Source organism: Aricia agestis, chromosome 7 (genome assembly GCF_905147365.1).
Source record: "Aricia agestis chromosome 7, ilAriAges1.1, whole genome shotgun sequence".
Classification (NCBI taxonomy): domain Eukaryota; kingdom Metazoa; phylum Arthropoda; class Insecta; order Lepidoptera; family Lycaenidae; genus Aricia; species Aricia agestis.
In genome coordinates, this window is record NC_056412.1 from 3,088,749 (window position 1) to 3,152,824 (window position 64,076).

Consider the following 64,076-nt stretch of genomic DNA (forward strand, 5'->3'; position numbering starts at 1 on the left):
GTAAACTCACTCACTCGGCGAAACACAGCGTAAGCGCTGTTTCACGCCGGTTTTCTGTGAGAACGTGGTATTTCTCCGGTCGAGCCGGAGGTCCATTAGTGCCGAAATATGGCTCTCTCTCATGACTACAGGAGAACTTTGTTACTTGGGTGATACAGTAATCAATGTCTGAAGTCCATTTATAAAGTGTTGAATTTAGCATTATTTTCGTTATTGTCACTTCGATTAATGCTATCTATATTCGATTAAATTATCTGACATCACAGAAACAAAAAAAATATACTGGTAAAAATGATTAAAACGAAGCATTTCTCTTATCAGTAGACACTTTTGACTTAACAATATCTTTATTGAAATAACCAGAGGACCTTTTCGCTTAACCGCCATAGCTTAACTTTTGAGAGAATGCAAAAATTGCTTATGCGCCATAGTAAACAATACGAGCTAGTGGAATAATCGCTTAAGTGTTATTCATGCTCCAAATAAGTAATGGAAAAATAACTTAAGCGACATAGGTGTAAAAAAACCGTTTTGAGCGTCATTCAGTGAAAAGATTTATAAAATAATGCCAATTTTCATTTTGCTAACTGAACACAAAATTACTCCAGATTGCTTTGAATCTCCGATCATTCGACGCAGAAAAATCTGCTGATTCCAATTATAGCTCTATATGGACAAAATGGCGCTTCAGCGACTTTTCCTTTCCAGTGTCGATGTGTTGAATAAATTGGTTATTATTATTTTTTATTTATTATTTGTATTTTTAAATTTCCTTTTCTCCCTTGCGGGCTAGCTACTGCAGTTGCGAGCTTGTGGCCAAACAACTACAAGTAAATTATTGAGGAAGGATCATAGGCTAATGGCCATGGGCGTACCCAGGTTCTGGGCCAGGGGGGGGGGGGGCAAATTACCCAGGTTCTGGACCAGGGGGGGGGGGGGCAAATTACGCAGATTCTGGGCCAGGGGGGGGGCAAATCAGTTTTTTTTATAAGCTAGGTGTTTATAAAGAATAAAAAATTAATAATTTTTAGTTGTATTGCAAACAAATGGCAAAAATCCGTTATTTTAATAGACGAAAGTACTAGATAATATACTTAGTAGGAACGTCAACATGATCCAGGGGGGGCAGCTGCCCCCCCCCCCCCCCCCCCCCCCCCCCCCCCCCTCGGTACGCCCATGCTAATGGCTATCGATTTTAATCATTTTTTCAGTGGCTATATAGGTATTTTATACCCCGGAAAACTTTATTATAATATTATGATACTTTTTATCCCGGTAAAAGGTATTGTTCCCGCACGATAAACGAATTTTGGCGTAACAGAGTTACGGGGGTCTATACAGCATGACTGGTGAGTGGTGACTGGTGAGTGGTGAGACATGTTCATCATACTTAAGGAGAATAGTCTGTAGTCGATTCTCATTTTATCTATACATACAAATAAAATTCTTCTCCTACTCCTCCTACCTTTCTTCTGATTAATTTCGTTGCGGGTCCCAAGACAGATTTAGCTTGTCCCTCGGGCATCCCTGAGATCTTATCAAAGGGTTTTCGTGGTTGGTTACCACTGTTGATCCTGGCGACACAGGAGTTGCAGTGGTGGGAATGTGTGGTGGGCCATTTGCCCGTTTAAAAAATATAAATAAAATTGGAGTGTCTGTTTGTAATATTGAAAGAACAGTTTTTTACTTGAATGCATATGAATGTATATAGGGTAAAGACACCAAAACAACATTTTTTACAATTTTTGTCTGTCTGTTTGTTCCGGCTAATCTCTGAAATGGAGCGATTTTGACGGGACTTTTTAGGCACATAGCTGATATAGTAAGGAATAACTTAGGCTACTTTTTAACCGACTTCCGAAAAGGAGGAGGATTATTTCACTTTTTTATAAATGAACCAAGGGTTTTTTTATCTTTTTTATTATCTTTGTTATCGCATTTTGCTGACGCGGATGAAGTCGCGGGCAACAGCTAGTTATGTAATAAAATTAGGTACTTAATTTTTAATCAAATTTCCCTTTAAATAAATGAATCATGGACTTAAGTAAATTACTATGCGGTCTAATGAACCCTAATACATATATTATAATACATAAAAAATAAAAATATATTCACAGCAAAACAATGTAGGATTTGCAGGTATAAAATTCAATCCACTCAGCCGATCACCATTTGAAGCCAGTGCACCTGCAGCTCTCTAGTTCCAGTACACAATATGCAGAAGGCTACAGTAATCAAATCAAAACGAATACGTAACAAAATCCAGATATACGTGCCAAAAATTTTGGAATTCATTCGCTTGTATCGATATTATATTATATTTATATCACTTTTTGTTTTCTTTTATGCTTTGATACCTTTAATGATGCCTTTAATGAATTCCATGACACAATGGTCATGCTATTTGATCTATTTTTTCCTACAATAAAATGTAAAATTAAAAAAACAGACTCTAAATTAAAATGGCTAACCAAAGGTCTAAAAATATCTTGCAACACTAAGAGGAAGTTACGACTTAAATATTATAAAAATAAAAGTTTTGAAAATAAAAAAAACATTTAAAGACTATTCAAAGATTTTAAGAAAGTGTATAGTAATGGCTCAGAAAAATAACAACAATAGGTACATAACAAACTCAAATAACAAATGAAAGGCTTCTTGGGAGATAATCAAAGGAAATAGACAAACCGCTGAATCTAAAATGATAAAAGAAATAAACTTTAATAATAATCATATAACAGATCCAGTAAAGATTGCAAATATTTTTAATGACAACTTTATAAATTCCAAATTAAATAAAAGTCAAAACAGTAATAATAATAATGATAAAAATAAATTTAAAATATCACAAAACATTAACCAAAATAATCATAGTATTTTTCTTACCCCAACTGATGAAAATGAGGTAATTGCCATGATAAACTCGTTAAAAAACTCTAACTCAACGGGATATGATAAAATGCCTACAAGACTGCTAAAATCATGTGCAACTGAACTGGCATCCATATTAGCTCATTTAATAAATTTATCGTTTGAACAAGGTATATTCCCGAGTAAGCTAAAAAAATCTATTGTTATCATATTTCCTATCTTTAAAAGTGGATGTAAAAAGGAAATAAATAATTACAGACCGATTACGCTCATCCCTGTCATTTCTCAGTTGTTTGAAAAAGTTATGCACAAACGGCTAACATCCTTCCTTGACAGATATGAAATCATAGTTAAAGAGCAGAATGGTTTCCAAAAAGGAAAATCCACAACCCTAGCAAGCTTTACCTTGGTAAAGGAAGTTATAGACAGTATGGATAAGACAAAACCAGTTACGGCTCTATTCTTTGATATGTCTAACGCTTTTGACCATGTAAATCATAAGAAACTTTTATTAAAATTTGAACATTATGGCATTAGAGGTCTAGCTCTTGCGTGGCTAAAAAGCTATCTATCAGATCGTAGTCAACAAGTAAAAGTCACTAAAATAAATAATAAAAATGAGATATTAGATATCACTTCTGAAACTAGGCAGAATATGAAAGGAGTTCCTCAAGGGAGTATTCTGGGCCCCTTACTCTTTGTTATTTATATAAATGACCTGCCGAAATTCATTACTTACAATTGCACACTATTTGCTGATGACATTTCCATTATTATAAATTTTTTAAATGATATGACATATAATTCAGAAATAAATCGTGTATTAAAATATGACGTAATCGAATGGTTGAACAATAATAATTTGAATGTAAAAATAATAAAACGACATATATGCAATTCTATAGTAAAAGGGGCAAAGGAAAGAACCTGTGCGTAAAATATGACAACTCAGTATTGAAAGAGGCTAAAACTGTTAACTTTTTGGGAATAACCATTGACAATAACTTGTCATGGCAGGCACATATCGACAAAACCTGCAAAAAAATTAACCGATATGTATATCTTCTTAGATCCCTATACAAAACCGCCACTGCCGAAACAGCATTAATGGCTTAACATGCGTTTGTCATGTCAGCACTTAGGTATGGCATAATTATATGGGGCAACTCTGTTGATATATCACGACTATTTATTGGACAGAAGAAGTGTATCCGAGCCTTATGTGGAGTCCACCCTACGGAATCATGCCGCCCCCTTTTCAATAAGTTAAATATTCTTACACTACCTTGTTTATACATATATGAGATAAGCATACTTGTCAAAAAACACATTTCTGTATATTACACAAAAAAGTCTCAGTTTCTAGATAGAAATACTAGGTATCCGGACCAGTTAGTTTTACCTAACTCAAAAACAACCTTAGCTAGTAAGGGTTGCTATAATATGTCAATCAAAATTTATAATAAATTACCCGATGACTTAAAGGAATATCCATTATCAATTTTTAAGAAGAAACTATTCAATTGGTTGGCGGATAAGTGCTTTTATTCTTTGAATGAATTTATGTGATCATTGACTGACATACCATATACTTACTATAATAATTAATATTCTAACAACATTTCTCATTACATTTTTTTTTTTTACTTGCCATCTAAACATTTAACGTGTAACATTTAACATTGATTTATTATTATTGTTCCTGATATTATACTCGTATTCTAATGACTTCTATTATAATTGCAACTTGACATGTATTCTTAATAATTGATAATATCTATAACTAGCTGTCCCGGTGAACTTCGTGTCACTTTAAAACCTTCCCTGGACTTCTACGAATATTTTAAGACTAAAATTAGCCCAACCCGTTCAGCCGTTTTCGAGTTTTAGCGTTACTAACATAATTGAAAATCCATTTTTATATATTTGACTTTTAAGTATTATCACAAATCTTTTGTATGGGAGTATATAAAAGTGTTGTTTTTAGACTTATTCAGGAAATTTAAATTTTTTTTAGAATTTTTCTCTCCGTAAGAACCATCCTCGTACTTCAAGGAATATTAAAAAAAAAGAATTAGCGAAATCGGTCCAACCGTTCTCGAGTTTTGCGCTTAGCAACACATTCAGCGACTCATTTTTATATTATAGATTACATTACATTTGACTTATTAATATATTAGTATTAAGTACATACCTTGAGATGACTATAGTTATATTATTATGTACTTAAGTATAAAAAATATTAAATTATTCCACTTGCTAATTGTAAAACCTAGTGGTCAGGATAACAACTGTAAATATTAGATAATATAGTCCGACATCTTCCAGCTTATTACTGCAATAAATGGGTGCTGAAACAAAAATTAAAGATTAAAAAAATATCCACAGCCGAATATAACCTCCTCGTTTTTTGGAAGTCGGTTAAAAAGGAGATTAGAGAGAAGGCCCACCATTAGAAAAAAGGTCGTTTAATGTAGGTACATACCGTCATCGATGTGTGCACCTCAGGATAGCGAAGCATTGCTGGAAATATGATTATTCAACAAAATATAGATTGTTGTCTTGCATAATGCCACATGGCCAGTAACATAAACTAGTATGACATTGCAGATTTGATAAGACATAACCTGAAAACAATGACACATGATGTACAAGTTTTTTTTTTTCTTTTCTTTTTCGTCATCATATTCTTACAGTGAACTTTTTTAATTCGTAAATCGTAAGATTAGGACATCTTGTAAGAAGGGTTTATTAATATTTTGAATGTTGTTTTGTATTGAATTGTTTATTATATCGAATTATTTATAATAGAAAATGTATTTAAACGAAAATTGATGTATTAAGAATAAGTATTAAGTACCTAAGAATTTGCATGCTATATTATTAGTGAAAAGTGTGATCTAAGAAAGACTATTAACTGTAACACCAAAATGTACCACTTTTGAAGCAAATAAAGAAATATGAAATATGAAATAATTATCTTATTCCTTTTCATTAATTTAAATTATTATTGTATGGTTGTCTTCAAATAATTTAATTATGTAGTGAACTTAAAATGTAAAATAGTTGTATAAGCTAAAATATATTTTGCATGCTTCAAAAGCAGAATGTTTTGCTACTGCACCTATACTTTAAGATCTTTTGTTAAAAACATTCTATGCAAATAAACGATTATTATTATTACCTACTAAGTAAATATTGTTATATTATAATTGAAGACGTAAGCGGATTTTTTTTGCGTTAATGCAGGCTTTAGGACCGGGAAAATTATTTGAAATAAAATATTGGATTTTATGTAAAGCCTTTAATCTTAAGTTATTCTTAACCTATATCATTATACCTTTGGCTTTGGCTCTGTCCTGAATGACATGAAAGTGAAATCAATTTTCGTTACAAGCTATTGATACATACCTTGTGTAAATAAGCTTACATACCTAGTGTAAATTAAAAGCTAATATTGTTATTTTCCACTTTTTTGGAAAAAGATGGCCCCGTGCGAGTTTCTGACGCCGGTTCTTTTCGCCGGGTTAGTTCCCGAGCCAGTGGTCACCATGTAGACTTTCTAAGAACATTAATTGTTTGAAATTTATTCATAAATATTTTTTTATTGATCCGGTTGCTGCGCTCAAAGCCCGCTATTAAAGCTATGCTATGCTTAAAAAATTAACAAGTTAATCAACTGTTTTCACCTATTCGATAACCATAGAACGAAATTGTAATGGTTCAGAAAACAACTTCGGTACCCCGAAAACGATAAATCCTATTTTCTACGGCAGGTGAGATACAAAAGAAATTTCAATTTAAAATTTTTGATATTTCCGTAGAATTACGGGCGTTCAGGAGATGAAAACGTTGATTAATCCCACAAACACTGCGGTTCATTTTGATAGCGATGCGAAAAATTATACGCGGGCTTATATTACACAACCAAACAATCGTGCTTATTGCGAATTTTTGATGTAAATTACTATTATAAAATATTTTCATATATTTTGTTTACATTTCATGTTACAATTCTGTATTAGAGCCGTTTAAATTTCCTACGTTTTAAAGCTTCTTATTTTCTTGTTTAGAAATATAAAAGGCAGACTAGATGAAATCTCAGCTGAGAGGACTTTTATTACGATACTTACGATTTACGACCAGAAAATCTCCTTGTACAACAAAATACTTTCAGGGAAGCTTCATTTCTGTGTGTTTCATTTTTAGGGTTCCGTACACAAATGGCAAAAACGGAACCCTTATAGATTCGTCATGTCTGTCTGTCTGTCTGTCTGTCCGTCCGTATGTCACACACACAAAAAATATATATATACTTAAATAAATAAAAAATAAAGTCTGTAAACCGCATTAAGATTTTGATACAAAAATCGAAAAATTATTAAAAATTTTAGGGGTCCCCATAGGTACAACTGAAACAATTTTTTTTTTCATTTAAGCTATGCGTGTAAAGGATCTATGGATAGGTCTTAAAAAATCATATTGAGGTTTCTAATATAATTTTTTTCTAACCTGAATAGTTTGCGAGAGAGACTCTTCCAAAGTGGTAAAATGTGTGTCACCCCCCTCTAATTTCTAAAGTATAAATCATGATTAGTCTAAATGATGTACATTACTATAAAAACTACCAACGAAAATTGGTTTGAACGAGATCTAGCAAGTGGTTTTTTTATACGTCATAAATGGTAAACCTTAAACCAAAAAAAAATTTTTTTTCATCTTACCTATGCGTGTGGGGTATCTATGGATAGGTCTTCAAAAATCATTTTTTTCTAACCTGAATAGTTTGCGAGAGAGACTCTTCCAAAGTGGTAAAATGTGTGTGTGTGTGTGTCCCCCCCCCCCCCCCTCTCTAACTTCTAAAGCAGGGGCATGATAAGTCTAAAAAAATATGATGTACCTACATTACTATAAAAACTACCAACGAAAATTGGTTTGAACGAGATCTAGAGATCTAGCTAGGAGTTTTTTTATATAAGTCATAAATTCTAAACCTTAAATTAGCTTTCATTAAATCAACTGAAACATAAAAATAAATCAAAACCTTTTAATTTCACAAAAAATAAACCTTATTGTTGCTGCGGAACCCTTCATGGGCGATTCCAACTCGCACTTGGCCGGTTTTTTTATAAGGATTTACGCAAAGGTCAGAGCAGAGGGCGATTACTAGCACAATATGCAGTAAATAATCCGACATAATATTTTACTCGTCGAACAAAACTTTTTGTTTACTGTCTATGCTAATGCTGTCTCTAGCTTGAAAACATTGCAGTTATAATATATTATCCTATTCAAACCATGCAACAACCAATTATTATGACATTGAAGTTAAGGACGCTCGCGCTATCACAAAAATTATTACAAAAATTAGCAGGCAGTAGCAGGACGGGACATTAAAATAACATTCAATATCAGCGCGCCTTGTACAGTGGCGGTTACGACGCTCGCCGCGTTCTTGTAAGGGCAAAAATGTATGAAGAAATTTGAGAGCGTTTTTTCTTATAAATGGAAATGTTATTTATTTTTATATAAAATATTTAGCTATTCGTACAGGGGACTAAATAAGCAACATTTTTTTTGTATATTTATTTTCCTTAATTCAGTGTATTTAGCTCTATTAATGGTACCTAATCAAACCCTATTTTTTTATCTTTTGCGATTATTGTGATGGTTAAAACGTATTTATATGAAAATTTTGTATGCGGCTATACATTTTTTATGGTGTAGACAATGATATTATAATTATGAAAAACTCAAAGCAGATAATATGTTACTACTGCGCGCGTTGTGAAGATTCAAATACGGCCCAATTGGGTCGTCTGTTTTTTAGTCTGCATCGAGCACAGTCACGAACGTGCCGCGTCTTGTCGCACATAAATAAATGGAAAATGCCGTCGTGTGTGTTTCGAAAATGTACCAATTATGACTCAAAAGTAAACAAAACACATGGAATATCTTACCACATGTCTCCTATGCAATAAATACCTCGATTATTTACATTTTCAATTATTTTTTTCGAACAATCTGGAAAAAAATTATTTTCGTCATAGCTCAGGCGAAGAAAGAGACAGCGATACGGTTTTGACGCGAGAACGATAAGGGTGGTTGCGCTGCAGCATCTAAGAGTAGTTAGTGCAGACTCGCCACATAACTGTTAGATCGTGACTTAAATGCCTACAATTACAGTTTATTTGTATTCTATTTTATACGCTATGCGATATCATTTATGCAACTGTACTGCACTATTGTTGGGTTAGAAATACTGTTTTTTTAGGTTAGGTAAATAAATATACAAAAAATGTCAAAGAGAAAGAAAAGAAACGAATTAAATCTTTTTGAAGGTATACATTAAATATGTATTTTATGTAGTATATTCCATTATTAATTATTTCGATGTTAAAATGTTCAATAAATAAAATTAACTCTTACATAACTTATTTAATTTTTTACCTACTAATACATCAAGTGTCCACTCTACGGCTATTTGTTTTTAAACGTCGAACTGCAAAGTTTCTTGTGCGTCTCTACGCACAAGAAACTTTGCAGTTCGACGTTTAAAAATAGAACTGTCTATTTTATGTAAATGGCATTTCGTATCCTTTGTTTCACTTATCCGTCAAATTTCTCAATGTTTGCAATTTTGAATTTGAAAATTGTTCGGAAGAGATTTAAGCCGGAAAATAGTATGAACATAACAGATCTATATATAATATGTAGAATATCATTGGGTGTAGACGTGGAGAATGGAGATGAATACAATATCATTCATTTGAAACCAAAATATCCTCGCAGTGTGACTCCTAATTCTTTAAAATGGTACCTGAAAATCGCTGATAGTTGTGAAAAAATGTGATAGCGTCCTCGTCTTTAGTGACTTGTGATAGACTAGTTATAAAATCTTTCATTCAATCAAATCAATCATTGCTTTTATTACGGAATTTGAGCGCCCTACCCTAATCTAACACCCCCTACTCCGACCGCCACAGCGGTGCGGCATTGCCACTTCGGCACGGTATATGTGTGCGTGCGACTACATGTATGCAAATTATAAATCGACCGTGGCAGACCGAGTGCTACACGTATTTTTTGTTTTAGTTTCATTTTACATTTTGATTTCTACTACACACGTTAAAAGCAAAATATTCAAACACTATTCCGCAAATCAAATCATAAACAAAGCTTTCATAGAACCAACTTTATTAATGTTCCAATTTCCAACATGGCTGCGGTGAGAGCGTTGGGTTAGGTATTAAATGATTAGATTTTGTAACGCACAATGTGAAAATGTAAAAAGTGTTTCATCCTTTTGTTACACAGTGTGACGTTATTTTTAAACAGGCGTTAAGGGAGGCTTAAATACCTTCAAACCAATATGGCTAACGCATCAGTGGGATTAGGTTTGGTACTACTAATATATACTCTGTGATTAGGTCGAGTTTTTAGATTAAAGCTTGACCTCCTCTAAACGTTGGTGCAAAAAAATCTGACTAATTTTAGGTTAAAGTCTAACCCAACTGGGCAAAAGTAATGAATTTAAGGATATCGACAGAAATATTGTTAGCGTATTTCGGCACGCATGCTATCCTTTCATAGAAGTACATCAAAAGCTCAGTAATGAGATCCGAAAGGCAGCCTCAATTTATCATTTCTAATCCATGAACAAAATCTGGTTTCGTAATAAGAACCCTTCCTTATTACCTCACAATCCTTTCATAACCAACCTTTTTTCTACAAAAGGCGCCCTTTTTAAAGCAGCATTCATTGGACCATACAACGACGTCGCTTTAAGCACATTTTTTGCATAAAATCTTTTAAATCTTGTTATTGCTCTACATGTATACAATGTGTAACAAAACTAAGTGATAATACAGTTAGGATGTGTATTGTGTATGAGTCCCCTATATTGAGTTCAATTTCATAAAGTAACAGGGCTGAAAAATAAACTTTTTTTTTCAACTTTTATGGGAAAGTTCCTGACGCTGTGGCTGACGCCCATATTATAATATACAAAAAAATGCACCTTCAGCGCTGGTTTTTTTTTAATGACTATAAGGGTGCAAACTAGCAAACGCCGGTTTTCTGTGAGAACGTGGTATTTCTCCGGTCGAATCGGCCCATTCATGGCGAAGCATGGCTCTCCCACGCGTTTCTTCACTGTAAACTATATAAATTATAAGGGACATAATATACATACCCTAAAGTTCTATCACTTAGTTTTTTTACACTCTGTATACAAGAACACCTTATCCAGGGGACTGGTATAACAGCAAACCTTATATTTTTATGACAGCTGTCGTTAATTTAGGATAATAATAACAATCTAACTATTGATTTTCGTAGAAGCACAATAGTTATTTGTATGTGCTTCGTTGTTATTATCCTAAACTAACATCAGCGGTATTTTATCACATTAAATTGAACATTCTGTTAAATTTTCATTCATAGAAATTTCAAAGAGCGGACAGGTAATTTCCAAGTATGACTAAATATAAATAATTATTATTTTAAGTATGTGGTGCGGTATTACCGCATAATATAGAGATAACACAAAAGACCAAGGCAACAAAACTTTATTTTAATTAGTTCCTTAATTTCTTTAAAATGGTTTAATTTAAGAATCAAGTTAATAAAATATCTTTTAAGCGGCCCGCTCAACCGATTGTGAATCATTTTCATAAGCGAAAATAACTTTTCTCATTACAACTTATCGTTTTTTATCGCAGTCCAACGATGATCCAACGTTGAACTGACTTGAATTACAAAAGATCCTGATGTTCCGACGGATAAGATTAGAAAAATGTTGGAAGTTAATTTCGTTTCGAAATTAGAAAAGATAAAATTATATTATGAAAAAATGATTTCGTTTCACCCATTTGGTGATTCAAACAACATTATCATTTGGCCATACAAATGTAAAAAAATGCTCTTTCAGCTACAGTGAATTCTACAGCATGACTGGAGAGACATGTTCAATACTCGAGAACATGATATTTGGCTATTATATTAGACGAAAATAAATAATATAAAAAATTAATATCGATTGATCGCTGAGTACATGAAGCTAAAGTTAAGAGGAGCCCACACCACCGTTCTTCCATACAAACGTTGTCCCCTGTTTCCTCCCTGGATAATGCCGGTAGAGTTATGATTTTTTTCCTGAATATCTACGGCCACTATTAGCATGTCCCTATGTTTTCTTTTTTTTTCATAATTTTATTATTAAAAAAAGATAAGAACGTTCAAAAACCCAAAAAAATGGCCAGATTTTCCTCTGTGTTTAAACACCCATAAAACAAAACTGGCTAAAATATACAAAAAAAAAATAAAACATAGGAATACAGCTCAAGCCTTGCTTTAATTCTTAATGAAAAAAGTACTTAAATCGGTTAAGTTTTGGAGAAGGAATCAGCGGACAACGATTCGAAGATTTTCTGTTCTTTTATTAGAACTTTTGTCGTGTTGTCTCTATCGCGCTCTGCGGTGGGAGACTTGAGATTGGTGAGACAGCAATACATTTTCAAATACATATTTTCAATTTCTCTCGCCCCTGGTGTATCCTCTTAAATAATAATTATTTACCCAAAGTATGGACACCGCGCGCGGGAGGGGTAGCGCCGCATGCTGCAGCTCCGGCCGCAAAGTAATTTACTAAGTGTCCATGATTCATTTATTTAAAGGGAAATTTGATCAAAAATTAAGTACTTACCTAATTTTATTAGATAATTATAATGAGAATCGAGTACAGAGTACTCTCCTTAAGTATTAAACATGTCTCACCAGTCATGCTGTATATTATAAAGAATACAATATACACATCCCAAAGTAGTATTATTTATCACTTAGTTTTGTTACATCCTGTATATTTTCTGGTAGACATGAAATTATGAAACTAAACCATAATATACCTCTAATCACAACTTCGATACAGCATCAGCATTTATTTCATATTTTGTGGATGATCGTAAAATTATTATGAAATGAGAACATAAAACAAAGCCACAGTCCATTTCAGAACAATATACACAAAAAGCGTTAAAGCATAACACGGAACTTCCATTATTTGTAGGGCGCATCATCCGGCGCTCTGGTAGTATTTAATTTTACGTGTGGTATACATATAATGTTATTAAGGCCCAAATTGGGCTGTGATAGTCTGTAATAAACGTATTTTATTTTTATTTTATTTTTTATTTATTTTATTTCACCAACAACTGTTAAAGTTAATGCTCGAATTAGTATCACCGATCACGTTACCTCTTTCGTTTTTCATATGAATGAGAGAGAAGGAATTTGGCCCAAAGATATCTAATGTCTGCTCTAAAAAAGTTTCGGTTTCTGTACAATATGCGTCTAGCTGATAATATAAAAGAGCTGAAGGCCTGCCTATTTTAATGAAATTTGCAATATTATGGATACGCTATGACAAAACACAAGTAATACTCTTCTCATAATATAAAATGTACGGTTTCTGCGTACACTTGAATTTCTTAGGGTGGGTTGCACCAACTTCCTTTGACTATAACCGTAACTTTATTTATAACTTTAACTTTAATTACAATACAAATTGTAAAATCTTTGGTTGAAGTCAAAAATAGACGCTATATTTAACAATAACCATAGAGCTTGACAAGGCTTTAAAGTTTAAATGCACATGGCGCTGTCATTATACAAAAACGCCCTTTTTGACAGTTCTCCTTTACCAGAAGCGCCCCCGCCCACGTTTATTTAAAGCCTTGTCGGACCAGCAACGTCCTCTGTCAAATTCAATGGTTAAAGTTAAGGTTAAAGTTAAATTTGCCTTAACTATAACCATAACTTTGACACTTTAACTTTAACCACGCCTCTGGTGCAACCCGAATTTTAAATAGTACCTAGTCTAATTTATACAATTTATAAATTAGACTAGGTACTATTTAAAATTCGTTTTTTTTTTTTTGCATTTTATGCAAAAAAAAATCGAAATGAAAAACAACAAAAAAATAATTAAGTATTTCAAAAAAATTACATAATATTTTATCAAAAAAAATTACAAATTTAAAAATAACATATTATTTATTATATCAAAAAAATACACATTGTTAGTGTTGTATAAATCAAAGCCTATTAGCTAGCATAGCTTCGTAAAGTCTGGGGGAGACCCATATCAAAATGACGCTCGCTTATTGCTCGGCTACGGAACACCTTTTGCTCCAATTAATGCAAATACCCACAGCAATAATGCTAACACTGTGTATATGTATACTGTGTAAAGGCAGAAGAGAGCAGCGACAATGATTTTTACCGACTTCCAAAAAGGAGGAGGTTATATGTTCGGCTGTATGTATCTTTTTGAAGATATCGAATTCTTATGACAAAACCAATTCAGCCTAAGGCTTCAGTCTCGAAATCAGCGGGCAGCGGGGCGGGAGCGGCGGCGGCGCGTTCCAGTATAAACAGGGTTCCTAGTATATCCCACAACCTGAGCAATTTTCTGGTACACTTTAAGGAAAAACTATCACGCCTACTATTGATTAGCCAAACGAGTGTCATTTGTGAGTTGTGAGTGAAGAGACGCAGAATTTCGGCTGGCAGAAATTCTGCTGCATTCTGTTTTATACCAAAGTCCTGTTTGATTCACACGAGCGTAATTTTGTGAGTCATGGTTTGTATGAAAAGATATTTACGCGACCGAAATTCTGCGACTCACGACTCACAAATTACGCTCGTTTGGCTTCACCTTACATAGTAATTTTTATTTATAATATATAGATTTTTTTATTTTACACTATTCCCTCTTAAAAGGCCGGCAACGCACCTGCAGCTCTTCTGATGCTGCGAGTGTCCATGGGTGACGGAAGTTGCTTTCCATCAGGTGACCCGTTTGCTCGTTTGCCACCTTATTTAAAAAAAAAACATCGACGAAATTGATTCATAGGCAGTTGACGGATCTACGTCATTTGGTTGGATTATCTCAATTCAATGATTCGTGATTGTGAGCGGAGTTTGATAAAACACGACCAAATTACATAGGTCAGCCATTTGCCTATGGATCAACTTCTCTGATAGTAAGTAGGTACATAGTATATACTCATACGTAAAATTAATGATTTATGACACTTAGCGATAAGTTATGATTTTAAGATTTTTTTTATGAAATAAGGGGCAAACGAGCAAACGGGTCACCTGATGGAAAGCAACTTGCGTCGCCCATGGACACTCGCAGCATCAGAAGAGCTGCAGGTGCGTTGCCGGCCTTTTAAGAGGGAATAGGGTAATAAGGGAGGGTAGGGATGGGAAGGGAATAGGGGAGCCGGTAAACTCACTCACTCCGCAACACAGCGCTAGCGCTGTTTCACGTCGGTTTTCTGTGAGAACGTGGTATTTCTCCGGTCGAGCCGGCCCATTCGTGCCGAAGCGTGGCTCTCCCACGTATAAAATATTAGCATCGGTCAAAGTTTGGTTAGCTCAGCTGCGATTCCAACTTACAGTGATTTAACACGTTCATTGAATGTGTAAATAAGCTGTCAGCACACGAAATAGAAATTGGCATTATATTTCCGCAATAATTTTTTTTTTCATCATTTTAATTCTTCATCATTTCACTCAGTGTCATTAAATATTTCCACCATCCGCTACGTCTCATGCATTGCGGGCGTAATATACAACAGCACGTGCAGCGTCGGGCTCCGTTATTAGTATTCATGGGTAACTAAAGGCCAATATAACCTAGACAGCTTGACTTTCCGTAGCGTTTGACAAGCTCAAATCTGTCTATTTGTATTCTCTTACAAACTTTTGCTGCTGCAGTAACTAGTGCCAGAGTAGACAGAATTATATGTCTATTGTGCTAGTGCAGCTCTAACTCTCCTAAAAATATCACTTCATTGTCAATCTTAGTTTGTCTAGAAAACTATTTTGACAGGGGTTAAATGACCGCTACCGCCAGATCACGCCATTACGTTTTTCTTTTAATGAAATAAGGGGGCAAACGAGCAAACGGGTCACCTGATGGAAAGCAACTTCCGTCGCCCATGGACACTCGCAGCATCAGAAGAGCTGCAAGTGCGTTGCCGGCCTTTTAAGAGGGAATAGGGTAATAGGGGAGGGTAGGGAAGGGAAGGGAAGGGAATAGGGGTGGGTAGGGAAGGGAATAGGGTAGGTGATTAGGCCTCCGGTAAACTCACTCACTCGGCGAAACACAGCTCAAGCGCTGTTTCACGCTGGTTTTCTGTGAGAACGTGGTATTTATCCGGTCGAGCCGGCCCATTCGTGCCGAAGCATGGCTCTCCCACGTATAGCATGGCTCTCCCACGTATTATTTGTTTATAGTGAGTCTTAAATAGGTCTAAACTTTTTTTTAAACCTGATGGAAAGCAACTACCGTCTGTCCCAAGGTGATGGGGATGGTATATTTTTCGCGTGGGACGATGGCGAAAAGTTGCAGGTGGTTTGATTCCGAACAATTCCTCAGAGCACTCCCCGTGATACATCCGATAGAGGATGCAGATTGCAGAGTGCTCGGCGTAATTCCAAGGGGTCCAAGGTGTTTGAAACACTATCGCAGTCAACAATTCGAGCAGCCCTTCGTTGGATACGATCCAGAGTGAGCAGTTGGTATTTTGGCGCCCCTGCCCAGAGATGAGAACAATATTCCACATGAAGCCGAACCTGCGCCTTGTAAAGTTGTAGGCGTTGGTACGGACTGAAGTACTGTCTCGCTCTGTTCAGAACACCAAGCTTCTTCGAGGCTAACTTGGCCTATAGTCTTACCCGAGAATTTCTTATCGGTTTATATTAATGAGTGGGTTAGCTAAACACGTACGAGCTGTATGCTAAGTGCATCCCTGATTTGCATGTGAAACATATTAGCTTGAACATCTGATGAAGATAAGGCTGCAGTGGCTTTGAGCTCTAAAAATACTGCCATAATATTGCTTTACGACAAGATGAAAGCTGAATTTCCAGTTAGATACGACGGCTTGGAAAATGGAAACCCCTTTTATACCATTCAAGATTATATTATAATTCCGTCATGCCAATAGTTGCAGATTCTACATCAAAGGAAGTAAGTACCTATATCCGAATTGGGATTGTCCATTTTTTTTAATTGTGCCCATTACAAAATCATTTCGAGGAATAAGGTCAGTGATCGCTATTCTGCATATAAACTAAAAAAATACCCATTAGTTACTTATATATATTTTTTAATATGTTTAACCTTAGTTTGACCTTCAATGACGTCATCACTGGAAGGCATAACGTTAAATTAGCAATAAACTGGACCAACATTACGTTTTGAACTTTTGGTAAGTTTCTAGAATCAGCTTTCACATAAATAAGAGAACTTGCGTTTGAGGAACCAGCCATTATAAATAAGTACGATTGATAGGATTTTTTTATTTAACTAAACAAATCTATACTAATATTATAATTCTGCAGAGTTTGTTTGTTTGTTTGTTTGAACGCGCTAATCTCAGGAACTACTGGTCCGATCCGATCCGGCCTGACCGAACATAACACCTCGCTTGGTCGGAAGATCTTCCTTTGTGGCCTCCACATTATATTCCCACCACTTCAAAAAAAAACAGCTGTTTTATTTTATTAAAGACCAATTTTTTTTTTCACTTTTGTATGGGCAAGAGCCCCAGCGCCACGAGTTTCCCCATACAAAAGTGAAAAAAAAATTTGGTCTTTCAGCGCTGCTACTTTCACAGTGAACTCTCTACAAGGAACACGTACACACCCTAAAGTATTATCACTAATTATTGTTACACCCTGTATATAAAATTCTCGTGTCACAATTTTAGGCCGCGTACTCCTCCGAAACTGCTTTACTGATTTTAACCAAATTTTATATGCATATTCAGTGGGTCTGAAAATCGGCTACTGGGTACTTTTTATATTGATAAGTGCATTTGTTGATTAAATAATAGTAAATTATTACAACTCGAGACTGACGGCGACTATTGTTTGTGCGACGGGACAGCGATGGACGTTGTCATGGTGACATACTTATTTAGTCATTCCAATAAAATAATTCGGATGAAATACTTTATTTGGCAAAGAAACGTTTGCCGAAACAGCTAGTATTATTAATGGACGCTGTTAAGCATTCGTGTATTAACCCACATATAAATTACGTATTGAGTTATGAATGCAGTTATGTTCTTTAGATGATTTAGAATAAGACTGCATTCAAAATTTATCAACAAAAAAAATTGTGGGTTAGGACACTAATGCTTAACAGCGACCATTTATACTTATATTATAATGTAATCAACTTTCAGTAAGGCAACGTATTGTCGCTATCATTATGTTGGAACATAGCGTGTGCTGCGACTACATGTCTCCGACCAATTTCATGCATAAAATTATAGTCAGATCTTATGTGACATACGTAGAGCCTTCAGGATTCGATCATAGGAGGCAGAGATACTGACAATAGAGAATAGAAACCCCTTTTATTTGAGAAATTGCAAATATAAGAGCCTCCTGTTTCCAAATATTCCTAGGATCTGTTTTTTTCAGGTTATTGTAATATTTTTTTTTATTTTATTTAGAAAACTAACAGCTTGCAAACAATTTCAGTAAATATAAGTAATAACCAGGATAATGAATATAATTTGACGTAGATGTAGAGCTTGCTTACTCTCTAACTTAAATCAAAGGATTGTCCTGATGGTGTTTTAACAGTAAGCCCATCTTAATATTATAACAAAACGTATTATCATAATATTGTTATACGTTACACCCTGTGTATTAGCCCATCAAGCCCCATAAGCTCACCGGTGAGCGAGACACAATAGTATAACAATATATTTCCAAGAATCCACGATCGAAGGATTAAACAGTTTAAAGCTCGAGCGAATGGTCATTAAAATAAACGTTTTATATTTTTATTTAAAAAATTGTTTACTATGATTTTGGTTAAGTCCAAGCAAAATACCAAGCAAATTAGAAAAATGTTTAAAAACCTGATCAGCTTAAAACTTGGACCAAAAGCGATTAAGTCACGCGCTTACCTCCATTTACCTACACCGGTGTTCGGTTCGACTTGCTGTTGATATTGAAATGAAGCTCCAATTAATATGTATATAAAGCGACACAATTGGGTGCCAATGTTTGTTCTGAACTTCGAAACTTTGATACCGTGCGATTTCTTGAGCTTTTAAGGGTAAGGGACCTATCAGACAGAGAGCGGTCACGCGGCCAAGCGTTCAAGCGGTCAGTTTTGCGTGTGTTAGTTACGTTACATAGATATACTTAGGGACCTATCAGACAGAGAGCGGTCACGCGGCCAAGCGTTCAAGCGGTCAGTTTTGCGTGTGTTAGTTACGTTACATAGATATACTTAGGGACCTATCAGACAGAGAGCGGTCACGCGGCCAAGCGTTCAAGCGGTCAGTTTTGCGTGTGTTAGTTACGTTACATAGATATACTTAGGGACCTATCAGACAGAGAGCGGTTACGCGGTCAACCGGCTTTTGCATTCTTTGTGTTGCATTACATTGATATATTTACACAGGGGGCGTTCTAAACGCGTCAGAATTGCTCCTGTGTGACTGACCGCTCGAACGTAGAATGCGAACGCACACGGCAGAACGTTTGAACACCTGACCGCTCTCTGTTTGTATAAAATTCTACTGTACGTGTGTATGTGACTGAACTCTTCCTAAGCGGCTGTATGTATGGAATTTCTTGTATGCATTTGGGTTATAGATGGTTTAGATTCACAAATCATGATACCGGCAGATGGAGTTGCAAGTCTGTTGAGTGTTGGGCCCGCTAGTTTTATATATGTTGTGTATTTCCCGTTTTTTAACCGTCGTATAACCTTCTGATAACCAATTCTTCTAATTTTGTGACATAACAACACACGCACGGTCCTGATAGCCACACATAGTCTGCATTTCTTCCATATCTACAAATACTTGCTTACCAGACAAATTTCCGTCAATTTGAATTATCCCCGAAAACTCAAAAGTTCCTAGTATTCTCGCAAAAGGGACGCGAATATGAAAAATCAATTTGTTAACGCCAGCTCATTTCCGTTGGCTTACTCGCGTCGTCACACCTTCATATCCGGTCTGGAATCTAATACGACCAGTTGTGTTAACTTGACGTCATTTCACTGGAATTGGGATATTACGACGAAATTGGGCACTCAAGCTTCAAATACCCAAAATCATAAACTTGTCTTCAAGCCAAAATCAAATTCTTTCATGAACCTGTAGCCTTATGGTCAGGGAGCCCTAGAACATTTCTTTTAAATGGATTACGGAACCCTAAGTGTTATGATTTACGTAATTCAGTACTTAGTTTATTGTTTTTAGAATACTAAATTATTGTAACTTAACTATTTTAGACTAAATTAGATGGTAGTTTTAATATTTAAATCTGGCCACACTGACAACGTGCAATCTCAAGGCTACGTTCGCTTCACTTGGAGTGGGGGTTGACGGGTAAAAATTGTGTATAAATACCCCAAGAGCGCAGTATGATGCGAATTTTGACGGAAGAACAATTGTAAGAGGAATCTCTGCCCGAAAGTGTACCACCGTATAATATTGTAGAATAAATGTATTTGAAAGTCATCATGCAGTTTCTTATCATCTCAGAAGAGGGAGAAAAATCCAGGTACGCTCACTTTATATTCACTTATCATTAAATTTCTTAACTGGGATTAAATATCTTTATTTCTCATAAGTGTAACGATGCTCCCAGATAAGAAATCTGAAAAGTAATAGTAGTAAAAGAGTTATCTAATGATAGCATACAATGATTTGAAATATTCACATACAATTAATATGAAAAGAATGTAGGGTACTTTTAAAATATTTTTCAAAAGTATGTTAACAGCTGAAAGTATCATGAAGGTGCAATCGCCATACAAATATATATTATTAGCTGTGTTCTGAAAGTCGATGTAGATGTTGCGTACATTGAGGTAAATCGTTTTAAAGTGCAGCATCTTCGTATAACAAACTTCTTTAACAATAGTAATTAGTACGCGGTGAGTATAATTGGTATGTCCTATCTATTTTTCTTTTGTGTAGTTGATGTTTCTTTGTAAAGTGTGTTTATTTAAATTGAGCCGACAGTTATTATGAAATGATTTTTACTGTAATGAAATAATTTTGTTTTCGATAATTTTAGATTATCAAATGTGAAATTTTTATATGAAAAATTAATTTCATTATTACTTTGCAACAAGAGGTATTTGAAAAATACGTTGCGGAGTAGAAGGAACTCGATACACGTAACAATCACGCACCACACACATAATACCTTCCACTTGGTCGAGGCTACTCTTCGACAGTGAATTTAACATTACACATTTCACTTGGTCGAGGCAACTCTTCGACAGTGAATTTAACATAACATTTTGACATCATTACACATTTCACTTGGTCGAGGCAACTCTTCGACAGTGAGTTAAGATTACATTTTAACATGCATCATTACACATTTCACTTGGTCGAGGCAACTCTTCGACAGTGAATTTAACATAACATTTTGACATCATTACACATTTCACTTGGTCGAGGCAACTCTTCGACAGTGAGTTAAGATTACATTTTAACATGCATCATTACACATTTCACTTGGTCGAGGCAACTCTTCGACAGTGAATTTAACATTACATTTTAACATCACTATAAATTTCACTTGGTCGAGGCAACTCTTCGACAGTGAGTTAAGATTACATTTTAACATGCATCATTCATTATACATGTCACTTGGTCGAGGCTACTCTTCGACAGTGCACACCACATGTAGTTCACATTTGGACTGCTTATAGCTGCAATTATACACAATTCGCATTACACTACTCCAATATAACTTTTATTTTTATGAATAGCAAAGAGCCTACATAATATGGAAGTTGATAAAATATCCTTTTTATTACAAGATTTCAAAACGCCAAAAAGAATATTCATAACTAGTATTTTTTTAGTGATGTGCAAGATTTTAGCTAATATATATTATCTATGATGTATTATGTAAATATTTGGTATAGAATTACTTAACTAATTGTTTGTTCAATAAAAGAAATGAAATAATTAATAATGACCTGAATGGTTGGACATGATCAAGTATTTTGCTTGGAAAGATAACCAAACAAGTAATATAGATAAATCGAACAACGATATCAAAATACTAATGCGTCCTAAGGCACACTGCTCTCAGATGAGTGAGCTCACTCTTTTCGAGAGTGATACATTTTCGCGCTAACGATTGTATGGAATGCCTTTTCTAACATTCTAATTCTATGAAATCGAAATGGTTTATGCTAATATGATAGTATGAGATCTGTTTATTGCAGTTTATCCTTTTTATTGTCAATTTCAAGGGGTCGATTCAATAACTAGATCATTTTTGTGTTCATGAATGCTGTGGAGTGAACCATTGATTAAAGTTGCTATGGAGTGCAATATTGATTAAAGTTGCTATGTAGTGGACCACTGATCAAAGTTGCTGTGGAGTGAACCACTGATCAAAGTCGCTGTGGAGTGAACCACTGATCAAAGTCGCTGTGGAGTGAACCACTGATCAAAGTCGCTGTGGAGTGAACCACTGATCAAAGTCGCTGTGGAGTGAACCACTGATCAAAGTTAATAGAATGAACGATTCAGAAAACCCAAAGGTATGTGCACTGAAAATTTTAAACCCAATTTCAACAGTATCATTTTCTTATTAAGAACTGTGGAGTGAACCACTGATTAAAGTAATAAAGTTTCTATTAAAAGTTTTGTTTTAAATGAAATTTGGAATAAATGAAATTTGGAAAAAATGAAATTTGCAATAAATGAAATTTGGATGAAATGAAATTTGGATTAAATAAAATTTGGATTAAATAAAATTTGGATGAAATGAAATTTGGATAAAATGAAATTTGAATTAAACGAAATTTGAATTAAATGAAATTTGAATGAAACGAAATTTGAATTAAACGAAATTTGAATTAAACGAAATATGAATTAAACGAAATTTGAATTAAACGAAATTTGAATTAAACGAAATTTGAATAAAATGAAATTTGAATAAAATGAAATTTGAATAAAATTAAATTTGAATTAAATGAAATTTGAATTAAATGAAATTTGAATTAAATGAAATTTGAATTAAATGAAATTTGAATTAAATGAAATTTGAATTAAATGAAATTTGAATTAAATGAAATTTGAATTAAATGAAATTAGAATTAAATGAAATTTGAATTAAATGAAATTTGAATTAAATGAAATTTGGATTGTATGAAATTTGAATAAAATGAAATTTGAATAAAATGAAATTTGAATAAAATGAAATTTGAATAAAATGAAATTTGAATAAAATGAAATTTGAATAAAATGAAATTTGAATTAAAATAATATAAATTTGGAATGAATGAAATTTGGATTTAGATGGGTTAAACAAAATTTAGTGAATTAGATTAAATGAAATTTATTGAATTATTAATGAAATTTATTGAATTATTAATGAAATTTATTGAATTATTAAATGAAATTTATTGAATTATTAATGAAATTTATTGAATTATTAAATGAAATATATTGAATTATTAAATGAAATATATTGAATTATTAAATGAAATTTATTGAATTATTAAATGAAATTTATTGAATTATTAAATGAAATTTATTGAATTATTAAATGAAATTTATTGAATTATTAAATGAAATTTATTGAATTATTAAATGAAATTTATTGAATTATTAAATGAAATTTATTGAATTATTAAATGAAATTTATTGAATTAATGAAATTTATTGAATTAATGAAATTTACTGAATTATTAATGAAATTTATTGAATTATTAATGAAATTTATTGAATTATTAATGAAATTTATTGAATTATTAAATGAAATTTATTGAATTATTAAACGAAATTTATTGAATTATTAAATGAAATTTATTGAATTATTAAATGAAATTTATTGAATTATTAAATGAAATTTATTGAATTATTAAATGAAATTTATTGAAATCATGAAATTTATTGAATTATTAATTGAAATTTTTGAATTGTTAAATGAAATTTATTGAATTGTTAAATGAAATTTATTGAATTGTTAAATGAAATTTATTGAATTGTTAAATGAAATTTATTGAATTGTTAAATGGAATTTATTGAATTGTTAAATGGAATTTATTGAATTGTTAAATGGAATTTATTGAATTGTTAAATGGAATTTATTGAATTGTTAAATGGAATTTATTGAATTTGATTAAGTGAAATTTATTGAATTTGATTAAGTGAAATTTAGTGAATTTGATTAAGTGAAATTTAGTGAATTTGATTAAGTGAAATTTAGTGAATTCAATTAAGTGAAATTTAGTGAATTCAATTAAGTGAAATTGAGTGAAATGGATTGAATTGAGATTTTAGACTGGAGTTGACTGAAATGGAAAAAAGTGTCTATACATTCTGCCTTTCTAGAGGCGTACAAAACTTTCGAAGCGGTGATAGTTTTTGAAATTCGACACGTGTTTCTTAACATTATTGGCTACTGGACCATGTTAAGGTTCTTAAATTCGTTTTAAATAGATGTCAAGTCTTTACTGGGGCTTAAATAATTTGAATTTATTTCCTGAAAGAATGGTTCGTGCATTTGCTCCTACTAAAAATTAGTATTCAGAATGTTTTTGTTAGAAATTAAGAAACGCTGCAGTGAATATCCAATATTATTAATCCTGAAAGTTCAACATTCACCATGTCAATATTCGTGTCGCATCGTCACTCCTTGACTAGACTAGATAATAATGCATCTAGGTACATAGGTATAAATAAAAATTACTATGTTAAAGCACTTACTATGTTAAACATACAAAGCAATGGGCGTGACAGTTTTTCCATGTATCACAAAATGTAAAGATTGTAGAATATAGGTGTTAGGTACTATTATTGGGCTCGCTTCGCTCGCCCCGATTATAATTGCCAAAGTTATGTCAACTGCAAATAACACTTCTTTGTGATTGATAGCGTTAGGAGTGAGTGAATCTAATATATTATTATTATTTATTATGTGAAACTTTCTCGTGTCGGTGTTTGCTCGCAAGCTCCTCCAGAGCGCCTCAACCGATTTTAATGAAATTTTGTATGTACATTCGTTGGACCTGAGAATAGGTTTTTATCTGCTTTTTAAATATTGATACTAGAAATAATTTATACGGCAAAACGTTCGCCGGGTCAGCTAGTAGTTATATAAAGTAAAAGCTGAAAGAGACTAAGAAACTTCTTTGAGGTAAGCTAAACTTATTAAGCTATAACGATTAAGAATTATAATGTAACTCTACTGGAACATTTTTGTGTTTTAGATATTTATTATTTTTACATAATATTGTAATTTGTAGACAATTGGATGAACAATTTTTAAGCGAACTTTTTGCTTTACCTCGTAAACGGTAGTGTCATTGAAAGCAATCAGTTTTGCGATCTACAAAATCAAACGTTTTTTTGTCATATCCAGAAAAATGGCTACCACAAGATTCCTATCATCGATAGATCAAAGCACTGTAATGTTGTATTTCTGTTCTTATAAAACAAACTGTTCGCTTCTATTCGGTGGTATATAAAAATCGTATACCTAGTCAATAATTTTAAGATACCTATTTAAAAAAAAATTAAAAAAACTTCAAATTGTTACGATTACGAATAATACGGTAACAAAGAGATGAGACAATTCTATCTACTGTTACTGATGTAAACAATTACTAAGTGAAGATTCGATCCGTTTAATTATATTTCCTTAAATCTACTTCGGACTATAAGTACATATTGAGAAGTTTAAAGGGGTTGGCTTATATTTCTGGTCCACACTTTTAGTATTTTACTTTTAAAATTGTCAAATTCTACTGCATTAGTATTTTACTTTTAAAATTGTCAAATTCTACTGCATTTATCTTTGATTAAATATAGATTTTTTATAACAGTCTGTCGTATAGTATTTTGGTTATTATTCGTTGAAATAGAATTAGCAAAGCTGCTATCGAAGTAGAATTTAATATGATTTGTCAATGGGATGTTTTTCTTTTAATTCGTCAAGTTAAAGTTCCACGTGGTCGCTAGATTGAGTATTTGGTAGACAACAATCGATGATCCCAAATGTAAAACTAGACGCATTTATATTTTAAATTTTTAATGAATATGTAGAAAATAGTTAAGGTCAACTTGGGGAAGACCGGCAATCAGCATACTTTATTTGAATTGTATTAAACGTTCATTCGACACTCGGACGCTTTTCAAAATTTGGTTATGGCAAAATTTTGCCTACACATCAGGACGATATCTATTTTTAACCGACTTCCTTCATGTTAAATGGTTAATATTCTACTAATGTTACAAAATAAAAACGATAGCGATAGGTATCACAATTCTAAAAGTAAAAAATACTTTTAAGTTTAAGGTCAAAACTCCTTTACTTAATTATTATTATTATTGTTGGTATTGTAGTTTTCTATTCTCCTTTGTAAGAGTTTGTTCCAAAGTTGCGGGCTTAATGTGGCCAAACAACTATTATTATTATTATTTCTGACAAGTTACTTATTTAAACTACTTAGTATTACTAAACTGGCCTAAAGTATTTAAGGGTCATGTGAGATTTAGATTAAAGACGAAGCAAAAACATAGAAATGACTCAACATTATAGTTTTATGCCTGATCTGGAGCTCGTGGAATCTAGATTTAAAACTATATGTTTAGAAATATAACCAAGTTAATCCCGAATTATTCGAGAACCGATAGAAAATTAGGCATGTATCACACTATCTCTGGTTTAGATGATTAGAAGAAAGTCATTTAAAATGATAATTAAATTACTCATTAATAATTCCGGTAATTTCTTGGTATTATTTAAAAATGTATCAATGCAGTCTGTGTTTTTATGATTATTAATAGTTAAGTTATATTTTTGCAGTGAATCTTAGTATTTGCCCTTGAACCTTTGCCTTTTGATTACCATAAGTTTATGTTGAACAAGATTTTATTTTAGAAAGAAGCATAGTTTATAAAATGCTGTACTATAACAATTGTTTCGAAAAATGTGATAAAGGCATTACATAAATAAGTATGCTCTTTACTGCAGAAAAGCTTAACATGAAGATGTCATGGTTTAAACAAATTTGTTAATTTTGGGTAGTCTTGTAAGTTAATAAAGTGTATAAAATATATTCCCATCTCCACATAAAATAAATTTTAAATTACTTGATATTTCAAAATGTAATTCAGTATATACTTTCCTGGGAATATGATTACTATTTGAAGTTCTATATAGATAATTTATTATAGTTAGTTTTTTTCTGGGAATATCAGATGATCACAGATCTATACAGATGCAAATGATAAATAAAATTAGAATCGGCTGAAGTGAAGTTCCATACTAGTAGCTTTAAAAGTAAAATTGGAAGACCAATAATTGTTAAAACTTCCAGAGGTTTATATCACCAGCGATATTTGATAAAGTACCTAAGATAGGTAATTTTATTTTGTTTTGTTTCTTGTGTGAGATGTTATTAAGTATTTAAGCTTATTTTTAATATTGCCGTTTGTTTCTATTAAGTTTTTTGTGATATATAATTTTATTTTCTTGACACTCGAGTTATGTAATTTCTAATAAATGAATCGCAAAGATAATTATTCTAATGCGCTTTTGTGTAGTTCACAAATTCAGCATAAGTAACTAAAATTTTAGATAGTTGTACTTCTATAATACTGTAATTACCACATTTGTGTTTTTATTGTTTCAACAATGTTGGTTGATATAATTATTGCAAAGCAATTATTGTTCAAAAATCTTATAAGTTATATTAGTTTTATTAATGTTTGTATATTGTAATATTAATTATTATATTATATTTTATCATTCTACACGGTTTGTAACAAAACAAATGAATTGTTTTTCTAAATGTAAAATTTAATTTGATATAAATAACAATAGGTTAGTTTATAGTGAAAATGTATAGATAACTAAAAATATGTTATACCTATGTATTGCACCATTGATGATTGTTTTAAGAGTGCATCGGGACGCTGCACGTTGTCGGATGGCCGAATGTTATGATTTACGTAATTCAGTACTTAGTTTATTGTTTTTAGAATACTAAATTATTGTAACTTAACTATTTTAGACTAAATTAGATGGTAGTTTTAATATTTAAATCTGGCCACACTGACAACGTGCAATCCCAAGGCTACGTTCGCTTCACTTGGAGTGGGGGTTGACGGGTAAAAATTGTGTATAAATACCCCAAGAGCGCAGTATGATGCGAATTTTGACGGAAGAACAATTGTAAGAGGAATCTCTGCCCGAAAGTGTACCACCGTATAATATTGTAGAATAAATGTATTTGAAAGTCATCATGCAGTTTCTTATCATAAGCAGCTGATTTTTGTATATTGGTAAGTTAATAGTTATATAATTTAAGTGTAACATTGACCTACAAACAGTACAATCCATATTTTAGAACCATCAAATTAAAGTATGAAATCCTTTCTATCTCTATTAGCTACCACTTTCAAGATTTTTCGCAGATAAAAATGATGTTTGCCTTATCAAAATGAAGCTACTCACAAAAATTTGCTTGATAATAATAACAAAAACATTGTTCTAGGGCTCCCTGACTATAAGGGTAAAAATGGCACCTAATTCCCTTACTGCGACTTAGCCCCTTATTTTGAGGTGGGAAAGCCATGCTTCGGCACGAATGGGCCGGCTCGAGCGGAGAAATACCACGTCCTCACAGAAAACCGGCGTGAAACAGCGCTTGCGCTGTGTTTCGCCGAGTGAGTCAGTTTACCGGAGGCCCAATCCCCTACCCTATTCCCTTCCCTACCCTTCCCTATTCTCTTCCCTTCCCATCCCTACCCTCCCCTTACCTATTAACCTATTCCCTCTTAAAAGGCCGGCAACGCACCTGCAGCTCTTCTGATGCTGCGAGTGTCCATGGGCGACGGAAGTTGCTTTCCATCAGGTGACCCGTTTGCTCGTTTGCCCCCTTATTTCATAAAAAAAAAATAGCTGTGTAATAAACTAATCTTTCATCACACACTAAATTAAAACATGAGATTTGATTTGATACGTTCACCTTACTCGTATCATAGTTTTTTCAACTACACATACATAATATTATCGATCATATTATAGAATTATATTTTTTTTATTTTCTCACTATCCTGGTCTATAAGATATTAGTGATTGAGGCTTAAATGAAGCTGGCTTAGCAACACCTAAGTCTAACAGGATTTGCGCCCGACGCAATACGCGGCTAATTAAGTAAACCACCGCAAATCAAGGCGCTAATGGATTTGCTAGGGGAGGGTTAGACCCCACATACCACCGCTCACGCACTAATCAAGTCACCCACTCTCCTTATGATTACACTTCGATGCGTCGCAATTTTATCGTAACTGTGTTTTGATCAGCGGGGCTAAAATGGTCACATTTAGCAATTCCTCTCAATCAATTCAGTAAATGAATGGTCAAAACTGTCAAACTGACAAATGTTTTTTTTTTTTTTTTTTGTTTATTAAATAAGGGGGCAAACGAGCAAACGGGTCACCTGATGGTAAGCACTACCATCGCCCATGGACACTGAAAAGGCGATAAATGAAAAAAGTATTCCAATAGAACGATTTGTATTCACTCCTTTACAAAGATAATTAATTTGGAACTTGAAAAATATATTTTATGGAAAGAGTTCACACGCGGCGCTCTGGCTGGCACATCAGAAGAGCTGCAGGTGCGTTGCCGGCCTTTCAAGAGGGAATACGCTCTTTTCTTGAAGGTTTGCAGGTCGTATCGGTCCGGAAATACTGCTGGTGACAGTTCATTCCAGAGTTTTACAGTGCGCGGCAGAAAGTTACGCGAATACGGGTATGTCAAATTAGTACGAATTACCAGACAAGAATTGCAAGCAGACTTGCATTTTGCGATTAAAAAAAATTAATCATATAATGATTCATAATATGATTCTCCAAAGCGACCACTTTAGCCCCGCTGGTTAAGCCCGACACAAATTAGTCACTTTTTTGGTACACTTAGGAAACAAACAGATAAATAACGTGATGGTAGAAGATAGCAAACGCTGGACCGAAGATAGCAAACGCTGGACCAGAAAAGTTACACATGTTACACAAATTTTATCGGAAGCTGTAAAGCAGTTTTGGGTCCTATTTAATGCAAACAAACAAACATATTTTCTTGTATAGTATATAGTATTAATTTATAAACATTGCAGCACTTTTTGGAAACATAATAAACTTTCGCATTTTACTTTACAGACAAGCCAATAAGAAACTTAATTCTCAAGCTTAAGAATTATCTCCACCCTTACCTAGAGCAGGTAATCGGTTAAGCTCTCTTAACGATGCCACGGTGCTAATAAATAGTTGCATATAAGGGTCGTGGTCTTAGGGCCGGTATAAATAGTCAGTACTCAAGTTTAGGCTCTGTGATTGGATGGCTGTAAAAATTTGGACCAATCACAGAGCCGAACCGCGTCTTGAGACCGGGTCGCATCTTAAGTACTGACTATTTATACCGGTCTTAGTGTACTCACTCTACTCCTGCTCTATACAGGGTTCATAGATCACTCGTCTTTATCCAATCGATCTATATCGTTGTAGCCCAGCATAAATAATGATAATATTTATACTGACACTATATTATGAACCGGCAAACTTTGTTATGTTATCATCGTTATTTAAATCAGGAGCTGGTCGCATAAGAGTAAATTTTTATAGATCATCTTCTAGATATTATTGAAAGTGGGTCGGAGGCCGGCGCAGTGGGTCGGAGGTCGGCGCAGTGGGTCGGAGCCGCACGGGGTCCTGTTTTTTTTTTTTTTTTTTTTTTATGAAATAAGGGGCCAAACGAGCAAACGGGTCACCTGATGGAAAGCAACTTCCGTCGCCCATGGACACTCGCAGCATCAGAAGAGCTGCAAGTGCGTTGCCGACCTTTTAAGAGGGAATAGGGTAATAGGGGAGGCTAGGGAAGGGAAGGGAAGGGAATAGTTGAAGGTAGGGAAGGGAATAGGGTATTGGTTAGGGGATTGGGCCTCCGGTAAACTCACTCACTCGGCGAAACATAGCGCAAGCGCTGTTTCACGCCGGTTTTCTGTGAGAACGTGGTATTTATCTGGTCGAGCCGGCCCATTCGTGCCGAAGCATGGCTCTCCCACGTATAAGTAATGTCAAGTCGGTATGAACTCATACATAGTAAATTATGAAGACTGAATTAAAGTGACTTGTGCCTCGATAAACGCTAGTGACTATGTCTTATGAGGGTGACTAACCCAAAAAATCAAACATCGTCCTTCTCTCTTCACACTCACGCCCGTGATATGCCAGGTGAAAAAGGACGACGCGGAATCATCGCCAAGTTAGTTTTTTTAATAACTCGATAAATATACAACATTTTAAAAATCTGCTAGGTCAGTTTCTCAATTATAGAATTTTATACAATGTGTTCAAATATTACCTTAGTGTAATACCGTGCATTACACGGCAATAAAAGAAAAATTCGTGAAAATTTGATGCATCTTTGTGATTTTTTTCTATCGGGAAAATTTTAAGATATCGTGTTTCCGCTAGGTTGAATCCTCTGAAATATTATAATGTAGTATCTATGTTTAAACTACGGAACCCTAAAAATGAAACAATTCGGGGCTTATTTTCAAGTATAAAAATGAATTACAAAATCGTCAATTTTGGGTTAGCCACCCACTTAATTTATGGAGGGAACTATTATTTAGAACATAATATTATATTCTGGTAAAAAGATATGTAATTTGGCATGGTGCCATTGCGTATTTTTTTTTTGTAGCGATATTATCGCAAATTTGTCGCTGGCTGTGTGCCCTAGAATGCTATGTAAACGCGATACAAATGCGATACAAACGCTATACAAACGCGATACAAAGAAAATTTGCAATAATACAAAAATTGCAATTTTTATTTATTTTACTAAGTTATTATAAGAACACATTGTAATAAGATGCCGCAAGGCTCAGCTTAACAGGAATAAAAAGCCAGTATTATTTCAATTATTATATTTACAAAGAACATGAAAAGTATAGCTTAATAATATCTTATGTGTAATTGGATGTATAATGAAATGAAAATGATTTATTTATGAGAATTTCTTTATGCAAATGTAATAAATATTATGATTGAGAGCTCTGTGATTTTTGATGAAAGGCACGTAAAATGTATTTTTATTAGCTAAAATGTAAAGAATATAGCACTATGCCATGCCATTAATTAATTAATTATGTATATGCAAAAGAGCGGCTGTGTCACTCCTATATTTTGAGGCCAAGTCTGGTATCTTATGGAAGTGTAACCAAATCATGACTTTCATTTAAAACTAACCTAAACAATTATAATTTTGATGTCCAAGATAGTAATATAAGTAAACCTAGAAAATATAAATGAGACAAAAAAAACTTATGCAAGGTTAAATATACACATGAAAGATAAAATACGTTGTATCATAAATTACTTATTACAATTATTTTTAATTTAATAATGTTGACACTTGACAATAATTTGTTTTAGCGCTTTTATTTGATGTAATTAACGGATTTGGATACTTTTTTACCTGCATGGGCTTATCTATTAGGTTGGGGATAAAATTTCTTCGCATTTTATATAAAAATTCAAAAGGTTTCTTTTATAAAGTTGATATACATTTGACTAAAGTATTTAGATGCCATTTTGTAGGTAGGCTCGTGACCCATCACTTTAAAAATTTTGGGGCTTCTCCTCAAAAAACTGCGACGAGTGGTTTTGGCAGTCCTCTCGTGATGTTAACTTGACTTTAATAATACCAAAATCAGCCAGATACAAATGGTACAGCCGAAAAGATTTTATTACAAGTTCATACATACTAATTGCGAAAAGACTTTTCCCCCAACCTATTACTAACAAACTCCAATTCAAAGGTAAGAAAAATGAGACGGACAAAATAGTTTAAGGCACGAATTTCCCGAACAGGCAAGAATGAGCCTCAAAGCTATTGAATTTAAAAAGCGCTATCTATGATGTAACCTTTATCTATGTCTAGTCTTTCAGCCTGTAATAAATGCCGTGGGGTTCCGGTTCCTCTATCTTGGGTTTGGGTACGTAAGGGTTCTTCAATGGATCCGCGTTCAGTCTGAAAACAGGAGAATAAATATTAATAATATACAAATACTTACTCTTGTCACAGTGTTTACTGCGCGAACGGCTCAACAGATTTTAATGTGTACAATGAACAAATGAAATTTTGTGTAAACAGGTTTTTATCTACTTTTTATATTGATACGATATGAAGACGGCATTTTTTTGAGTCTCTAACTCAAAAAAATGACGTCTTCATACCTATACAAATTGTCCGGATCGGCAATTTGTATGTGTAAGAAGACAGATTTTTTTGAGTTCCCAGCATTGTTCTCATAGAAAAAGTTGTTTATTTTGACGGGCTCATTTGATGGTTTCAGAGATAACGGTATTTACACTAACACACTGTATTATTAATAAAAGTAGTGCATAAAAATATTCAAGAATAAAAGCTTTTGGTTTTTTTCACGAGCGGAACATACAAACAGTTCGTTTACAGATAGAAGAATTCAAAGAACTTTTACACACGGTAAAATTACTACTTTGTTCGACTTTATTTTCACACGTTATTTTTTACACACACTTTTTTTACTTATCAAAAACTTTGAGAGCCATTTCAATTGACGGCGGGTAAGTGTGGGTTAATTATTATGTTTAATTATGGTTGTTTTGTGTTCGGAATGCCGATTATATTTTACTAGTCAACTTGTGTAATAAACGTTTTTATCCTAAGAGGAGAAACACCATTTTAATCCTAATAGGCGAAATAAACTTTGGTGCTACAATGAATGAATGAATGAATGAATGATTTATTGCATAAATGCGGTACAAAAAGGTCTTACAATTTTACTTAAATGGTTCCAACACTCTGCCTAATAAGTGGCGTGCAAAATAATCTTAAATTATATGGCATTAACATAATTATTATAAAAGTACTAAAATTAAATAATAACTCATTAGTCATTACATTAAACATGACATTAATTAAATCCACTAAATTATTAAGAATTAATTTAAAATAAACCTATTTCAAAGAGCCGCACCAGCACCAATTTTATCCCACCATAAACTATCTATGGCCGATGAAGCCAGTTTCATTCTCTACTCAGTTTCCACCAATAAAATAATCCGACCGAAATCCGACTTGTTATGCTAAGTACTCACATGCGGTTTCGCTCGATAGTTTTACTCCAAATCGAGTAATATAGACCGCAAAACTCACAGCTCGAAGGCTCGCATTGAGCTGGCTCGATGGAATTAAATATATCGATTTAAGATAAAACTATCGAGCAATGCTGAATGTGTGGACGAAAACCCGAGCCGCGGGTTTTGCTCGACGTTGTTGCTCGTTCGAGCAAAACCGTATGTAAGTACTTAGCATTACACATAATATAATATCATTTCAGTATATTGACAGAAACGTTGTCAAACGTCGAACGAAACTTTTTGTTTACTGTCTAGGCTGGTGCTGCCTCTGGCGTGAAAACATTGCGGTGATAATATATTCCATTCCAATCAACGAAAAGTTACAGTTTACACGTTCAGTTTCTCATCAGTTCGGTCCATCAATCTGGTAAAGATTGACGCGTAACTTAACGTCTGACCCACGAATTGATGGACTCATAATTATTTGTTTATTATGTACTTTTCGGTCATCAGTCTGGCGTCAATCACAGATTGATGGACTGAACTGATGCGAGATTGACCGTGTAACCGTTGTCATAGAAAGAGAGCCATTATAGTTGGTTCAGAGCTATTGTACAGCGGAATTTCTGAAAATAATCTTAAGAGGAGTCCACACCGCCCTTTTTTCCATACAGACGTTGTCCCCTGTCTCCTCCCTGGATAATGCTAGTAGAGTTATAATTTTTTTTTCTTAATATCTACGGCCACTAATACAAAGTCCCTATGTTTTCTTTTTTTTTCATAATTTAATTATTAAATAAGATATGAACGTTCAAAAACCCAAAAAAAATGGCCAGATTTTCCGCTGTATTCAAACATCCAGAAAACAGATTTGGCTAGATTATACAAAAAAAACTAAAACATAGGAACACAGCTCAGGCCTTTTTTAATCTTTAGTGAAAAAAGTACTTAAATCGGTTAAGTTTTGGAGAAGGAATCAGGGGACAACGAATCGTTGATTTTCTGCAGTTGTCTCTATCGCGTTCTGCGGTATAGGCTTGAGGTAAGGGAGACAGCTATAGATATTACACGTACTTTTTTGTCATTTCTCTAGCCCCTGGTGTATCCTCTTAACGTCGTCCGCATAAGGGTGATACTCACTTGTAGTGCTCGATAGCCTGCGAGCAGTCAACGTTGTACCACCAGTCGCAGGCGAACTTGGTTTGGTCAAACAGCGTGCCGTTCGTGCAGAGGAACGCCGCGCCTTGGTGGCCCTCGCGTCCGTCGTGACACACGTGGTAAGCCTGGAAAAGGGTAATCCATACTTAATATAAACGCCTGTCTGTAACATCTTCAAGCTTAAGCCGTTGAACTAATTTTGATGAAATTTGGTATGGGATACCTTGAGCCCCGGGAATGGACATGATATGATACGTTTTTTGTCGAAAAAAATTTTGCGGTCAAAACAAAGTTTCTACTTACGACTTTTTCATCTACACCTTATATAAATTCATTGACCAGACATCGTATTTTTTAATTTTTTTTGTTGGCATTATATGTTGGGGTTATTTGTTTTGCATTACCACACAACGATCACGTGACGTATTGTAGCGTGTGTTGACGTTAGCGTGATAACAAGACTTCCCTATTGAGACAAGTGAGCCAAAGTCGCAAAGTAAACACAACTTTTTATGCTACAAGGGGCAAACGAGTTCCGCGTCATTCGCACGCGACGCGCAGACTAAAGGTACAAGTTGAAACCGAGCGACACGCGACAACTGCAGACGACGTGTCGTCGCTTACGTCTTCAATTTTCGTCATTTTCTTTCATTCAACTTTCTTTTTGGCGCATTTAGTAATTGAATGCGTCAACGTACGCAACGTCAACATTGTCATTTTTGTTTTTTGGATACGGTCTGCCTGATGCCTCACGTTCGCTGTTCACTGCGCTATAACGCATGCCTTTGCCGAATATAAAAAGGCACAGGGTGGACAAAGCTATTATGTTTCTCTTAAGCGATCATGCTTTACATCTTGAACAATTTTATTTCCCAGCAGGGAGTCAGGTCGACTGCGAACAGCAGCGCGTCATAGCCTTCAATCCAATTTGCGAAAGAATAAAACATGTTTTGTATATTCTTTTCAAAAATAAAATTATTCGCATACCGTCTTCATTGTTTTATTTGCGCTCCTTCGTGATTCGCCAGAACAATACCAACTTCTATTCGACTCACTTTGAATGATACTCAAAAATATTGGAACGAACTAATGAATTCAGATTTCACAATTACGTTTGCGCTACATTTTACTTTCCATGTACAAAAACTTACAACAGTAACAAAAACCTAACCTAACAACTACGAATAATGTTTTCGAAGTTACAACTTTGCGACGCATGTTAAGTAATTCAAGTTTATAATGAAAATGTAATTATAATTTTAGATTTCTTCCAAGTCTGAGGTCACGATGTAAAGTTGTTTTCAACTTATTTAATTTAGCCAAGGCGCCATAAATTTTCTTAATATTATTAAACAACACCTCAAGGAGGAACCTTAAAGTGTTTAAGTGTTTAAATTGTAAATGTTTTATACGTTTTTCTTTTTAGGCTGCATGATGATTATACTTCTAAACCAAAATATGTCATAATAACAACTTCATGACATAAGCATTAAGTTCTAATCTGTCAACTTTCACAATCAATATAAAAATATTATATTAACGTCACTAACGCAAATTATAAACTCGTATTTGAGTACTTCAGTTATGATTGAAATTATATTTTGTTAGTATTGAAATAAATTATAATTTACGATACTTGAATTTTTTGGAACCTTTCAAAAGGACAATAAAAACCGGCCAAGTGCGTACCACGCAATATAGGGTTCCGTACCGCTAGGTTTTGATTATTTTTGTATAGTCAATAAATGGACATTTATAACGCGTTTTACACTACTAACAACATCATCTCAGTTACGCTCAAAGGATTTTGAACGAAATGTTCCCTTGTACCTCTACGAATACATTTTGTTAGTTGATCGACTATTACTCAATAACTTATGAAGTCTTCTTAGCCGTGATAGTTTTTCTTTTAAATTCAGCATAATATACCTATCCTACTTCCGTGATTTTTTTCACATATCCCGATGGAGCCGTTTAGCTGGTAGAAGGGGGGGTCACTGGACTCTAACGATTTTTTTCATATTTCACAAATGGATCCCTAAGTCGGAAAACTATCTTTAAATACTCGTAATATTTAAAAACAATCCAACGACACCCCACACGGTGGGGTGGACGTGAAAAAAAATCACTGATGTGTAGAGGAGGTACCGTAATTATTATTCTTTAAATATATTATAAATACCATTTTGTCGGCATTATTAAGATGTGCATTTATGCAGAATTACAACTTTGTAAGCCTTATACTCTCTGACAAACGGACGGACGGACAGACGGACATACCGAAGCTGTAAGGGTTCCTTGTTGACTACGGACTAAAATGGGTTAAGATATAGAATTTTAGTAATGATTATGATCAGTATGAAAACTTTATTAGGTCCTTTTATAATATCATTCAAATGAGAACACAATAAAATAACAAAGCACGGAAAAACACTAAAAGAATGCGACAACACGGCTCTATTGTATTAAAAGAGTCTTTGATCGAAATCATTCGCCTTTGTACAATAAATCGACTTAACAAAAAGCGAAATAATTCAAAATGAATTATTTAATATCTCTTTAGAGTCAGAGAGACAAATCCAATTAAAAGAAAACAGCCCTCAAAGGCTACAGCGCTGCAACCCGCTGGCCCAGTTTTGGACGTACTGTTTGAAGCTTCATCAGAATTTAACACAGTTTCTAGAATTATATTACGCGAAAGATATCTGAAAGGATGAGGTGTTACGTTTTTGTTCTTGGGTGATTATTACTATAAATTAAATGACGCCCACTAGCGCTAGAACCGTACACTCTCCCGAATAAAACTAACCTATGTCCTTTCTTGGGAATCGAAGTATCCATACCAAATTTGGGCAAAAACGGTTCAGCGGTTTACAGCTATATCGTGACACATGAAAGTTATATCGTGACATATGACAGCAGTTTGACACGGTAGAGCCTAAGGCTACATAGCGGCACCGGGAGGAAAAAAGAATTTGAAACAAAAATTCCTTATCCTCATTACCTGACATCCTGTCTCCACATTAGCGTACATCCCGGGATGGATGGGCACGTGCGCACACGAGAACCTGGTCTCCGGGACGGTGTGGTAGATGGGGTAGTCCACGCCCGGGACCCCGGGGACGTTGCGGAGGTCCTGGGGTTTCTCGTGCTCCCTCAAGGGTTTCTTATACACCACCTGCTCATACTGGAAAGGGTGGGGCTCGTATCTCTGTAACAATTGAATGTTAGAGTTAAAATGTTAATAATTAGATGACGCCTGCAACTCCGTTGCGCCATAATTCGTTTATCGCGCGGGAACCGTACATTTTTCCGGGATAAAAGTATCCTATGTCCTTTCCCGGGACTCAAAGTATCTCCATACCAAACAGCAAAATCGGTTCAGCGGCTTAGGCGTGAAGAGGTAACAGACAGACAAACGAGACTCACAATTTTAGTATGGATAATTAAATACACCGGTTAATAAATTTCACCAGTTATTTTTTTTTAATTTAACTACTTATAAAAAATATAATTGGTTGTAGACTTCTAATTGTTCTAGATTCTAGAAGTATCAAGATTAAAAATAGTTATAATATTGTCGCTAAATACGAAACCAGCTTTCACGCGAATCAAGTCGCACTTGTCCGGTTTTTAGAGTTTCGTAATTCAGTCATCTGGAATGAATTACCAAACCCCCATAATTCTTTTTACCTCATTTGCTCATTCAATGAGATCCAAGCTTAAGCCACACTAGCAGACTTAGCATCGCAACAGTAGAAATGGGAAAGAATACTGACGTATATTTTATCGACAAATTGGCGGATTTCCATTGCCTAACTCATAACTGTCACTTTGTCTATTCTTCCGTAGATTCAATCGGTCGAGGTATATCGTATAAGTTATAACTAACATACGTACTAAGTACGAACTCCTTTCGCACACAAATTATGCGACTTCAAAACTAACTCTGTGCCTTCACAATATGATACAAAATGGCTTGTACGTAAGTTACCCAATGTTTGAACTGCTGCAGCTTTGGACCAGTTTTTATGTAACATATGAACTACTCTAAGTGGAGCAAGGTAAATACTTTTAAATGCTCTTTGACTGAGTTCGCTTGGTATTTATTCAATACCTTTCGGCGGACCCCTTTTGACTCTATCAGAATAGAGAAAAGATAAGCTAAACAACAATTTCGCAACGAGCAATATAGCAGTCAGAAATGTAATTTATCGGACTATCAATGCATTGACTTTACCTCTAGCCTGTGTAGTTTTGTCAGAAGACACACATTTCACTAAACTGCGCCAGAAAAGTTTCTTTAAATTATATTCTTCATGTGTTATAATCACTGTAAATGTATTATACTAGCTGTAGACTGTAAGAGTGATATCAGGCTGCCCCTTAAGGTGTCAAGTATTTTTTTAAGTCATTTTTTTATTCATCAACGGTTTTGATACTGGAAATATTTGAAGAAAAACTAAACAGTCAGGAGGTCAGTAACAATACGGCAATTAATATCAAGTTTATGTCTTTGAGGTCAATTTGTATTGTTTTTGTTATGACCTTTATTGCTTTTGGAGATTAATGAGATAATATTATATTCACGAAAGGAAGATCCTTGGAAAGGACGTAATTATCTACCAATTCTACAAAGTCGTCTATTAGAATTTGTTACAATAGTAATATTATATATTAAGCTATTAATCTGTTCAATTAATTACAGACTCAAAATTAAAAATAAACGTGGGAGAGCCATGCTTCGGCACGAATGGGCTGGCTCGACCGGAGAAATACCAGGTTCTCACCGAAAACCGGCGTGAAAACAGCGCTTGCGCTGTGTTTTGCCGAGTGAGTGAGTTTACCGGAGGCCCAATCCCCTACCCTATTCCCTTCCCTACCCTCCCCTATTCCCTTCCCTATCCTTCCCTACCCTACCCTATTACCCTATTCCCTCTTAAAAGGCCGGCAACGCACCTGCAGCTCTTCTGATACTGCGAGTGTCCATGGGCTTTGCATCAGGTAACCCGTTTGCCCCTTTATTTCGTTTAAAAAAATTCAAAGTTCTGTAGCCCCCTCTATTTTTACTAATATTATTATAAATGCGGAACAGTGGCTGACTGTCTATATGATATCTCATCCCGCTAAAACCGCTGAACCAATATTAGTGACAATCTTATAGTCTAAGGAAAGGACATACGATATATTTTATCTCGGAAAAATGTCCGATTCCCACGCAACAAACAAACAGCGTAACTATGTTGCGGGCAACATCTTGTAAATAAATTCCTTAATTTCAAAGTAAGAAAATGGAACAAAAATAATTTAGCATACAGATTATATTCTAGAAACATTTGGTGGCAATATTGGGCAAGACCGGGCGGCCGTGACAAGGGAACGGCGCCCTTTCTCTACAGCCTTCTAAACACATTCGCCTAATCTAGGGCTTACAATTTAGATACAGTACTATTTAGGAACTATGTTCATCATCGTCTGTAATGGTAATATGCCAAGTTAATACGCATTCGAATAAATGTTGCATTTTTCCTGGAATACATCGAGACGCGTCATCAGTGAACATATTAAATTATAGACGAAAATGAACAAAAAACTGGCTGATAACAGCTTAAGGTCTTACTTTTCTTCTACGTTATTTCTTAGACGTTAAAAAGTGTATTGATGATACCCATTTTCAATAAAAAGATATTTCATTTATTTACTGGAATCCTAATATATTTCGAGTACCATATACAAATTACACTAACTTGACATTATAACTATTACGATATTGTGTCTATTTGTCACATATAAATTTACGCTTAAGCTTCATAACCAATTTCAAGGTTTGGTATGAAGAGAATTTCGGCGCGGCAGCACCACAATTCAAAAAATAAAATCGTAAAAGACGTGATCATACAGTTTGAAAAACATAAATGAATGTTAATTAGCATAGATGCTTCATTTTTACGTTATCTTATTATGCATTGGGTTATTGTACTTTGCACTATCGTTTAATTTTAGGTTAAGATGAGTGCCTTTGGCTTCTTAGAAACGAATAGCAATTGCCAACGGCAGATACAACTGCAGCCGTCGACATTTGTCGACGGCAGTCAACGGCTGCAGTTATATCTGCCGTTTGTAAATGCTGTTCGCCTTTAAGAAGCCATAGAGCGAAATATGGCGCATAAAAAGAGTAGAAATATCAACTTAAGCACATGTTTAGAGTCTTTCAACGTATGTGAAGGAAGTTGGGAATAAATAAAAGTATTTTGGCACTATCGCTCGCCCCGGATACTTAAGTACTACTTAGTGCGATCCAAAACAAAAATATGTTTTAAAATTTTATATAACACTAGCATGTTGCCAAGTAACTTTGAACGATTATGAAATACGATACTTAAAATTGTTTTAGGGTAAATATATTTGTAGAACTTAATAAAGGAAAGCTCAAGGGACAAGAGCTTAAATTATTTCACGTTCATACTAGAGATTTTAACTTTCCTTAATTTTTAGTATAATAAGGACGAGAAACATTGTTAATCCTTCGATCTGGGATTCTTGGAAATGCTATTGTATTCTATTAGTGTCGCGGTGACCGGTCCTTATGGGGCTTGAAGGATTAATATAAATAAGGAACAAAAAGGATTGCACATGGAGAAATCAAAATGAAAGTAAGATTATCATCTAATCTAAACAATCTTTGTCACAAAATATTTTTAACAATTTTCATAAAATGTACTAACAATAAAAATATTTTCAGTGCACTCTACGAATCGAGCTCAAAATATTTCGTTTCCATAATTAAATGCAACAATCAACATCCTCGCAACTAGCAGCTAAAAATAAAATTTAATTAAAATCAATTCACTCCCCTGCAGTCTGGCACTATCGCCAGTTTATTTGCCGTTAATGCAAATAAAAATCAATTGTCAGTATTTGCAGAGCTAACTGTGAAAATTATATTCTCACATAATAGCCGAAATGTTTCGGATAGGCTTCGAAAAATTGAAATTGTTATAGGATTTAAATAATACAAGGTGTAAGCAAAACAAAGTGATAATACTTTAGGGTGTGTATGTGTCCCTTATATAGAGTTCGCTGTGAAAGTAACAGCGCTGAAAAAACAATTTTTTTGTTAACAACCGCGTCACGAATTTTTCCATATAAAGATAAAAAATAAGTTACTCTTTCAGCGCTGCTACTGTAAAAGGAGCCCATAGACACCCTAAAGTAATATCACTTAGTTTTGTTACACCCTGTATATTTGCTGCGAGGAAAGAAATTATACACAACTACTTTGACCGTTATACAATAAGTGTGAGTTATAATATTACGAAGCAATTAATTGTGTATCCATATTAATATTAAAATGCGAAAGTGTGTATGTCCGTCTGTTACTTCTTTGCGCTTAAGCCACTGAACCGACGTTGATGAAATGTTGATAGTTTGACTCCCAAGAAAGGACATAAGCTACTTTTTATCCCGGAAAATATACGGTTCCCGCGCGATAAATGTATTCAGGCGCATCTAGTTGGCTGTAATTGGGATCCTTACATATAAAATTTTCTCAATACGACTTAATTTAGGACCACGGACAGACCACGATAGAGTCCCAAAAGCAACCTTGTGATGATTTTATCTTTAAATTATTTTTGATTCCCTATTTTGAGAGGAAAACATACAAAATATAAAAAAACACGTTTTGACATTTTTAACTCTATCTAAGATTCAGATAACAACTCCGGTATGCTAAACACATTGTTAGGCGGCGATCAAATTGAACTTAAAAACATTTGGAAAACTTCGTACTCCATTCAGGTCCAGTGGGGACCAAAAATTATAAAGTTATGAATACGAGTTTTATCTAAATGACTGTTTTCGTAACTCACAACTTTATACGTTTTACTTTTAAAATAAGCAAGTTATAAATAAATAAAAAAATTATAAAGACTACCGTAATTTATACGGGCACATAAACTCTACATAAAATATTGGGTCGAGAAAATAAGTATCAACTAAAAAAACGACATTATCGTTTTTATTTCAGTTCGTTCAGGAGACGACTGTAAGGCCTTATAAATCCTAATTCCTATGGCTCTCAATATCCAACTCGATGCCATATCTACCGCCATTAAAAAAGTAAATTTAAAAAAATGGTCGTTCTAAATTCAAAAAAATATATCATTGGTGCGAAAATCTAAAAGATAGTCATAACATAAAAAGGATATGGGCGAATTAGACGGCCTCAAATTTAAATTTAAAAAAAAATTTACCTCCAGATAAGCAGCGTCGGAGACGAGTCCACAGAGTAACGCTCCCGTCAGAGCTCCCAGAACGGCTTTTCCCATATCCCCGCACATTTTGACAGTACAGAGCAGACAACTACGAAACAGAGGCAACAGTGGTACACTGAACGGCGAACTGCGCTCCCCACTAGTGGTAGGGTTGCAAAAGCGAAGCGGTTTGTGGTAATGTCATAATCAAGAGGTCAACTTCATGTGATGGTATGCTCTTATATAATACTGTTCCAAATGTCATATTAATTAATGATAATATTATGTGGTTTTCTGGGGCTATGTCACAATAATTTTATTATCTTAGATACAATATCTGTCGCAGTACAAAATATACATACACAACATACTACAATTGTATCTAATGTTATTTTTTCAATGAATTGAAACTTTATTAAACGAATATTAGAAATTAATAATATAACACAATATCTTAATAAATTTATTACTGTTCTTAATTTTTTGTTTCTATGTTCGTACAGGCTAATCTCTTTATCCGTTGGACCGATTTCAATGGAACTTTCATGGTCATATCTTACATCTCCCGTCAACAGCTTATATTCTCTTTTTTTTACGGACTTCCAAAAAAGGAGGAGTTTATGTGCACTTTGCTGTTTGTGACCGGATTCTCAAAATTATTTTTGGTTGTATACTTATACGTATTAAATCTCATAAACCCGAATTGTGTACCATGTTGTAAACCTCGAGGATCCCAAGAGGATCTGTTGAAACAAATATGTACCTATCAACAATGGTTTTGACTTTTTTAGAAATAATGGTCTTAATCTGCTACTAAAAAGTAATATTTTTCACCGTGGTATACCCCAAGGTATAGAGTTTTCGAAGGCGCTGAACATAACTCTTTAGTCCTTATATATTGTTATATAATGTATAATATCATGCAGGGGGGTTTCAGCATTGTTTAAAATACTGCAAGCATATTTACGTTACTATGTCAAAAATATAAAATAGAATCATTATCAATACCATCAATAAACCATTCCTTACCAAATGACCCTACTATTTTCTTTCTGTTATACTTATAGTGTCTTACATCAAACAATTTTCAACGTGGGAATCGAACGCGCGACCTCCAAGTCAAGAGCCGCGCTCTAAATCACTGGACTACGAATGCGTTGAGTCTCATATTATTATTATTTTGACGTGTGAGAGCCATGCTTCGGCACGAATGGGCCGGCACGATCGGATAAATACCACGGGCTCACAGAAAACCGGCGTGAAACAGCGCTTGCGCTGTGTTTCGCCGAGTGAGTGAGTTTACCGGAGGCCCAATCCCCTACCCTTTTCCCTTCCCTACCCTACCCTATTTCCTTCCCTACCCTCCCCTATTACTCTATTCCTTCTTAAAAGCCGGCAACGCACCTGCAGCTCTTCTGATGCTGCGAGTGTCTATGGGCGACGGAAGTTACTTTCCATCAGGTGACCCGTTTGCTCGTTTGCCTCCTTACTTCATAAAAAAAATATACCTACATAGACATAATATGCAACATTGATTTTACGTACAGCCCCGTAAAACTGACTAATAGCTTCACTATTATCCACTAGAAATCGCATAGTTATGAAATTTACAGCGTCACGGTCCGATGTAACGGACATCCTCATATTACCGCAAAAGCCAGTTCTACCACACTTTAACGAGGTTTTATGTTTAACTAGGTTTAAAATGTAAACGCTGTTTAGGCGGTAATCTTGATATTATATTCATTGTACTACAACCAAGAAAATAAAAATGTATGCTGTAAACACGTGGTATCTTATATGTTTCACGAATCGTGGTTTTATGATAAAACAGCATTTATTATTAGCTATTGTAACTCTTAAATGATATGAAAAATTAATATCTTAATTTAGCTTCTAATAATAATAGGCATTGTGGTATTTTGAAATAGGACTCATAATAATTATAATAGTTGTCTTTAATAACGGTTTAATTTTAAATTTCAAGTTTTAAACAACGTTACTAAATCTTAAATACAATTTAAGATTTAGTAACGTGAAAATGAGCAAGCTGCATTAATAGTATTATTTGTTGCTGCAATATAATTCACATAGTATAATTTTATTGGCACTAAAATGATATTAAAATATTATAATAAATAATGCTTGTTTAAAATTATAATTAAACATAATTATAATCTAATTATTAATTAGTGATTGCCGACTACGGATTTGGATTGTAATTTAATAGTTAAAATACCTCAAATAGATTAGGAATTTAATCAGTTTAATTTGAATCAGTTAATTTTGTAATAATAGAACTACGAACAATTTTAATGGATATAAAATACAATACAATAAATTAACTTTTATTTAGAGTCTCATTATCATTGATTTTATGACTTAACTTACTTTAACGTTATATTTTCTTAGTAAATTCAAGAAAAGTGAAGGTGATAAAATGTTCTTAGGACCCTACCTGGTGTAAGCTTCTAACATTATTAAATATAGCGTGTACAGTGTGTAGATTGTGTAGGTACATAGTTATATTTCTTACATCATCACTAAATCAAATATTTAGTTGTATAATAAATTTTGATTAAATACATAAAAACAAATTGTTCGTGAATTGTAACTGAGATATTTCTATGCCGGCCCATTTCCCCTGGCCACGGTTATACTGGCGTTCCGTAATCTTCGTTTGCTCTTAGCAAATGTAATGCAGCTTTGTAAGATCCGTACATTTATGGCTGACACTTTAAGTCTAGGCTATAAGGCTACTATTATCTCTTATTACAGTCTAACAATTGGTACTTAGAAGCAAGTCTTAAAGTAGGTTACTCTGAAGTTTGATGATATTAGATTTAATAAACTTTCAACATTGCGTTGACTGCTATGTGGGTGAGTGTATGGTTACTTAGGAGTTAGGATCCATGTTATATATGCGTCCGCGCGATCGAGCGGTTTGGCCGCTACATACCACGAGACAATAATATATAAATCAAGCCTAAAGGAGTGAGCACACTGAGACGGGCCGTGCCGGGGCTCAGCGTGCCGGGGCTCATCGCAAAAATCCGGCTCCATACAATCTGTATGGAAGCGGATGCGCGTATCGCACACTGTGTCGGGGCGCAGCGGATTTCCGCTTCCATACAAATTGTATGGAGGCGGATTTTTGCGATGAGCCCGTGCCGGGGCTCAGCGTGCGGGGCTCATCGCAAAAATCCGGCTCCATACAATCTGTATGGAAGCGGATGCGCGTATCGCACACTGTGTCGGGGCGCAGCGGATTTCCGCTTCCATACAAATTGTATGGAGGCGGATTTTTGCGATGAGCCCCGGCACGCTGAGCCCCGGCACGGCCCGTCTCAGTGTGCTCACTCCTTAAAGGTATAAGTTGGTACCAAGCGACACGCGACAACTGCAGACGACGTGTCGTCGCGACACTACCGGTTTCTATGTATTTCTACAGGGTGTAACAAAAATAAGTGATAATACTTTAGGGTGTGTATGTGTTCCTTATAGAGAGTTCACTGTGAAAGTAACAGCGCTGGAAGACCAAATTTTTTTCACTTTTGTATGGGGAAACTCATGACGTTCGGGCGCTTGCCCATACAAAAGTGAAAAAAAAATTAGTCTTTCAGTGCTGCTACTTTCACAGTGAACTCTCTATAAGGAACACATACACACCCTATAGTATTATCACTTATTTTTGTTACACTTTGTATAAAATATCCTCCGCAGCTATCGACACTTATTCATAGAAATACAAAAAAAACCTCTAGTGTCGCGACAACACGTCGTCTGCAGTTGTCGCTAGGTTCCAATTTGTACCTTTAGATTTTAGAATTTCACAAAGAATTGAAACACGGCGACTGCGCCACGAACGCAGCTAGATCCATGTTTACTTTGAATTAAGTTAGTCGGTGACTAATTCTACACCGCTATCACCCACCGCAAGGGACCTATTCTGTAGCGCTCGATATTCACGCTTACTACAACTTCCTGAGGACTTATAGATAAGTTTATCGCGTTCAAGCGGTCTATGATACACCCCAAGTTGACTCTCTTGGAGCACGTTTGAAGTTACTTACCGTCGATCGACGTGTAAAGAGAAACTCTAAATTTTGTTACACTAAAGAATATAAATAATAATATCATTTAGTAAATTTTCGTACAGTACATTTTAAAAATTGACACAAATGCTGTTCTGTTGGCTTGTCAATATTAAAAAAATCACATAATATTATACTAATTATTATACATGTTAAGTCAGTGATGAGGAAATAATAACGTAACTCGCGTGCTGCGCCCAGCGCGGTTCCGCCAGAAACGACACGGCACGCCAAGAAAACGACACGCGTTAATTACTAGTCACCACTGTCACCAGGCTTTTTTTTCTTTTTATAAAATAAGGGGGCAAACGAGCAAACGGGTGACCTGATGGAAAGGAATTACCGTAGCGATTCTATAAAGAAGCGATAAAGAAAACATCTCAGCTACAAGCCCAGACAGCACAGTACTGTCACCAGTAGTATTTTCAGACCAATATAAGCTGTAAACCTTCAAGATGAGAGCGTACGCCCTCTTAAAAGGCCGGCAACGCACCTGCAGCTCTTCTAATGTTTCGAGTGTCCATGAGCGATGCGACGGTAGTTGTTTTCCATCAGGTTACCCGTTTGCTCGTTTGCCCCCTTATTTTATAAAAAGAAAACAAAGACGAGTTATAAGGTACACCTCATTACCGTAAACGTTAATTGTGCCGCTCTCACATGCCGACGTAGTCACACTTTACACTAATATTATAAAGACGAAAGTGTACCTATATTATCTATCTTTTAAAACTTCTTGTCCTCTTCAGGCCCAAACCGCTGAATCGATTTTGCTGAAATTTGGTATTGGAGATAATGTGAGACCCGGGAAAGGACATTGGATACTTTTTATCCTGGAAAAATGAACGATTCCCGCACCATTAACGAATTTGGGCGCAACGGAGTTGCGAGTTCTAGTCTTCTTTTTAAAAACTGTCTTAATAGATGCCAGGACTCAAAGTTCATATACCACTTACCAGTTTCCATCGAAATAAAGTAGTAAAAGACACATGATACAGATACTGAAAACGTATGTTGATGAGCTTATCAGTTATCTGCTAGTTCAGGTATAACGGGACAAAAAAGACAAAAGCTACTATTAGAATTATTACTAGTTCCGTAAGAACTGATCTAGAAACTCTCAATATTAAATGAGACTCTCAATATTTGAGTAGGTGTAGGGTTACCAGATCGCCAAACCTAACAGCCGGACAAACTTAACCGGACATTCGTATTAAAAGGCCGGACGCCCTGCTATTGAAGAATCTCAATTCCTACTCAGTATATCAATAACTTCGGCATCGCGCATACAATTTTTAAGTTCAATAATATACATAATATCTTCTAAAATCTAACATTACCTAGGATTTTATATAAAATTGTAGATGCAAAACTCTACAAAAGCCGGACTAACTTTAATTTTGGCCGGACACGCAATCAAAAATCCTGGCTGTGTCCGGCTTTATCCGGACGCCTGGCAACCCTATTTGAGTAGGAGCTATTGAAATCTCAGTACCCCAGCTGCGCGGGGGTCATGATTCCCGTACAGAGTGTACAATTCTCCAGAGAATGGAACAGGTAAAGATATTTGTTAAGTCAGTGCCTTTAAGTTGGATAGATGCAACTTCAGAATTGATCTTAAAGTATAAAATAACATGTTCTAGTCATTGGAACGATTTAACCAACGTTCTATAGAAAAGGTATCTTGTTTTATAGGCATATTCAAAGCTATTTCGTACCAGCTTACACGAACAACGTATAACGATTATAACCTCTTAATAAAGCCTTTCGCAAAAGATATACTTGTAAGTTGTAACACTGACTCGTTTCAGTGACTTAAGCCGTTTGTCCACCGCCGTCACAGGGACGTTACAGCTAAAAAAAATAAAAATGCCATTTTATGATATAGGCTATAGCTTTTTTTCTTTCGACTTTTGTCTAGTAGAGTAACAGCCTGTGACGGCCAGACTGTGACCTTCACAGAGATAACAACGACCAGCAACAATGGAGTTTCGGTCGTGGTTACTTTAGAAGGAGAACTGGATAGTTCTGAACGTCTACCTGACCTTCCAGAAAGAGTAAAGCTTAATTTCATAGCTTATATTCTTCGCGGTAAGTGGAGGAATCTCGTCTTCCAGAGCCGGACATTTTTGACAGCTGCCAGACACCCCTAAACTTTCTTAAAGTGACTTTGATACTTTAAGAAATTTTAAGCGTGGAAAACAACTGTCGAAAATTTCCGGCAATGGAAGACGAGACTCCTCCACTTACCACGAAGAATATAAGCCATGAAATTGAGCTTTACTCTTTCTCGAAGGTCAGGTAGACGGTAGACCTTCAGAACTGGATACCTCCTAAAGTAACTGCGACCGAAACTAAATTGAGTAAGGTGTTATGTATAAACAATATATTATTGTATTAAAAACGCGCCCGCCCTCTGCGCCTTATAACGTTACGTAACTTCAAAATACATTTAGTGGTTACGGAGATCAAGTTTAGTATCAAAAGAAAAACTTTAGATATTTGATCTTAGTTTAAATACCGTTTAATATTCGATACTGTCTGACGTAATGGCAACCAACGAGTCGCGTGCCGGGCGGACATGTTATCAATTCGCAAATGTCAAACTGCTCCCGGGCATAGACGAAGGGATTCACTGCAAACTAGCCCTTAAGGCTCTCACGTCAAGGATCATTTTGTTGCGAAAATACAGTATTTCAATTGAAAGAGTATCGTGTAACGTCACGGTTCTGCCCGTCGCTCGTCTCCGAGACAAAGATTAACTCTACGACTCGAGTAAATTCGTTGTACCTATTTCCATTTGGTAAGTTTTATAGGTTAGACATTCTGTAATTATCAAGTATAAAACGAATTGATTACATAAAAAAATACAGCTAATGGTGGCTTTCCGATAATTGCAGATAGCGGCCGCAACCAACCAAAATTCAAATGGAACGCCACTGTATGACACGCGAACACGACACTAGAAAATTATAATATTATGTATTTTAGTCTGTCGCGATCGTTTGTGGCAAAGATCGGAAAGTTACCTTAAGCCCATCCCCCGAGCAAACGACCTTGATCATACATTTGACGCGTTGCCGAGACCGCACAAAAATCCAATATTTTTTACTTATCTTAGTTCAAAATTGATCAAAAATAATTCTAACGGGGAATATGTACTTAGTTAATGAAATTGTATATCTATTGCCGTGTGTTTCAAATAAACGTAATTTGTAAATACTAGGGAGATGTATGCTTCAAATAAAGTAAAAAAAAAAGTATGCTTCAATTTTAATAAATTGGTATTACTTTGGAAGCTAATATCATGAGTTTAATAAACAAAAATAGGAAATTAATAACGGGGAAAGAAATATTGATATACTGAAGATTATTGCTGTATTTTTATTATAACTTTGTAGCTTTCAAATAATGAGTTTATAAGGCTTTAAATACGGTAAATTACAGCATCTCCGTACTGGGAGCGCCTTAAGCACACTCTTTCTTATGACAGCTTTCAAACAAAAAAAAACTTCATTACAATTAATCGGTTTCTTGGCGTTGAAGTAAAATGCCTGTGATAAAAACACACAGACAGAAAGTCTCCAAACTTATAACACAACTGTGGTTTGGGGGGTAACAGATACTTTGTTAAATTATACAGTCTACTTCGAAATATTCAAACTACTTCTGTGGGCTACTCTTTGGTGGTAGACATCAAAATATAAGTGCAATGGCTGGAAATGTCGCTATGCACTTTGTACTACGAGTCGGTATATAATTCTGCCAATGTGGATAATGGTTATGACATACTAACTCCCCTAGTAAAACTTTTTACAATAATAAATATATTTCCTCCGCGGTCCGAACCATGGGACAAGCAACAAGAGTTCATATTAGACACAGACATAATATATCAAGATCATTTTCTGTGTTATTAGACGTCACAAAGTATCACCGCTTGGACTATTGCGAATATCAGTTGACTAGCTGTTGCCCGCGACTTTGTCCGCATCAACATAAAATATGAAACATGGATATAGACCGGGAGATGGTGACACAAAATCCTTGGTCATTTGTACCAGGCTGGCGGTTTTACAGGGGTCTAATTACGTAAAGGCAAAAAGGAAAATGATGGTTATAGTGCTCGCACTGGCGGCCCAAACGCGTGGGCGTTAATCGAACGCTTCGGATAAATAACGAAAATCAAACGATTTGTTCCACAAAAATGCTTGTATTTTTAGATACTTAGTCGAAAAAAATAAGTAGGCGGTAGCGTAATGCCATACTTCTCGGGTGTGGCTTACAGCCCGCCATACCGCGCCGACGCGAATACATAAATTTAAATAAAACAATTGAACCATAATGGATAATTATCAATGTCAAGATTTATCCAAATTACCTAGTTGAGTAATTTCGATCCTATTGAATGCAAACAATATTCTTCAAGCCCCATAAGAACACCGGTGATCGCGACAATAATAGAATACAATAGCATTTCCTTGAATCCGCGATCGAAATATTAAAAATTTTCTTATAAATAAAAGTAAAATTGCTTAGCATCTTCATGTGTTCGGCACCAGAGTCAATCTCCATATGAAGAACATACATAGTCATGAGATGAGGCATTCCTACGCTTAGTCCTGGACCGGGCAATCAGCATTCAAGACAATTACCAAGACACACCCTTGTGATTGTCTTATGCGTAGCATCACACAATACTCGCCTTTCGAAAATCTATGGTCTAAGCCACAAGACTAGCTATAAATTAGGTGTTTTAAAATGTTGTGACTAGACTCGTGTTTTGGACCACAGTTGTTGCCCCCCCCCCCCCCCCCCCAATTATTTTGCGCGGGATTTTTCTATCGCACGAGTTATATTTTTAGAGTTGTAGGGTTGTAAAATTTTTATTACCAGTTTAATTTAATAGCCAATTGACGTTGAAGAAGTTTAATACACAAAAACACGTCTTTGACAATTTGATAACATGACAAATCAAATAAAATCAAATAAAAATAGTTTTTATTCCGAGTAATTTTCTTACAAAAAAATTCCGAACGTCGTTACTAAGGTGCCTACCACCGGTTCGGGAACTAACCCGGCGAGAAGAACCGGCGTAAGAAACTCGCTCGGGACCATCTATCTTTTTGTTTTTTTTCTATCTTTTTATTAAACTAAAAAGATAGAAAAAAACTACTTACTAAATATTATGTAGTATACAAGGCGGATGTAACAGCTTGTTGACTAATAATAGAAGTCTACGGCTGGTAGATATTTTTAGGGATTCCTTTCACCCCGTAATCTAGGGAATCCAAGCGACAACCACAAATCAGTCTGAAGTTTGCGCGGACCAGATGTTTTCTAATCGTCGCGAGATTTAATTAAACAACTTCGCGCCTGCGGTAAACTTTTGGCATTTCATTTGCAACAATACGCACTTCGCACCTCCTTCAATTAAATGTTGACATCTTAATTTGTAGCTGAGATTTCTTATAAATTGTTTAACCCTAGTTAAATGATAATAAATATAATAATAATAACATAACGCTACATAAGATAACTAAAAAATATATTATTTATCTAGATGACGCCCGCAACTCCTTTGCGCCAATAATCGTTTATCGCGCGAGAACTTTTATACATTCTTCCGTAATAAAAGTATCTTGTAACTTATGAGTTGTGTCCTTTTCCGGGACTCGAAGTATGTTTATACCAAATTTCAGCAAAATCGGTTCAGCGCTTGGGCGGGAAGAGGTAACAGACATACGGACTCACTTTCGCATTAAATAATAATATTAGGATGGATATTGGATAAGAAAAAAAGCCAATATATTTTAAAATAAATAGTCTATTCTTAAAGTCACGAGCACTGGCATACTGAGTTATACTTTGGAACTCAATACCTTTTATATTTCACCAATGATTCATATTCACACTACATATTATGTGGCGGATTATAATGCCATTAGCTCATCAGTTGCAAAATCAACACGCGCTTGTTTTCAGGAATGGCGAATTCATGCGTTAATTTTAATATCATTCATTTATCTCGTACTGCTTCCAATTAATTTTCATTGTTTCCTATTTATCTATACTTATAAAATTACATGTCATGACTGACTGACTGACTGATTCATCATCGCTGAGCAAAAACTGTTAAAGTTACAGCCACGAAATTTGGTGAGTAGGGTTGTTTTATTAAGTAGACACCCACTAAGGAAGGAATTTTGAAAATTTTACCCCGAAGGGGATAAAATAGGGGTTGAAAGTTTGAATGAAAGTCCGTCATTTCTTGAGTTAGAAACATGAAACTTTATTTTTGGGTTACTGATTAAAAATGAATGGATACGTATTTAAGCGTTTTTGGAAATTCTACCTCCAAGGGGGTGAAATTGGGGTTGAAAGTTTGAATGAAAGTCCGTTATTTCTTGAGTTAGAAAAAATGAAATTTTATGTTTGGGCTACTGATTAAAAATGATTGGATACGTGTTTAGGCGTTTCTGGAAATTCTACCCCGAGGGGGTGAAATAGGGGTTGAAAGTTTAAATGAAAGTCCGTCATTTCTTAAGTTAGAAATATGAAAGTTTATTTTTTGGACTGCTGATTAAAAATGAATGGATAGGTATTGAAGCGTTTTTGGAAATTCTACCCCCTAGGGGGTGAAATTGGGGATGAAAGTTTGAATGAAAGTCCGTCATTTCTTGAGTTAGAAACATGAAACTTTATTTTTGTGCTACTGATTAAAAATGAATGGATACGTATTTAAGCGTTTCTGGTAATTCTACCCCCAAGGAGTGAAATTGGCATAGAAAATTTCAATGAAAGTCCGTCATTTCTTTCGATTTGTTTAGGCACCGGGGACTGTTTACGTTTTCTAGAACCTAAAAATACAAAAAAATAACTGATATAATATTGTGGAATATTATTTTAAATTTAAATATTCTTGTAGCTCACTACCTTTAACTATTTTTCTATACTGCGGAAAAAGCCACAAAGTTCACTGCGGCTGTTTAACAAAATTAAAACAAAACATTATAAACTTTCAATTATATACTTTTCTAAGTGGTTAGTAAATAAAAGGCAAATTCATGTAATAATTTTTCTAATAATAACTGTTTAACTAAAGAAAAAACAAAGAAATAAATTTCATACATACAAAAAGGCAACAAAAGCCATTAGGGCATACGATTCCCTAGTACTAGTACTAAGAGACGATTCCGTGGACAAAGGCCACAGACGCAATAGTGTCTTTTTTTCAGGTAATTACTTTTAAGAATGTAAAACATTTTTTGTACTTACTGTGTGTTCCCTTTAACGGTTAACACAAAGTAATTTAAACAAGGAACCGTGCAATGACGCATAACGCGAGTTCGCGGAGTAATGGCAGGGTGGCGCTTGCGCCTCGTCCCCGCCCCGCGCGTCCTCTCACGCACTCAAAGAAAACGGTCACGGAAGCCTTTGTTGCTTTTTTCGGCGGGGAATTTAAGAGCTAGCAAGTGTGGCATTTTTAAAAATTTAATTTACTGGTTATTAAAGTTAACTTTTAATTATTTTTTAAACTGAAGGTAAGGATAATGAGCTGCCGATTTCGATTATGCAATAAAAACAAAAAGCCATAGTGACCAGGGCGCCCTTATTCGTAGGATACGACGACATAAGCACCATAAAAATAAATCACCTGTAGATGGCCTGGACAATGAAATCTGTCAAGGTTATCAAAAGTCAGTATCTTACACAGCTATAATACATACTTTAGCACCTTTTGTTTATTTCTGCATAAATCAGGAGTGGGTAACAAAAAGTATATAATAAATAATCTTCTAAGAGCCAAAAGGTAGGTCAATACTAACCTGTCACCTGACGAAAATTATTTCTCATACTGTTTGAACACAGTAGGTACAGTCATCGCAATGCAATTACGTAACCAATACGTTTTGTGTCCGATAATTCAAAAATAGTAGCGTCATTCTCGCAGTTAATATGTATTGTGATAAATGGCTTTGCTGTCTGATGGATCACCCAAAGTAATTAACACTGTTGTTTGGATTTGCTTTTTGAGAGCCATGCATAATGTGCAAAATATGAAATGACATACCGATGGGACGTTTACATTCAGCCACTGCCGCTGCTACTCGCTGTGCCGGTAAATATTGCCCTGAATACTTGTCCTACAGTGACAACGCGAGTGAGAGTTAACACTCACACCCATATTCTTAAATGTTTCCTTACGATTTCCTCCACTCGACTTAACCTCAATCTTCACAAATTGTATCATTAGTTCCATAGATAAAGTAATATATAGTATCTCAATGATTAGTTCAATAAAACTTCCTTTTTCGAGATGAGGAGTGAACTGTCAAACCTGAGGTAGTCCCTGAACTACCTCAGGTTTGACAATTCACTCCTCCCCACAGTCAGTGAAGACACTCAAGGAAGCCTTAAGGTACATCCTGATGTATCTTAAGAGCCCATATGACCTTAACTTGACTACATACATTAACCTAGATCTCAAAATGTGTAAGGTCTAGAAAACTGATTTTTTGACACAAGTAACTTCAGTTCATAAAGATTAAATGCTCAAGACGAAAACACGATTACTCAAAAAATGCTCGATAGTTTCTTTTTTACAAAAAACCTTGTTTGAGACACATTTTTGCTTGGATCTTCGAAGTTTGCTGTCTTTTCTTTAATATTTTTTAATATCTAAAAAGGTATTGATAAAACCTAAATTTGCTCAAAACGCTTTTTTCATAATCATTATAGTTCGTCTTTTATTCAAGTAAAACTAACTCGGCGATGATTCCGCGCCGTCCTTTTTCACCTGGCATATGAAAGACGGGCGTGAGTGTGAAGAGAGAAGGACGATGTTTGATTTTTAGAGTCAGGTAAGCTCTTAAGGCTTCTTTGAGTGTCTTCTCTGTCTGTTTCCAACCATTAATTTACAAGAAATCGTGTTTAGGATGAAAAACACTCAAGGAAGCCTGAAGGTACATCCTGATGTACCTTAAGGCTTCTTTGAGTGTCTTCACTGTCTGTTTCCAACCATTAATTACAAGAAATCGTGTTTAGGATGAAAAATACTCAAGGAAGCCTGAAGGTACATCCTGATGTACCTTAAGGCTTCTTTGAGTGTCTTCTCTGTCTGTTTCCAACCATTAATTTACAAGAAATCGTGTTTAGCATGAAAAACTTTATTAAGTTTTGGATTATGTCCATGAAAATTTACGTAATTTTCCTTGGCGCAGATATTTGCGTGACGTTCAAAACTGATTAGGGCGGTAATAATAGTGATGAGGACTTCAAGAAACAATATAGGGTTAGAAACTTAACAAAACAAGCATTAATATGCAACACACTAAAGTTGCAAAAACAACACGAGTTCGCAAACAATTAAATCGCAACAATAGCTATATTCTTCTTTAATTATGGCGGCCTGAATCACTTTTATTAATTTCTAAATTTTTGTCCGACTTTCAGAAGAAGAATAAAAAGTTACACAATATTCGACATGTGGATTTTTGTTCTTTTTTAATTGAATATAATACGATTTACGTGAAAATTATTGCACGAAATATTCGCTAGAACTGTTCAAACGCTCGTTCGCAGTTAATAAGAGGGATTTACATTTCAAATAAAAAATTCCATGCGAACGTAGTTCATGCATACGAATACTGAATCTTTGTTAAAACATGATTTTCTGCAAAGAAATGGAAATGCAAAGTAGTTGAAAGTCTGAGAGAACACGAGTTTAGTGATGAAACTAAAATGGAACCAACTTGTTGAGATGTTAAAAAGGTCATAGTTTTTTATTTGTTTTCTTTAACATTTTGATTTGAGTGAGTTTTTTTCCAGAAGAATATTATAAAATATATTATATTATGCAATATACATGCTAAATGCTAATATTTACGAAATAAAATCGACCATGTGCTAGTCTGATTCGTGCACAAAGGTTTCCGTATCCGAGAATATTATAATTATTGAGTTTACTATATGGGAGCCCCTTTTAATATTTATTTTTAAAGTACAAATACAATTAGGTATTTTGTGAATATATTTTCAAGTGTTGCTGCCATTAATTATTGAAAATTGAAATCGAGCAAAAAAGGGCATAAAAATCTGGTTTGTTGTATTGGAGCCTTCCTTCAGTACATTTTTTTTTTAGTAGTTGTTATTACAGCGGCATCAATCTATAATATTTGTGAAAATATATCAGGGAGACAGACGGACAGATAGCGAAATCTTAATAATAGGACCCCATTGTTACCTTTTGGGTACGGATAAAAATGAAAATAATTTCAAGAATTAGCTATTTTCAAAATGAACGACGTGGTTAAAGGCTACAAAATTGAATTTATCAGCCAGCAAATCGATACATTCACGTGTAACCTTTTGACGCCTGTCTAGCCTTTTATGTCAGCAGTAACCCTGTATCGGCTACTCACTTGAAATTACCAAGTTCCCCTCACGTACGGTATCTAATACACTCTTGCAATAACGGCTCAAAGGGACGTGGCCCGTGGGCAACATGTCGACAATTTTACATTCTTCTTTCAACTTGTGTTGGACAGACATTATACAACATTGACTCGACAATTTTTCACGCGCTTTCTGTATTCTAAAATATTTGCATTTTGCTTTGATCGTCAAAAGGATAAGGGGTTAGAACATGATTTTTTTAGTTTCATGGACGTAATAATCCAAGCTAGTGTTATTATTAATACTAGCGTTTTCGTCTATTACATCAATGCCTCAAAAAATGTTGCTATTTCAGCGCTGCTGCCTGCTACATTCACAGTGAACTCTATAATATATTATAAGAGACACATACACACCCTAAAACAGGGGTCACCAAATGACGGACCGCGGTCCGCATCCGGACCGCCGACCCATTGTGTACGGGACCAAGCATGTTCGAAGATGAACTTCGTTAAAAAAAATTCACTCTCAACTTACTAATAAAGATCTCCAGGATTTAATATTATAATATTTAATAGCTTGCACCAATTTCACTCCAAACATCAGAGAAATAATTAATTTGCTACAAAAATTTACACTTTTCTCACTGATTACAAGTAAATAATGCCTTTGTAATTTCTGTAATTACTTTTGTTTAAATTTTTTTTATGTGCGGACCGCGAAAGTAATTTAATTTTTTAAAATGGACCCCGAGCGAAACTAATTGGTGACCCCTGCCCTAAACTATTATCATTACGTTTTGCTACACCTTGTAGATGTTTTGTACCAAACTGGCCTTCCATCTAGGTTTTCTAGTAGATTAAGTAGCAACTTTTGCCCAATTTGTACACAAAATGAGTGGCTTAGCAAACGCGGTAATAGCCCGTGTAGTTCACCGAGCGAAGTTGGACAGAGGTACACCACATACAAATACACTACATTTAAGCTAACTGCTACCCACGTTTAAGGTGAAATAAAAATAAGTACTAGATATTATCTACTACTTCGGTTGTGTAGACTTTGTGTTTCGTAACGACTTTAATGTTAACAATAATTATTATCAATATATAATTTCTCAGGTCACATGATATTTATGTAATTTCAATTATATCTGTTCAGCTCGCCTGAAAAGGTTATAATGTATAAACATGCATAGTGCATATTATATAGAAAAGCATACTGACAGACAAAATATGCTTTCGAGTTAGATATTAGCATGGATTAGTATTATCGCACTAGGAGATACTATGGAATATATGGTACTTACTGTAAGCACCGAAAACATATTAGTACAAGTAATATAAGGCCAAATTTATAAAATAGTGCATAAAATTTCTAACTGTGTATAAACCGGCCCCTGAACGATCAATTTTATTGCGCAATATCACGAATTGCATTATATTATTCACCGTCTAGGGTTGATATTAAACATCGCACGCCTGCAATCTAATTGTCTAATAAACTGTTCAATAAAATTGAAGTGTGATATTGCACAATAAATTATATTGTGCAATATCACTCTTCGATCGTCTAGGGGCCGGCTAATACTGACGGAGTGAAATTCAATCAAACTAGTGCATGTCAGTTACAGTTACTGGGAGCGTTGCGGGTGAGGCGAGAACTCTCCAATATGAACTGTTTACATAACTGGAACGTCCACAGGCTATCAGCAGTTGACAAACGCACTTTGCAAACTCATCGTAAAACAAAATGCAAGTGAACCTACGCGCAATCAAATATAGGTACTGTTATATCTGACTTTGTTTTATTAACGAACTAGATGACGCCTGCAAATCGTTGCGTGAAAATTCGTTCGCGCGGGAATCGTACATTTTTCCGGGATAAAGTGTCCTATGTCCTTTGTCGGGGCTCAAAGTATCTCCATATGATACGAGTCCTTTTATAATATATAAAACGGTTTATAGATAAACTTTAATAACGCTGTTGTTCATATCTTTAAAAACTATTTAATGAAGTTTTCAGCAATTTTATTACGTTAAGCAATAAATGGGAAAGCTTTTAAGTTTTAATATTATTTTGCAATAAAAATTATATTGTATACCCGCGCGAAGCCAGTAAAATAAGTGAAATGTAATGGAAATGGCAGAAATGGCAATAATGTACCGTTTCATAATGGGACCTTATTTAAAATATCGAAACAGTCGCACATGGTCCCGGGGACCGCGTTACCCGGGTATTGTTTCAATAACCCCATCCCGATCCCCATACCCAAACCCCTTACGCCCTTACCCCATACACCGCAGCCAAATTAACACACGCAATAATTTATGTCATTACTTTTCGCTTCGAATTTCGCTTTAACTCCACATTGTAGCTTATTGGTAAGAATAAGCATATAGTTAAAGAACGTTTGTGTGCCAAAGCCTATTATAAGGTCAATGATTTCATAAACGATGGCACACCTTGGGAGTAGGATGGCTTCTTGCAAGGCTACTTCTTCATTATTATAGGACTTACAATTATGTATGTGGATATTGTATATAATATTTAGTTACAAAATTGTAAACTTTATTTTAAAAGATTAATTTTTTTCTCACTTTTTTTGGTAAAAAAGTGGGCCCCGTGCGAGTTTCTTACGCCGGTTCTTCTCGCCGGGTTAGTTCCCGAACCGGTGGTAGGCATCATGTAGGACTTTCTGAAACATTTATTTTAAATTTATTCAGAAATAAAACAATTTTGATTTGATTTTTTGATTTTGCATAATATAGTATTTTTTTCATTTCACTGTCTTTTAATAATAGGTTATAAAGTAGAGCAAACTCTCTATTACTTCAGTATGATAAATATTATACTATAGATAGCAAATACAGTTTATCAATAACAGTTCATTAAATATTATAGTTTTAAATATCTTATATCTTTAAGCGAGCAATTCTTGTATATATATATAATTGGAATCTCGGAATCGGCCGCAACGACTTTCATGAAATTTATTATATAGGGGGTTTCGGGGGCGATAAATCGATCTAGCTAGGAATTATTTTTATTCGTGTTTTATCGATAATCGATAAACTGAAAAATATGACTCTTCCTGACATCTATTGGCGAATAGTAATACTATTTTATGAGCAACTAATTGTTTTAACGACACAACAACAGCTAAAGATATTCCAGTAGATGGCGTTGTTAAGTAACACGAAGTCAGAGTGTTTGCTATTATACCGAGCAAAGCTCGGTCATCCAGGACTATCTCTATAGAGAGAGTAGAGTACTCGTAATCAGAAATGAAATGAAATGAAATATTGAAATGAAATATATTTATTGCAAGAATGTAGTGCACAACATAGGTCTTCAAATTAAAAAATACTGTTCTAAACATTCTGCCATCCAGGTGGCGTGCAAAAGTCAAAGTAAACATTTAATATAAGAGTAAGCAAACTCCATTCCCTCTACTCTCTTCTATACTCTGTATAGTTTGATTTCGCGCAAGCTAACTCATGCTGGCCATCCGATTGGTCGGTTAAAGGAAGCCGGGGAGGTTACTTACCTACTACACTTACCCCATACCTCCCCTCACCGCTGCTCAAACGAACGTATTCTAGTAAAAACATGGTTTACAAAAATTTAAAACTTTTTGTTAAATATTTAAATGATAATATGGACGTTAGTCACATTTGGGTGGAGTGCAAACTGAATAAAAAATTTGGATTTAGTTTTGAAAATAACAGAGCTAGTTTTGCAACTATTATTATTTATCCACCGGTTTTTAGCCTAACAAAAAAAAAGTAAAAACAGGACCCTATTACTAAGACTTCGATGTCTGTCCGTCTGTCCATCTGTCATACTGTGTAGCTAGACATCTGAAATTTTAACAGATTGTGTATCGGTATCTGTATTTCCCATACAACAAACGTGATTTTTTTGCTATTTTTTGCTCGATATCAGTAACGGCAATACGCACCTGAAATTTTCACAAAATACTCAGTTTTATTTGAACTTTAATAATTTATAATAATATCTAAACAAATTAATTAATAATCAAGGGGGGCTCCCATACAAAAAACACAATTTTCAGCGTATTTTGAGCTATTGTGGTACGTGACCCTTCGTGCGCGAGTCTAACTCGCACTTGGCCGATTTTTCAATTCTAGGTTGCCGTTTACATTGAATCATAATAAATTCGCTATATTCGTTCGTCTGTCCGTCCTATCTATTGGTCCACCCTTGATAACTTAGGCAGTTATAAATGTGTACACGGACGTGTTTTCACTTACATTTTACGAGACCAGCGATTATCTCGTTTTTGATCTGATTTGGTTAAATCTGCACAAAATATATAGAGCTATACTGCAAGTACAGCAGCAGAAACATAATATTATGTGGGTTCCGTACCCAAAGGGTAAAAACGGGACCCTATTACTAAGACTTTGTTGTCTGTCCGTGATCTGTCTGTCTCCAGGCTGTATCTCAAGAAACGCTATAGTTAGACTTCTGAAATTTTTACAGATTATGTTTATGTTGCCACTATAACAACAAATACTGAAAACAAAATAAAATTAATAATTTAATGGCTTCTATACAACAAACGTGATTTTTTCGGCCTTTTTTGCTCTATATCAATAATGGCAAGAGGTAGGCACTTGAATTTTTCACACATTCTTGTGTTATAATTATGTGTACTTTCATATTTAATAATAATATTAAAATAAAATAAAAATGTAAGGGGGGCTCTCATACAAAAACACAATTTTAACCTATTTTTGCTCTGTATCGGTACGGAACCCTTCGTGCGCGAGTCCGACTCGCACTTGACCGATTTTTGGAACTATTTGTGTATGGGTGGGGTAAGTCAATAGAACACGTTACACGGCTGTATTGCTTACGACATGGACTGTATTGCATTGTTTATTACATTCGATGAAAACTGCGAAAACAACTCCATCAATTCACAAACAACAACGATTGTTCTGTTTCGTGAACAAACAACGTGAAACCGCGAGCGTACCTCTCAAATGTTTGTTCCAAAACATAAATATGACACAGATAAAATGCAGTAGACTGTAGAACAAACATTTGTACGGAGTGTAACAAAACTAAGTATCACAGTATACAAATACAAGTGTCCATTATGTAGAGTTTACTGTGAAAGTAGCAACGCTAAAAGGATAGATTTTGAAAGAAGAAATTCATTACGTTGGGATTTTTGAAAAAAAAATATCAAAAGATATTTTATGCCATAATCACACTATTTACGTGGGAGAGCCATGCTTTGGCACGAATGGGCCGGCTCGACCGGAGAAATACCACGTTCTCACAGAAAACCGGCGTGAAACAGCGCTTGCGCTGTGTTTCGCCGAGTGAGTGAGTTTACCGGAGGCCCAATTGCCTACCCTATTCCCTTCCCTACCCACCCCTATTCCCTTCCCTTCCCTTCCCTACCCTCCCCTATTACCCTATTCCCTCAAAAAAGGCCGGCAACGCACCTGCAGCTCTTCTGATGCTGCGAGTGTCCATGGGTGACGGAAGTTTCTTTTAATCAGGTGACCCGTTTGCCCGTTTTACATAAAAAAAAACCGAGTAGAGTAGCGAGACAACTAGTTCAGGCCCTAATGGCCGGTTTACACGTATTGAGTAGACTAGCTATTTGACCGAGCTTTGCTCGGTATTCGATAAAACACAAATAAAATGACATTTTCTAAAAATTATTCCTAGCTTGATCGATTTATCGCCCCCGAAACCCCCTATATACTAAATTTCATGAAAATCGTTGGAGCCGATTCCGAGATTCCAATTACATAAATATATACAAGAATTGCTCGTTTAAAGATATAAGATAAGTAGTAACTAAATTTTAATTGTCATCTAGTTTAGTACTTACTAACTAAATTTTAACTTGCTACTTGCTACAAAATTTTGTGTTAACATTAACAACTTAAAATTAAGTTAAAATTTAGTTAACTACTTATTAACTTAATACGTGTAAACCAGCCATAAGTATCTAAACACCACCCCGAAGTTCCACGGCGGAAGTTCGGCATGATTACGTCAGCAATGTCAAACGCATACAATAC

General features: G+C 34.8%; 1 protein-coding gene across 1 annotated transcript; it reads right to left on the reverse strand.

The window, feature by feature from the left end:
* Window positions 1-32,695: 32,695 nt before the first annotated feature.
* On the reverse strand, window positions 32,696-43,656 carry LOC121728794. The gene is made up of 4 exons (XM_042117085.1): window positions 43,517-43,656; window positions 38,266-38,472; window positions 35,244-35,386; window positions 32,696-33,012 (listed from the first exon to the last, which is right to left on the reverse strand). Exons 1-4 carry the CDS (start codon window positions 43,601-43,603, stop codon window positions 32,919-32,921), a joined length of 531 nt encoding a protein of 176 aa, XP_041973019.1. The 5' UTR covers window positions 43,604-43,656; the 3' UTR covers window positions 32,696-32,918.
* Window positions 43,657-64,076: the final 20,420 nt, after the last annotated feature.

Excerpts from the sequence above, each read along its gene's own strand:
- LOC121728794 (XM_042117085.1), bottom strand. The coding sequence starts at position 43,603 with ATGTGCGGGGATATGGGAAAAGCCGTTCTGGGAGCTCTGACGGGAGCG. Across the intron at positions 35,387-38,265 it reads ATGTGGAGACAGGATGTCAG|GCTTACCACGTGTGTCACGA; the intron begins GTAATGAGGATA and ends ACCCTTTTCCAG. Across the intron at positions 33,013-35,243 it reads CAGGCTATCGAGCACTACAA|ACTGAACGCGGATCCATTGA; the intron begins GTGAGTATCACC and ends TCCTGTTTTCAG.